This window comes from Argopecten irradians, chromosome 9 (assembly GCF_041381155.1).
Source record: "Argopecten irradians isolate NY chromosome 9, Ai_NY, whole genome shotgun sequence".
NCBI classification, from domain to species: domain Eukaryota; kingdom Metazoa; phylum Mollusca; class Bivalvia; order Pectinida; family Pectinidae; genus Argopecten; species Argopecten irradians.
In genome coordinates, this window is record NC_091142.1 from 23,534,501 (window position 1) to 23,606,589 (window position 72,089).

Below are 72,089 nucleotides of genomic sequence, written 5' to 3' on the forward strand. Positions count from 1 at the left end.
AACGTGAATAAACACCGTAGTGATAAAGACCTTCCAAGTGAAAATTTGCATCAGGGAAATTGGGACACAAAAAGACGATTTTATCCAAAAGTAAGTAAGTTACACTTACTTTAATTTTGCTGGAACACTTAAAAAATCGTTCTGATTTCAGAACAATTGGAATTATGAAGATATCTCTTACAGTATTTTTATTTATTATTATTATTATTATTATTAATATATAATGTAATTAACAAGCTAACCGATACTTACATTATATATGTGATCGGCTTCTTAGGTAAAATATGTGTTTTCGTTTAAATATCATATACAGTGTATATAACAATAATGACAATAAAAAAGCTAACCGAATTTTATAACATGTATATAATATATATAATTAATTTTTCATACGGTCATCCAATTGAAACATCATGATATACACGTGCATATCAAAAGGTCTCCAATACTTTCAAATGACATAGGTATCAAATTACTAGTAAACGTTTCTGTCATAATTTGCGTGCCCCTGTGTTTTGGCTGAGGTGATCAAGATTGCATTTTACGGCCTCGGAATAGCAGTTGAGACTGCTTGTTTTACACATGTTCAAAGAAATTTAACTGTCGAAAACAGATATATCTAGAATTAATATCCCAGGAAAAGTTACATAATATAAGACCACGATCGAGAGCATCGTGGGTAGCGATATGCCAAGGTCGTCTCCTTGCAGGCGGTGTACGGGACTCGCAAATTATTTAGTCTAGATGAAATAAATGATTATTCTAATTATTGGTTTATGTAAATAATGAATGTACTTGCAATATTTCCAACGTTGGACATTTTTATTTTGCTATAATTAATATCGCTGCTGCTATCGTTTGTGCGATGAGATGAGATGAGATGAGGAGGTTTTGCAGAGTCATCTCTGTTTTCCCTGTCGACACCAAAATAAAACTTGTATTGTAAGATAGCGACCGGGTATTCTGTTTATCCTGCAACTTTTTCATTATACATACAGAAGATGGTAATCAAAACGAAAGCAAATTGCCTGTTATTTACACAGAATGTTCATTCCGGTGATTGTGACGTCACTGTTTGGCGGGATTGACTGCCGTTTCATTCATTCCTACTAAAAGTGACGTCACTGGAATGTTCGGGATCAAGTCAACAACTTTAGAAATTGAATCAAACGAAAGAAATTAAACATCTATTTACTGACATCGTAATATTTTCCTATTGCTACTATTACAGGAAATTCTTATTATCCGATATTGGGTTTTGTGCCCGACTAATGTCGATATCAGAGCTGAAAATGCATTGTTTCTTGATATTATTCCGCTTCTTCTGTTGACTTTTAATTCGTAAAATGAACTTAACCCGCGAAGGGCGTCAGAACGCTTGTTTTCAACGTGAATAAACACCGTAGTGATAAAGACCTTCCAAGTGAAAATTTGCATCAGGGAAATAGGGACACAAAAAGACGATTTTCAATTGGAATTATGAAGATACCTCTTACAGTATTTTTATTATTATTATTATATATAATGTAAGTTAATTATTCTTATTATTTCCACGAAACCATCTTAACACTTTTTCTCACGAACGGAACAAGGTACGGCGCTCAAATTTGGACACGTTATGTACGTTAATGAGTGCTTGAAACGTACGTTCGATGTTAAATATTTACACATGTAACGCTGAGAAATAGCACAAAAATGTATAGCTTAATTAATACTATGACAATAAAGTCTACAAATACACAAGTCAAGTTCATAATTTAACGAACAACTCAAATATCATGGCAAGTATGATTTATTACTGTATTATGCACCATTCTGCAGCGGCATGACTATAATTAACAGTTACTGATTTGCTGATCACCAATTAGGTGAGTTGATTTACCTGAGATTTACCTGTAATCTTGCACTGAGACAGACAGGACATATACTGCATATGAAATGAAAAGACTTTCAGCTATGAATTTCATTACGTTAGACAGAAAAACACACGAACAGATTAAAAAAACTTATTTGACTCATGTGACCTAAAATAAAGGTCAATATGTCATTCATGTGAACAAACTAGGTAACCCTTCATACCAGGGTGTCACAGGCCAAATATCAGGTCTCTATGCCTCTTGGTTATTAAGAATAATTCGTTCAAAGATTTCAGCCTGTTTGACCTCTGTGACCTAGAATGAAGATCAAGGTCATCCATTGAAGAACTTGGTATATATCACGATCTACCTTAATTTGTTCGAAACAAAGTAGTTTTTTACGTCTGTGACCTTGACCTTCAACAATTTTGTTAAAAATCGAACGTACATTTCAAGATCTCGTATACGTACATAACATGTCCAAAGTTGAGCGTAGTAACGTGTTCCGTTCGTGAGATATCCTGCTATCAAGATTTGTGGAAATAAGAAAAAAAAATTATAAAAAGAAGAAAAAACAGAACAATAACAATAGGGATTTGTACGGAGGCTGGGAGCGGACATGAAATAAATAAAATTATTGCGTGGGAACGAAATAATATTGCGTGCGAACGAAATATTATTGTGTTCCCACGCAATAATATTTCGTTCCCACGCAATAATTCGTTCGAACGCAATATTATTGCGTGGGAACGAAGTATTATTGCGTGGGAACGAAATATTTTTGCGTTCGAACGAATTATTATTGCGTGGGAACCAAATATTATTGCATGGGAACGCAATAATATTTCGTTCGTTCCCAAACAATATTATTTCGTTCCCACGCAACAGTTTTATTTATTTCATGTCCGCTCCCAGCCACCGGAGATTTTGCAGTAGGGGGAATATGTCTATTTCATCAAATTTTATTGCAAATAAGATGCAACTGATATTCATACAAGAAAAAAACAATTATGACAGTTCCTGCAAATTGATTCGTGGAGTTTAAGGAAGAATGAATTCAGTAAGGAAGAAGATAACAGATAGGTTCCTACATTTTGTCGCATTTTACGATCAATGCAGGGCTTTGGAGACCCGAGCTTTTCACAAAACCATATAGGGATTGGATTTCGTTTTAATGTTAACCATGCTTGTATGGAGCAATTCCTCTAAGAATATATTATATGGGGCGCTAACGCGCGCCCCATATTGAATATATTCTTAGAGGAATTGCTTCATACAAGCATGGTTAACATAAAAACGAAATCCAATCCATATATTTACACTCACACGACTTTTTATTTATATTTTATGCAATAAAATCGTCATTTGAAAGTGAAGTAATTATTCAATAAAAGCCGGTCAAAAGTGGGAGGAGCTTACTCAATTGAACAGCAAATGATCACTCTTCACGTAAGGTAGAATTATTCATCCGCGACGACAAAAAAGTTCAATATTTTAGTGTAAAATAGACATGCCAAACAAAGTAAATTTCAAAGATAATTAAATTTAATAAGATCAAAACTTTAAATAGGAATTCTTTTTTGCTGAAAGTTAATATATAGCGTAAATAACATAAAGTATTTGTACTCGGCCACATGTGTGAACTCGCGATCGGTGACCGTTATTGTGCAGCGAGGCGAAGCTGACCCTCGCTTACACAATGGAGTTTGCGGAAGTTCTTAAAACACCATTGTTCAAGTAGCTCAATGTGTTTGCGATTGTCGTCTGACTTGACGATATTACATCCTTAGGAGCCGTGTGATTATATAATCTACGCTTAGATCCATCGCCACCGATAGATGGAACAACTTCACTTGTGTTCGATGGATAACGTACAATGTATTTGTGGTGACGCGTAACTGTCAACACGTGGATTACTAGCGGTGCATGTTTTATAATACACATGATTAAATTCTCAAAGAACAAAGACAAGAGAATATGATTATATATGACCTAGCTCTGTCAGAGGGTCTCACGGCCGTCAACCCCAAAGAGGTATATTTACATTTGACATGCATCATTTAATGAAAGCACTGCACGTCGCCCCGGTCGGGATATTGTTTCCCGTTTATTTATACAATTGTTAATTCAAAAAATGTTTGTATCATATATAAATATAAAACATATATGTATTGTTTACTTTTTTCCAAAATTCTATGAAAAACAACAATATACACGTAAATTTTGCGTCAAAATGTAAACAAAGCCATGTGTTTCTTTAAAAAAAAAAGTAGCCCTATTGTGTTGCATTGAACATTTTCATACGCAAGTTCAAAGTTCAATGTTACCATGCAGTTATGGTAAACAGAATGCCTTTTGTGTTAATTAGACACATATATTCACAATTATACATCCGTTATTGTTCAAATGATGGGTATCGTGTATGCTATGACGGCGGCGGAGCAATGTGTCGGGTTATATTATTGGTAATTCCAGAAATATTATTTTGAAGGAATTGAGGATATAGGAGATTTCAGAAAAGATGGCGATGACGTCTCACAAAGGTACATCCGGGCGCTCAAAGGTACTACTCCGTATATCTGTACTGGTGGGAACACAGCCGCTTCGATGTTTGTTTACATTTTATTGTAATAAATACTATGGCAATCCGAGAATTGTTGCTTTATCTTAATTTCAAAAGGTGTAAATAAAAATAAGTAACAATAATATATAGATATAAACATATGGTATTCATATATTTTACGATGTTTATACTAGCTAGGTACTCTATTTTCGACCTACACGAGAAAAAACACGGCGGCCATTGACAGAATATTGCAAATATCAGCTTGAAATTACAAATTAAATTCCAAGTTCCGCAAATATCGTACTGAAATTTTAATAAGCGATTACTTTTTTCTTAGTCTTCCTTGGTAAAACACCTTACGATGTGTGATTATGACCAACGTCCAAGTTTGCTTTCGTAGATTACACCAAGCGCACGGCAGCCATTACGTACAGTACTGCCGAGATCTCGAATTTCGTCCTTTTTCAGAGTCACAAAATTACGTATTCTGGATAACGTTTTCTTCAGAAATTTTTGAATTTAGTTTATGACATACAAGTGAGTCAGTCTATAGTTACTTTTTATCATATTTTTAAACAAAACTTTTAGTATTTTAGGATTTTCGAAGCCGTGCGCAATGTGTCGTGGTCGGCATTTACATTATTACGATCTGTATTCATCAATCAAAATGTCTATCTAACATGTATTCGAATTATTTAAAAGTAATATTACTTCAATTTGAGACTTCACTTAACAGCCCATGGAATAAAAGCGACTGAATTTAAAAAATAAACTCTACAGCATTAAAACTGAACGATTTCACCATTTTATTTTTCGAGATATCGCGACGGCAGTCATACTTTACGTAAAAAAGTACATTGCGTAGATCTGCATATAAGTGTAACACAGTGGTTTATAGCATTCCTTTAACGGGTAAAGACGAAACATATATCTTTTACAAGTATTTATTGAGATATGTGTTGGTAATTACGTATAAATTTATATTATTATATTCCTAACCATGAGCTGTGGCCTGAGGTGATCTGCCAGCGAAGCCATGTACGAGCGTCAGTGGTCTGGCAAGGTGGTTCACATTTCGTTATATTTAATAGTGTTGTGAACAGCTTTTTCATGTATAACAGAAACATTACACAATAAAATCAATTATCTATTCATAACTTTTTCACAACATGGATTTCTACATAGTTATGTACCTGTGAAGAAAAACGGGTACTGTGATGGCCCGACACCGCTCGCAAGCTGGCTTCAACACTACATCTACAGTTGGTAGTAGACTAAAGGTTTAATCCAATAATATTAGATCTCGATATTGAGAAAATTCTGATGTGCAAATTATCGAGATCTAATGCCCGAACCCTATACGAGTCTTCGCAAGTTCCGCCCTCGAATTAGAGCGGATCTTTGACGCTTAATTACCAAGTGAAAAACTCACCAGAATGTCAAAAACATGTATAGCGTGAATCAGTAGTTATCCATGAACACATCCTGGTATAAGAATAGGTATGACATAACATTAATCCAAGGAGTAATCACACATTTAAGAGCTGACCCATAGCATCGCTGTATAATCTAGGTCACTTCCGGTTTATCAAATTATAGTACGGTGTATCAAATGGAAAGATAATATTAACAGTGGTAACCAAGGTTGTTTATATGCACGGAAACAAATATTTTTTTATTAGTTCTGATTGATTCTGGAAATATTTAAATAAATAAATGCATTTTAGTCGAAATACTACAAAATATTTCATAGATGATGATACTTTTGCTTTCCGTCACCATTCCGTAATTTGTAACAACCGAGTAAAAATGGCGACCAGATAGACTTACAAATAGTGGTGGGGGTATAGAAATGTCTAAATTCGGTATAACAGTGCAATAGTGACGTTTTGAATTTTGGATTTAACATGATTTGGGATAATTCTTTCAGGATATAAAAGGTTAGTGTTAACACAACTTGAAATTTAGAATTTATATCGAGCCCATTTCTACAGATCGGTCCATTAAAATCATTGATTATCCTCCCATCACGGTGATCTGGCGCGACGCGTCGTCACCATCAAAGGGTTGCGATGATTCCCCGCGATGGGCCGATGTATCACCGAGGTTCCGTCACCGAGTATCCTCGTGATCATCGCGTGTTGCGATGACCTCCGCGATCCCCCGCGATCGTAGCACGATCGGTCACCGAGTGTCAGCAGGGATCATGGCGAATGGCTAAAATTTACCTGTAATGTTGGTTGTCGGCAGCGGTCGTATGTTCGCTGATTTGTAACTGCTTTTTTTGTTTTGGCAAGGTATTGATTAAAGTTCTTTTGAGATACTGTTTGTTATAATTTCGTTATATATGTTCGTTGACTGACCTAAATAAATTATTAATGTATACGTTCGTTTTTGTTCATTTACAAGGAACCAGATAATACAGAAATACGGTATATTGTTTTTAAATCTATTATTTGATTCTCGATTTTCAGTTAGACACTGCCGTAAATTCGGCATCCTATACAGTAGCGGGCAACAAAATGATACTTTATTTTAAGAAACTGAAAGATGAATACATTTGTAATTATTTGTGAATTTCGCTCAGGTGTACAGAGGAATAACATATTTTGTATTACCTTGATAAATACAAAGGGATTAGGCACAGTGTATTACAACTTATGACGCCTTATCCTATCATCGTAAAATATTTACAGGTGATGACAGAGAAACGTGCTGTGAACAAATGAATATACCGAGTTAAATCCACAAAATGTATAGTAGATTCAAGGACGTATATGAGAAGGATAAGTCACACTGGGTTTTGGGGAAGTCCAAGGCAGGCGCTTTTGTGTTTGTGCACTGACCGTGACGTTGGGCGACGACTGATTTTCCTTTGATATCCGCCGGCGCAGCCTTTGATGTAGCTTGCGGGTGCGAGGGTTACCGTCTTACTTTCTGAAGCGGTGCTGTCATTTCATGAGCTGTCGATTTTTTTTAACGAAAATTTAAGACATATCCCCTAAACATTTCGTCTTTATAGCAAGTTATAAACGTCGTGAAATTTAATAAACTTTACAATGGTGTTTCGTTTGACTCGATAAGACAAGTATTTGTTGAGAAAAACGGTTTTTATTCCCGGTTCATAGGCGTCTCGCGTGGTGTTTAGTAATGTAAAGAGACAGACACGAATCCTTCTCACTTATAAATCCTTGGTAGATTGAACAAAATATTTACCGGTATGCATGGTTCTAAATACATGTACTGAATATGCATATATTATAACTATAAGTGAATTGTATTTCTTAATTTCAAATATTAACTGTACATTTATAAGCGATGTTGACAAAATGTATTCCATCGTAATACAAGCACACTTGGGTCTTGTTTCTGTATTAATATGTATGTCATAAAAATTGTGCACATTACAGAGAATTTCAAAAGATTATAAGTTATTCATCTTGCTTAACGATTGTTTACGATCGACATGGGTTTCCCCGCTTTGTCACTGCATTGAGTGCACTAAATATTGCTATCGTAATGTCTGGGAGTAAAATAAAATCTGAAAATATTTTGCATTGTATCTTATCTTATATTGGCGTACTGTTACCGAAAATATCGAACATCGTCCCAACGACCACTAATAAGCACTAAATTCACCCTTTTCAATTCTCCTATTTAATTCAATTTATTCCGTGGACTGTTACGGTTCATAAGTGCAAATTACAACATTTCAAATATACTTTATATTACAAAAGAGATGATTTCACACCCACATTCGCCGACCCTTGCGCGTAATGATTTATAATTTGCCTGCGGGTCTAAACCAGGCGATCTTTTGTTTTATCTGGACTTCGGAAGGACTAGAACCATAATGTGTATAATGGCCTGTGTATATGTCATAAACATGTCAACCAAAATCACAACGTATCCCTGCCATAATTTGAATCCCACGCACACCTGCAAAGATTCATGTGTTCGCTGATTGGACAGCCAATCAGTGAACACCTGACACTTTGCATGTGGGCGGGGCAATATTTCCAGCTGGATCGATTTACCTAAATATCAAATAATTGCATGTAAAAGTATAAAAAAAACATTATTATTTTATCAATACGAACCTAGAATTGGAGGAATGTTCAGATCATTTTATCACAGGCTTTTCCTATTTACATTTTCTGTTTCTAGTACTTTCTATGTATTGATTATTTATATGAGAAAAACATTCCTTTTGTTCTATATGTGTATTTTCATAAATAGAGGTTTTAACTCACTGTTTCATTTTCAAGGAACAAATACGAGTGATACGGGAGTGAGTCTTGAGTAAATGTAGGAAATTCGTCGTTTATTCTTTATATATAGGAAATACATATTATACTTCATATAAAGAGAATGGTTTTAATTGATTATCATACCAGTTTAGTACACTATCTTAATTTATAAATGGCTATCACCCACATTACGTTTGTGAAATCATTTGTGTGATTTTGAGAAGACATAAAATAGCAATTATCTATACAAATATAACCTGCACATACATGGATGTATATGTATAAAACGATCCGGCCTTCGGCTTCCACTTGCCGAAGGGTACATATTGCGCTCCATTGTGCTATATAGTTAAATATTTGTCTACTTTGTCCCGCATTACTGTTCGTATCCTATTATGTAATCGTGTTCGTTTTGTATGTCTTGATAAAGGGGCAGATCGCCTCGAAAATTTGACAATTTTGTTTTGTCCACACGGTTGGAATTACTTCCTTGTCCCATATAAAACATACAGAGATACACTATGAATGGATAATTATATCCCGTAAACAGATATATGTTTTCTTCTCGTGTAGTGTATATAGTAGGAAATTTATATTTGGTTATGGTTTTCAATCATAAATGTTTTATATTGTAATTATTAACACCTTATTTTACAAAGGAAATTACCCTGTCAAATTAAAATTGTTGATTGGATTTTCGAGACGAGTTTTGGTCCTATTCTTTTTACGAATTTAGAATATATTTTCATTATTTGTTCATTATGCATAATGAGAAGATATTCTTTGGCTATTACAAACTCGATTGAAACACAGTATCTACTAAGTTAAAGTACATGTATTTGTACTAGTGTACAGAATCTAAGGGTAGAATGCTTTACAATTCTATGTAACTATTGAAAATCTTTTAGATTAAAGGATTTGTGCAGTCAAAAATGATAATTTCAGTTTATGCTGGAAATGGCTTTATTAGCACGTGTAGAAACCTCTCCGTTCCGCGCGCGACCGGAATAACCTGTAAACCGTCGATATCGAGGTCCAAACTTCTGACCGCCCGATTATAATAGTCCGTGGCTTATAGCTGTACTATAACCGATGTGTAGAGGTTAGACACGACGTAATGATCAAAAGTGTCTCGTCGTGCTATACCTCTAACATTGTTGGAGTAACTAAAGGTTACACCCTTGTGCACACGGAGTTTAGACTACAGGAGGACGCGGAGTGCACGAGGCTTAGACTACAGGTAGACACGGAGTGCACAAGATTTAGACTACAGGTAGACACGGAGTGCACTACGTGTGAACACGGTGTCCACTACAGGTGGACATCGTGTCCAGGTACATTGAGACCTAGACAGACAAGGTGATGCGTTACAGTTAGGGATCGGGGAAGAATAATTTCTTCAATTTGAAATAATACATAATCATAATTTTTAAGTGTTTATTTTTTTTTTAATTACAACATGTACAATTTAATGTACAGTATACATAACTATATAATACGATATTTTTTTAGTATACATGGATAAAACCTTATTAAAAAAGTAATAAAGATTAATTTATATTCATTCAGTATATGTCTATTTTATTTTATATCAGTAGTTTCCATTTCATATCTTAAATTGTCTATATTACGTTTTCAAAAGTAAATGTTTCATGGGTAAATTGCATTAAATATATATATATCATTTACATGAAATAGTAAATACAAGCATTTTCACAAGTCAAAAACAACTTTAAATTGCAGCAAAAATCAGTCCTAATGTGCTTTTGAGACACTTTTTCTTTTTTGATAAACTATCAGTAATACAATCATATACCGGGTACATGTAATACATAGCTTTTAAATAAAAAGATTTGGTGCCTATCAATCAGTTGTCTAGCGATACCCTTGTAGATCGTCTTTCATTAAAATATATACACTTTTATAATATTTTTCTTGCTATTTTAAGTTCTAAAAGTATTGTACGTAAAAATAGCTTAATTACATATTCTTTATTAAAAATTGAACGTCTTTAAAAGATCATGCAGAATTAAATCCACTTCAAACTATATGACGTCCTCCACTAATTGGTGGCTAGTCTACCTACAAGGACCCAATTCAGCTTGTTTTGATTCTTAATTACCGGTACACCCAATATGTTTATGATCCCAACCCCGCAAGTTATCTTGACCGTAAATTGCGTCATGGTCCAATAATTATAACTTGTCAAGCATACAGGTAAGCCACAGTATCCAGCTATACAGGTGCCTCAAGGTGACCATCGATAGATGGGCAGAAGCGTTGCCTTCTGTGTTTGCACGGCTTTATGAGAATAGGGGCAGTATCTTTATATAATATGTGATTTTAGAATTGTTTCTATTGAAGTTTGTTAAGACAAACAAATATACTTTACCGTTTAAAAATCATTATTCATATAGGTTCATGAGTTTGAAACACATAAGTACCATTCTTATTAGATACATGTACATGCTTGTTGTAGAGCCTCGGTAAACATGTACACCGTTTCCCCGAGTGGGGAGGTGGGGGGTTGATTGGGATGAGGTAAAAACTAGCTGCCCAAACATACAGTAAGTGATGCCGAATACACCTCAATTATTGTCACAATTATTGATATGACAGGCAGCCATGAAGTGGAGCTGACGGGAGCTGTACAATGCGTAAATCAAGCATGTCTGTCACAACCTTGAATTTACCAATAATACATGTATATATTATAATCAATTAGGGATTTGGGATGAGGTAAAAACTAGCTGCCAAAACATATAGTTAGTGATTCTTGAATTCACCTCAATTATTGTCATGACAGGCGGCCGTGAAGTGGAGCGACGGGAGCTGTATAATGCGTAAATCAAGCATGCCTGTCACAACCTTGAATTTACCAATAATACATGTATATACTATAATCAAAATTAATTTAGATAAGGTACTTATTCAACATTGTAATATGGTATTTTATATACATAGTCATGATAATCAGGTTTCTGATATATGTAAAAAGCCAGTGTAAAAAAATTAAATTAATGAAAAGATATCGGATGAAATATGATATTCCAATAATCTTGAAATACATGTTTTAGTTAATTATACACTTGGTATTTAGATTATTTTTAATTTTGATATATAAAGCTTCATTATCAAATAAATTAAAATGCACTACCAGTTAAAACACATATCCCTATTGACTAGCATTGTTGTATAACTGTACGTATTTGTGTGATGAGTTCAATGTATGTATGTAAAGAGACTGCCACCTAGGTTCAGCATGCTATAAATGGACCCCCTGGGGTTGGGATAAGGTACTACATATATACAGGTGTTGTTAGTCTGTGATACACTTGACTGAACATATTGAAGGGTGCCCAAAGAAGGCCCCAGGCCCCTGGCCCCACTCTGACCAATGTTAGGTAATTTAGATTATCATACCTGTGTGGTTGATGGAACAGTATGAAGTCCAAGTGCAATGGCAACTGCAGTCCTAGCCTAGGGGTCTACCTTTCGAGCAGGCAAATTTTAAGTGTATAATATACTACATGTGTGGATCATACATTGTTATCACGTAACTCACGCGGTTTGTAAAAGAATGTCAGAATAGGATATTGTCAAATTATCAAGGTTTCAAGAATTCAAGAATTCAGAATTTAATCAACAACTATGAATCTACAGTTTAAATGGATAGAAGTTGATTTATTTTTATTCTATCTGTTTGATTTGTTAACAGGCATGTGACCTACATTTTAGCGATCGGTCCTTTGAACAGTTAGTGTTGATGCTCACGAGCAGCCACATGCCCGATACTAAATTTTTGCTTTCTTAAGCCAGTGCTTACAGGTTCCTCAATCGGTTGACACAATAAAATGTAATTTCTAATGCCAATTTTTAACGTCTATGGACGATTTTTCATTTTTCCAATGCTTTGCAACGAACCAGGTTCCATGTAGCAAATGTATACGTATTATACATTTGACAGGATCAGAGATTTAAATAGTACATTTAAATCTCTGACAGGATTAAAACTATTTCGCGCACCTTGCCGTTTAGAAAACTATATTCCATACATACATAGTTAAACATTTTATGAAGAATTTAATTACAAAAGAACCTTTGTCAGACATTTTCCACTTCATTAAGTAAATCATTTGTAAAAACCAAGTACATTTGGGCAGATAAAGACCCGCCTTGTAAGATACCTCTCTTCATAAAGAACAGGTTCAGATTGATGGCCTTTAAAGATTAAATTACTTACAAAACCGATAAACCTTTGTTTTATTAATAAAATCCAAATCTAACCCTTAAACCCCACATGTACACTGTACAGTTTGAGAAGCAGGCCTTCGTGCAACACAGTATCGAAGGCTTTCTTGCTATCTAGAAATGCAGCAAAAACATCTGAATCATTTTCGATATAAAAATAACACTATTAATTTGGAATTTTCCGTTGATTGCATGATATCATAGAGATTAAATTGTTAATTTGAAATAACTGATTCGATTTTGTACATCACTAAAATATATGCATCTAGGTTTTATACCAAAATCTAATAAATGTGGAATGTTTTGGACACTGTCACACGTTATAAGAATATGATTGGGTTTTCTCAAACGAAATAATACTTGAAATGTTTTATTTGTTTATTTATATATTTGCTCAAAAATATCACAATATGTTGCCGTAATGTAATAACTGACTCATGACACAACTTGCAAACTTACTTGTACTAATTAAAGACTACTAATATAATTTTATAGCGATTGACCTAAGGAATAATTTAGCAGAAAATGTGTTAAGCTATTGTCCCTATAGTTTATCTGCATGTGTGAACATTCGTGACGGTCCTAAATATATAATTTTATATGTACCTCTTTGTCTTGACAAGGGGGCAGATCGCCTTGAAAATTGGACAATATTCTGTCCACACTATTAGAATTACTTCTTTGACCCATACTTACTATTTCAAGTAATCTGTATCCTACAAACATATAAATCTAGCGTTATCTGATATTACTTCCTTGACCATAAAGTTTTATAGTATAATACAAAATTCTCTTGCTTACGTGTACAATGTATACTAGAAACATATAATAATATATATGTATCTCACAATATATATAAAAAAATCCTGTAATTACAATCACAGCCGCATTAGGTTAATATATCTTCTCGGCCGTAGTATGTTTTTCAACTTCAACTGTAACGTATAATATCGGGTTGTGTTCTGCTTTTACGAAACTCTTAGTTCAGCTAGCATGGTTATAAAATAGGGTAGATACAGGTAAATAACGACCTAGATACTGTAACACATCGATGTATCGATATGTCATTAAAACATTTGATATTTGAACATTGACATGTAACTTGATGATTCAGCTCCCCAAAAGCATATATCAAAGAGCCGAAATCAAGGGATCATATATTCCTGGTTTAGAATAGAGCACCTTCAATCACCGCCATGTTCATTGACCTCGGGTTTTGTCGGGCTAATCGTATCACGTGACTGACGTTCGACACGACCTGCACGTGGTGAGCCAGGTAAATGTGTTTGTTTACGTTTTCCTTCTGGCTAATATGAGCAAATCATGCTGGTATATGTCCATAGAACGAGTAAAAATAATGTATGTATCAATTATTGTAATGTGCGAGTATTATTTTCTTTGTAGATCCAGTCTGCTGAGGTCGCCCACATGTGTTATTTATAAAAGTTGTTGACATTTTCTCATGGTTTCACAACTCCAGTGTAACTTCGAGATTTTCGCGACGATGTTCGGAAGAGCTCGGAATGGTTCGGCATCTTTCGAGCCTATTTTTCATGTGAATACTTTAAAAAGTTGTTTTCTTACTTTATAATTAAAAACTCTTCCAGTGCTGTAACTTTATAAAAAAGGATAAAATTAGAAAGTTTAAAACTCAGACAGACGAAGAAAGTCATATATAACATTTAAACAGTTTTAACTATGAAAAAAGCGAAAGTTATAGGCCATACAACTTTAAGTCTAAGACAGTTACATTGATCCTGGAACCTGATATTAAAAATGCTATTGAGATGGCGGATTGATATCATAACCAAACGTTAAAAAATCCATTTTGTACATAGCTTGGATGTTAGCTACAATCCGTTTCGGCATGTCCTTGTACGCACTGAGTAATGATTGTCGCCTTTGGGCGGACCGTTCTGTCGGGGACAAAGGGTTTGTTGTAATCTCTTCCAGAAAAATGTTAACAATGGATTGTGTATCATAATTTTTAAGTTTTTCAAACTTCGAATACGGAAATTTTCTGTATGGTCTAATATAACCTTGCAATTTGAAGGCTCCCCATATCCGAACTGCAAATGCAACTGAACTTTTACAGTGTTTTTTCATCCAATTCATTTTGCCATTATCGAACATTAATTCATCAATAAGCCCCTCAATCATCTTTTCTGTACTAGAACCGCGTATTGTATCCAATAATGTAGTTCTCATTTCATTACTAATGTTGAACTGGTGTAAGATATGTTTCGTATCCCTGTTTAAGGTTTCTTGCTTCATGACGACATCATAGTTTACATCACAGACCCGACACATCTTGTAAACGGGGCAATAGTGCGGGTCGATATGACCACCCTTTAATCCATCTGTTGTAACCTTATCCACAAAATCATGAAAATGAATAATATAACCACATTTTCCAACTTTCGTCATATAATCCCCCCTACGAACTGCCTCTACGAATCCAGGGACGTCATTTGGTGTCCGTAGAAGGAAACATCTGTCTACAAAGGCAGAATACAGCCGAGTGTATGGATCACGTGAAACAAGAATATTTCGTGTACTAAATGGTGTATCGGGATGACTATCAAGTATAATTAATTTCTTATGAATTTCACCGTGTATCAAAGACCTTCTTCGATTAAAACCTCCATCCATCTCTTGTCCATTCTCAAGTGCTAGTACTAAAATCGACCACAAAGTACTGCCTGACTTTGCCACTTTACACAACGTGAAATTATGTTTTGGTACATGGATGAAATAAGATTTTGTTTGGTAGTCCTTAATGCCATAGGTCCGGTTCGGTAAAGCACATTCCTGTCTAAGATTTTGGACCCGATCGTTCCAGATGTCATTAATACTCCTCTGAAAATCATTAGAAAACAGTCTTAGTGTCGTCCTGGCTGAAAACAAAGAGAAACGAAATTAATTAGATATGAATAAATAGCAGCTAAATCAAGCTTTGTTGAATATTCGTACATATGTGTACATTGTACATTGAAACAAATGCAGACATCAGAATGTCGCACCATGTTGGTTGAGTGATCAAGATGTCCCAAACAAGCCCTCCATATATTACAACTCATGTGGGCAATCGCCAGGTACTGACCACAAGGCGGTGTTTTTACTCCGAATTTCTGCACTTCCTTAAATGACAATGTTTGTTAACTGGACATTAAACGAAACGACTGTCACTGACCTTATTTACACGTATGTCTCATTGCAAATATATATATATATAACATTTTCTTTGTCAAAATTTGAAGACATTATCGATTTGGACAAATTAGGGAAAAGTCAATTGTACAAAGTAGTGAAAAACTATTTTTCAAAATAAATTTCAATAAACCTTGTCCAGGTCTCAAAACTGCATACTCTGAATGTCTCGCTACGAAGACACACTAATTAACTAATTAACACAAAGCAGAATGAAAACTCGATTGGTGGATCATTTATTTGATTTGATTGTTTAACTTCCTATTTGACAGGGTCATTTAAGGACTTGCCAGGTCGATGTGATAGAGGAATGCATGAGTATCCGGAGAAAAAAAAACTATCGACATAAGACCTACGGTCAGAGCCTCGTAACTGCCCCATAGTGGATTTAAACTTTCCCAATACAGGTCGAGAGACATCGGAACATCTTCTTCCCCTCCAAAATATTCAACAGGAGTCAATTCATACAAACTTATATGTAATAATTTTTTCAAAGTTAGTATCACGAAATACACACATATTACGTTTTACTATGTTAAGGATATTAAAGATGCCCAACCATTGACAAATGGTATTTTATCACTATCAAAAACAGGAGCAGACGATTTAGTATTTTTCTTCAGTTACAAAAGTTACTTTCTTTACACCATTGCCACCATTGAAAAGTTTGAGCTTCTTATTTTATTTCAAGTTAAAAATATGAAAAATAATTAATTGCATTCCGTAAGAAATACGTGTTAGTATATCCTATATGGAATAAATTACTGATTGCGCATGCACCAAAGGCAAAATATATTATTTCATTATTATTTTTTGTGTGTAAATTAAACATACATGTACACGATTAAACACACCAATTATTGTTCAAATGCTGAATATCAGTTATGCTCTGTCGGCGGTGGAGCATTTTAACTTTATACTCTATCACACATAATCATTAACTCTAATAGAGTGTATAGTAAACAAGAAAACTAAATAGAAGCATAAAGTAGAAATAACTTACTTAAAACGAAGCTTTGAATCCAAACACATGACGTCGCAATCAATGCATATCCGCAAAGATTGATAACTCTACACTATGCAAATACAGAATTATCTGGAATAGATATAGGCCGGGATCTAGGGGGGTCCACGTGCACCCCCCCCCCCCCACTCCCACAACTTAACGAACCAATGTTTTTCTGAAGCCTTATGACCCACTGATAACGAAATCGAGAGTTAATATTGTATAAACTGGGATGAACTTCCGGTTATGATGTCATCAAGATGGCCGCCATCTCGAATTTCACTAAAGATTGAAAAATAGTCATAACATTGACATTTTTCAACCGAAGAAGACAAATGAGGCATCAAAATGACCACAATAGAACAACAAATACATATCAGGACCATATTATCCAATATATGTAGTTATTTCTACGCAGGAAATGAAAAAATAGGATTTTAAGCTCAAAAATGGTAATTTTTTAGCAATTTTTTCATATTTGGCTTGACACAGCAAAAATGTTTGCCAACAGCTAACTATTATTTCTAATCAATTATTTGACCCCTTATCAATCAGTAAAAACAACACCAACAAAAAGACAATGTTAACATTGTATAAGCTCCGGTTATGACGTCATCAAGATGGCCGCCATCTCGAATTTCACTAACAGATGAAAAATAGTCATAACATTAACATTTTTCAACCGAAGTAGACAAATAAGGTATCAAAATGATCATAATAGAACAACAAATTCATATCGGGACCACATAATTCGATATATGTATTGATTTCTAGGTAGGAAATGAAAAAAATAAGATTTTAAGCTCAAAAATGATAATTTTTTTTATTCGTAAACAGTCATTTGACCCCTAATCACTCAGTAAAACAATAAAAATGTATAGAGATACAAAAAAGAATTGTTGTTACACCATCATTAAGTTTACAAAACATCACCGGGTGCGTATACTGGGTATATGCTATTTTCTAACTCAAAACCGCTGACACTAGAGTTTCCTCAAATAAGTTTGAGTATTTGCGATTTATAAGTAGGAAACATGAATATAAAGTTGACAGAATATCTAGGTAGGACAAGTCACTGTTTCATTTATTTCCTATGCATAGTATAAGCAAAATGTCAGATGGTTACAACAATGTCACAATTTCTTTCACTGGTTCTCAATTATAACCATTATCATTGTGCGTGCTTTCCCGCCTCACTGCACTATCCTCTGACGTGACTCGGCATGTCTGGTAGCTGGTACATGCAGTCCGAATCAGAGTAATCGAGATATCGGTATCCAATTCATCGAAAACCAGAGCGTCGTCTTCGATGTCGATGAGCTGAAGTGACACTACATTACCAGTGGTGTTCTAGCCTGTCATCTTTCATGACCCATCCATGGCCAGAGTTCCTTCAGATTCTAACATATCGTATATGCTGTTTCAGACCTCTCAGGACATTACACCAGATCCAGATTCTTCGAATGGTGGAATGATTCAAGCACCATGCATTCATCAACCTTGTGGACACTCGTGCGACTATAGATGGCACAGGTGATATCCTCGAGGTCTTTAATGAGGTCATAAATGTTAAATTTCATTGGTCAGACTTTCGCCAGTCCCTTGATGGTACTGGTTGTGTCGAACCTGGTGTATGCGTGGATACACCATTGAAGACTCTCCAGAAATTTTTTTTTTCTACGGTGCTGTCCAGACTTGGCAAAGAGAGGAACTTCACTGCAGACCTTATTTATGACCTCAAAGAATCCACCTGTGCCATCTATGGTCACTGAGGATTCACAAGAATGAGGAATTGTGCTTCATTCGAATTAAGGAAATGCAACTCAACCCTTCGCAGAATGTGGCCCTGGTGTCTTTTCCATCCTACCGGAGAGGTCTGGAACATCATATACAATATTTGAATCACAAGGTTGAAAACAGGATGAGCTCCCACACCCGCGCACCCGATGTTATTGATGTTACCTCTGGCCATGGACGGTTGACAAGTTAGAACTACGATGGTAAACCGGTAATGTAATGTCATCAGCTCATCAGCTCATCGACACTCTGGCGAGAAAGCACGCACAACGATAATGCTTATCATTAAGAACTATTGAAAGAAATATGTGATACTGCAGTAACCATCTGACATTTCCTTACGTTATACACAGAAAAATAAAGTTAACAGTGGATGCGCTATTTCTAAAAGAAACAAATTTCGGAAAGTGTCGTAGTATTAACGGAAACAAATGCTTCCTTCAGTTTTAATTTGATACCCTATTAGTTGGCGTTGTGCTGTAAAAAATCATTTTGAGACGCTACTAGTCTACAAACTTTCGAACATGAAAATGGATTATGTTAGGAAATTGTCAAGTCCCACTTAGATATTAAGCCAACTTAAAATTCAAATGTGTTAAGATATAAATCGTCAATTGCCAATGTTATCTTCAGGAAATTCTAAGACATCCGGAAACTGTAGTGTCAGCGTTTTGGAAAAAAACAGCAATCATATACCCTGTATACGCACCCGGTGATGTTTTGTAAACCAAATGATGGTATAACAATAATTCTCTTTTGCATTTCTGTATATTTTTGTTGTTGTTTATTTTTACTAATTGATAAGAAGTCAAATAACTGATTACGAATAATAGTTTCTTGTTGGGAAACAATTATAGCTGCGACAAGCCAAATATGAAAATTTTGCTAAAATATTACCATTTTTGAGCTTAAAATCTTATCTTTTCATTTCCTGCGTACATATCACTATTTATATAGGATTATTTGGGCCTTATATGTTGTTCGATTGTGGTAATTTTGATACCTCATTTGTCTACTTCGGTTGAAAAATGTCTATGACTATTTTTAACTTTTCCGTGAAATTCGAGATAGCGGCCATCTTGATGACGTCATAACCGGAGCTTAAACAATGTTAACATTGTTGTTTTTACTGATTGATAAAAGGTCAAATAACTGATTAGAAATAATAGTTGGCTGTTGGCAAACATTTTTGCTGCTTCAAACCAAATATGAAAAATTTGCTTAAAATTTCGTTATCAGTGGGTTATAAGGCTTCATAAAAACATTGGTACGTTAAGTTGTTGGGGTTGCACGTAGACTCCCCCTAGATCCCGGCCTAATACAACTATTTTTTATCTTTTTATCGGAGGCCTCTGTATGGTATGTACAGTACTTAATGCGTCTAACATTCCCTCAAACGCGTTTTAGATTCGTTTGCGTTTCTTTCGTTTAGTTTCGTTTGCGTTTTGTTTCGTCGGGCGTTTTTCGTTTGCGTTTCGCGTTTTCGTTCGTTTGCGTTTTGATTCGATTTCGTTTGCGTTCGTTTGCGTTTTGATTCGTTTGGGCTTTCGTTCGTTTGCGTTTGCGTGCGTTTGCGTTCCAATCCGTTTACCGGATGTTATTCATTGATATTTGATTAGGAATGGTTTACTGCGCATGTGTTGGCTAAACTAAAAGTGGAGTCAAATGACGGTGTAGGCCGATAAATTTACGTGTTCTGGACAATGTAGTAAATATACACAAATAAATTTAAAAAAAAATTCTTTTGTATCTAGACATTAATTACATTTGATACATGTAACCTACACACATTGTTTGATAGTAAGGATCATTTGTATACCTTTCTGCAAGGTCTTATATAGTACTAGCTATATATGTGTACATGTATGTGCTACAGGGGGACGGGTACAATATACACTTGTAACACCCTCGGGGGTCGATAAAGTGGACTGAAGGATTACAGACAGGTGTGAACTCACGCCACGGGACGTCGTACTGCTGGTCATAATATATATATATAACTCACTGGTGCATACATTATAAAAATTATATCCGACTCATCACTGTTAGCATTTGATCACATTATTTTCTAGTGATACACACTATTCTTATAATAAAATAACACAAATAATAATATCTCAACCATCGCTTAATACAGTATTTAAAACGAATACTTTTTTTTACATATTTTATGTAAAATTAAGAACGTACCGAAGTCAATAGATATCAAATCATAATTGGCTTATATATACCACTGTATATACATAATCAGAGATTTAAATATCATTGGGATAAGTAACTAGGGCTGTTCTCGCGATATCACGTACCCACCTATTGTTATCGTAAACGGATGAACGGTTACCGCGAGACCAAGCCGTGCGTCTGCGCACTAATAGCTAGAGGCGAGTTATCATAGTGTTAGCCCATGAAGCTGTGTACGGCATTTTACTACTATATATGACTATAAACCACTAAACATCGAAAAGTATCTCATAGTTTTTTTTTTACTGTTGCATTAGAGACGCTAATCTCATGCATGTATATTTAACCATTTATGTAAATATTACCATATATCTATATAAGCCAAAAATGGCTTTCCAATGATGTTGGACTGATGAGATACTGATGAGATATTTCTGTGTTGTTTTTTATGAAAAATTGTAAAATTAAAACCTATGCATTGAAAATTCTGTAAGCAATGATCAAAATGTTGGTAAATTTTGGTGATTAATGACATATTATAAAAGCTTTCCTTGATTCGTTAGAATGAAAAGTACGACACATATAAATTTAATGAGTTTAACCCTGGAAATTCAATTTTGCTTTAGTAAAAAAATAAATGCTTGGTAAAGCAAGACATTTAAATGAATTATATTCAAATTTCTGGTAAAGCGGAATATTTACATTTCACTTAGATTTCATTTTTATTTCAACATGGTTCTATGCATTATAAATAAAACTGTTTGGGAAAATTAAGTTTAGAAAAATATTATCTAATTTACAAACTTACTGCATAGCCTTCGAGACTCAAACACAGGTAATTATATAAATAGACCCCCGTTGAGTTAAGTGAGGCGATGACCTGGGGCGGTGGCCAGGTGTTCTGGCCGACGGTTCAACTGATGACAGTAAGACACCTGTGATTATAGCAGTTGGAAATCACTTTCCGTTAATTAGATATCAAATTATGCTATCTATCACAGCTCGATCGGCACTGTATCTCTTCGCCATGATATATTGGGTACCTTCGATAATTTGTTAACACTTGTACTTGAGCTTTAAAAGTTTCCATATGTACAAACTCAATCAATAGAAAATTAATATTTGAAAACTAAATAAATGGAAATCAGTTAATTATTGAAATCAGAGTACGTGGTTTATACTGTGCTATCTTTCACGACCCTATCTGGACAGTATCATCGCCATTATAAATTTAGGGTAACTTCGATGATTTGTGTACATATTTACCACCAAAAATTCAAAAGGTTCAATATGTTCAAATTCAATCAATTTAATATTTTATCATGTAAAATTTACCAAGCAACAAATATTTGAAATTTTAATGGAAATCAGTCAATTATTGAATTCAGAGTATGTGGGTTTAATTGTGCTATCTTTCACGACCCTATCGGAACGGTATCGTCGCCATTATAAATTTAGGGTAGCTTCGATGATTTGTGTACAGTTTTACCTCCGAAAATTCAAAAGGTTCAATATGTTCAAATTATATCAATTTAATATATTAACATTTAAAATTTACCAAGCAACAAATATTTGAAAACTAAATGGAAATCGGTCAATTATTGAAATCAGAGTATGTGGGTTTTATTATATTAATATTTCACGGGGCGACCCATTGTATCGATCGAGGAAGTAATCATGCCGGGATGAGGACATTCACAGTTAGCATTACGTTTATTTAGTGTAACACCTCTACAATTATGAAAAATGTGATGGATTATTCAAATAAATTACATTTTCAATAAAGAGCAAACTTTATGCTATTTGGTTTATTTTCTGTTCATCACCTGAATTATAGCCTAGATCGCTTCATCGGACGAAGCGTAGTTTCAATATGGCGTCGTTAGACTGTACTCTACTGTAGACACGCGATGCACTCTGGGATAGCTTCCGCTGCGGGCGCCGTTAAGTAATGCTATGAGGTACCTTCTTATCCCTACTATTTAAATCTCTGACATAATCGTCCAACACGAACTGACAGTTGATACATTCATGCTTTGTCCATTCTCCACTTATCCTGTATGTATGCAAATTGTATTTTGATAGTATTCTTTGTAAAAAGCAAATAAGTTGAAAAACTTAATGCAAATAAAGAATTTGAATTTGAACTGTATCTCTGTATTTACACCAAGGACGTATATGATTTACACGTATTCGCCATTGATATGATTGATCATGTATTTTATTGGTATGTTGATGTAACTAAACACACGAGGAATAAAATCACCATAGAGCTGGTTTTCTGTAATGACAAGAATAACACAACATTGTTGTTTTTGTGGTATGCTTTGGTACATGTACATGCACGGGGTCACGTATGCGTATTATACATCTCGTAGCCTAAACAAACATGTGAGGGGCCGCTATCAGTGAGCCATTGTTCATGGGTGACTGCACTTGACCAGGTGTGATACAAGTTGACTCAAAATCAAAATATGCCGCTGTCAAATAACAAATGGTATAAATGAAAGCAGGTAAATCGAGAGGGGGAGTGGGGATGGAGAGGGGTAGAGTGTTGTACATGCGTTGTCCGTGAATTATAAAGCAAATTTATATAAGACCTCCAAATGGGTCGGGTAAATGCTACAGGTGAGTGTCCACATTGATATCTATATAACGGGTACGGGGACCTCCTCTGGAGTCATATATATTTATGTATTTAAATATATGACTACCTAACCGCTAGACCTAGGGTTTATACTTGCAGTAGTCAAATGTACATGTTCACAATACCTACACTAAAATAAGAAATTCTTCTGAAGTGTTGTCTTTTCTGAAACTGATAATTTCTATAAAACAGTAATAGTATATGTGACAAATTCAGAGCAGACTTATATATCCTAGCATTGAATGAAGACTATTTGTACACATGTATGTTTTATAATTATTTTTAAAATCTCTCTTTAAGTTAAAAAAATGTATTAATGCTTGGATATATATACGTAATCACATACTTATTGGTAATATATTTATAACAATAGCATATTTTCTAAGACAAGATATATTTTTCATAATGATAAATAGTGCTAAATCAAAATTGCGAACGAAAAATATGCATCGCTTTCAGAATCCGTATAGAACGTAAAATAGACATCGCTTTCAGAATCCGGATCACTAAGCTACCGGAGTCCCGATCGACATTTATGATTGCATTCTAGTCTTCCGGTCACGCTTTCACTTCGTTTACGTTTTTCGTTTTTCGTTTGCGTTTTTCGTTTTGCGTTTAGCGCTTGACGAAACGCGTTTTTCGTTTTACGCTATTCGTTTTTCGTTTGCGTTTTTCGTTTGCGTTTTCGTTCGTTTTCGTTTAACATTTCGTTTGCGTTTTGCGTTTCGCGCTCGTTTCGAGGGAATGTTAGACGCATTAAGTACTGTAGCTGGTCATGACAGACTTGAATGTACGAATACCAGTGATTATACTGTCGATTACGAGCGAATTACTGTATAGGATTCTTCGAATTTTGTCATCATATTAGATGGATATACCGGTGTTCAGATTGATATATTATGACAAAAAAAATCCTCATGTAATTTTCAATGTTTTGTGATAATTATATCAATAGAATATTTCCATGTAGATGTAATATACGTTTAGGATTAGAGGCATAAGCATGTTGTCAAGGTAAAGATGGATATCGACAAAAGGGTCGTAAGAGGCACCTACATTTATATGTATAATAGCATGTTAAATGAACATACAATAAAAGTATACACGGAAACACATCCAGAGCCTATACAACGATATCGAAACCTACTGATCGATATAAGAAACGTTTCAAGATATCACAGAATGTATATTTAGCGGTATGAAATCATTTCTAGCCCAGTTTGTGTATAATTCGAAGTGAAATAGCACTATTAAAAGGGAAGTTGTTCCACTATACAAGAAGACACAAGCCGAATCGAAGTGAAATAGCACTATTAAAAGGGAAGTTGTTCCACTATACAAGAAGACACAAGCCGAATATACAGCAGTCTCCAAAAAATACGCACGGCACACTTCATAAACACGCAACACAACATACATGGGAGTCCGTCCATACATGACCCTGGCTTTTAATAGGACGTAAAGTTAATGAAAAAAACCCAATCAGATCAACATGTAGTAATTCAGTACTTTGATTATGTTTCTTACAAAGCAAGAAGAAACATAATCAAAGTACTATATTACTAGGAAAACAATTTAGTTACAATGACATACCGTATTTATGTAAAAGGTACATACAATATATAATGTTAGGTTCTTTGACTAAACATTGGTTAAAAATGACAAAATATATACCCTCGATCAAGAACATACATGTATCATTGGAGATAATCCTGCCGGGGATTCCTTCTCTACTTACCAAAACGGGACCTTTGTGAAGTATTATTATTGGTTGATATATTTAGACATAAAACACCGATTCCAATGTAACTCAGGTTAAACAGATCACAGTGGAGTTTAAACACTGTTCTACCTGAAGATATTTGTACAAATCTAATTTTCAGTCCTCTTTTATGCAATGGTTACTGATGTCATCTAATCTTCGGCATTCCAAGGTCAGTAACTGGCGTCAAAGTTATCCATTTCTGTTAAAAAGGGGTTGTATTTATAAACCATACAGACACATAAAACCAAAATTGCTATTAAAGGCCCATAACCTTTCCGGAGCAAAATATAAAGGTTTCTTAAAGAACATTAATAACATCAGAAAATGCATACCGATGACCTAAAATAAGGTAACGACACCAAACATATGCAAGTTTTCCTGCGTAATATATGAAAACAATGGGGAGTCCATTCGCTGTTTTGCCGTCTGGCGCAGTGATAGTCAACTACTGCGCGGTATTTAGGACGACGGTGGGAAACATAATACGACCCACGTTATGAAAAAAAACCCATTTTATTTATTTTGATCAAATCGTTCAGAAGGTGATGATAAATGTAGTATTAACGGTAAGTTACTAATTTTTAAGACTCTACAAAATTATCGATCTTGTTTTACATTCCCATTTTAAAAATTAAAAGCCGTTTCGGAAAGGTAGTGGGCCTTTAACATTCAGTCTAGTCGTTATAAATCATACAGTAGCCAGCCCAAGGGTACTGTTTATAATGTGGGTTAATCTGTTTTCTAAAATTAGAACGCTTTAGAGCAGGAAAATGAGAGAAAGAGTTAACTATTGAAAAGAATTGAGAGACGATCGGCCACATGGCGTGTTACCGGTACTAATTCAATTTATTTTAGGTAGTTATAAGTGTCATTTCTGAAGAATTATAAGGTAGTATATAATGTTAGTGTATCGACAACATGTATATTTTGCATCAGCCTTCGTAATCGTGAGACAGTATTGAAACCCCGTCCTTAATAACGTATTTTTCAAACATTCTGGAACTATTACAGTTGTGCTATATCCCTGTGCCCTTTGGTGGTTTAAAGTCCAGATACAATGGTAGCTGAGATATAGCATTACTGGCGATGGAATGTGGTCAATTATGTTTATATAGGGATTGAATGTATTTTTTTCTAATTTTCACAGCGACTATGAATAGCAGACGTTATCTACAGATCCCGTGGAGCGCTAACGCTCTCGTCGGAAGATATGTAGATAGATTCTGCTATTCATGGGCGCTATGGAAATTAAGGTAGCTCCATACTTCTAACAGGTCTTATTTTCCTGCATTTTTCATGTAGATTTCAAATCTGTAAAGATAAATGGGTGTTCTCGAACTACTTTTTGAGATATTTGAGCTTGAAATATACCATCCATGCAAATTTGCTGACTGAAAATAGAAAAATTCATAAAATTATGTTTTCTGTAATATTAGGGTGAATGTAGTCTCGATACTGTTGACTTTTTGTCCTAAATTTCTTACGATAGAACAAAATGCTAACTAATTTTTGTTATTTCCCAGGACCGTTTCTATACGTAATTATCATGTTTTGCTATATTTTCGCCCGTAAAAAATCACTGAATAGGCCAAAAAGGAAATGAAAACCCATGTCAATTTCACAATATTTGTATATGATATGCCCAAGGTAATATGTTTTTCAAATATCATATAAAAACACGGGGTCCTCGATCAAAATTTCACAATTTTGTAAGCTTGAAGTTTGTAACTCTCAACCCTACCCCCATTTCATCCAGTGCTAAGATGGGTTATATTTGACTATTTTTTGAAAATCATGCCGCAAAAAAACATTCCACATCAGTTCATACGCTTTTGTGATATTATATCTGGTTTATGTCTGTTTGTTTTTATGATTTTCTCCAAATTGTGTGTTTAAAGGAAATCCGTATGCGATTTTTTTAGAATTCCGGAATTTGGGTCCGGCCGGGTCCCCTCTTATAATTTATAGCGACGAACGGCACTTCCGGTGTTTAAAAATCCATTCCCATTTACGACAGGGACCGCAAAAACCTCAGAGATAGCATATAATTTTCACTTCACTGATTTTATTTGATTTATTTAATGATTTTAAACATTCAATATTATATGTAGACAATTTTCACCTATTGAAAAAATATCCAAGTGTGATGTCGTGGCGTATCGGAAACCATTCTGGAATTCAAATAGACTGGTTCCCTTCCCTTAGTTCTCTACTCTCCGCCAGGCTGCGCTCCGCTCACTAGGGACCGGTAGCGGGTAACCATGATGATTTTTTTGATTGGTCAATCTACATATCCGGTTCGCTGGCATTACTTTTTTTAGGCGTGGGAAACCCCTTTACCCACGAAGCGACGGATCTTAACGTAAAGAATAAATAATTTATTTGAACGATATATCAACAAAATTAAATAAGATCTTAAGTTTTGAAATCATTTCGTGCTAACAGAGTTTAGAGTGTTCATAAGAACGACGTTAATAGCCGTCTCCATGATGACATAGCATGCGCAGAAATGATGCGCACTACTCTGGAGTTGGAATTCCCACTCAAGATGGCTACTCGCTACCGGTCCTCAGTGAAGCGTACGCAAGGGAGGTAACTGAGGCGGGAACCAGTCTAGAATTCAAAACAACCTCCGCAACTTCCGGTATAGCGTCATATGAATTGGCGCGATTTTCAAAAGTATGGACCTACCTTAATTAGCTTAAAATTTCAAATTTGTTCAGTAGTCTTTGTGTGATTCTTGGATAAGGAATTATACCGAAATTATTCAATTTGGGAAACGTGGATTTATGTGTTACGTGTATGTATTCAAGAAATGAAGCAATTAACAGTGAAATTATTGGGAAATATACCGAAAGCATTCATTCAATTTGCAAAGAAAGAAAGTACACATATCTATCTAAAATTAAAACATCATTGTAGGAATGCCCTGTGCTGTCGAAATACCTAAAGATTCTTGATTTTCAACACAAGGAGTAATTTTATGCGTTGTGGTTGATGTGATTGGATTTATGCTGATGTCCACAAATCAATATATAAAACAGAAAATATATAATAATATGTATTGAAGTTTTCTATTATATTTATGTTGAATTTGATTACATTTATTTGTTATTTATCTGTCCAATTTTACAATGCTGCATGTAGTGTCACTCTCTATCTTTCATTGTACATTAGTTTACCTGGAACTGTAGATTAGGCCTACTTGAAACTAATCTACAGCAACAGGTAAACTAATGTACAGTGAAAGGTGTACTAATCTACAGACAGAACAAGTACTTGAACAACAGTCTAAATAAAGTACTGGGGACAACAAAAGATAACATCATAGCCATGTTTTTACATTACATATAGGCCTAAGATGTTCAGGCACCACATACCATTACACAACAACGAGAAACTTATACCTATAACCCAGACTATTATGTACAGACCTGGCCAGCTGACACTGACAGTATATATACGTTTAGACTTGGGACACACACGAATAGCTGTAAGTCTATATCAGTATCTAATGAAATAAAACTTATTATATTATAAGCTGATCGATGCACGATAATAGTTTTTATTCAAAGTGTATTCATAGCATTTTCATAGGCAAACGTTTGTTTTTGTCAGTTGGTTGATTTATATAGTGACTAAACAATCAGCATGTAAATAGATGGAAATATTTACATTTTCAATTCGTTTCGCCTCAATGAAACAACTATACTCCGTTTACTTCATTTCCAAATGAAGATACTTGGTCACGCATGAATGTATTTTTGCGACGAGGCCTGCTAGTAATATTATTGTACATCAAAAAACACAGATAGAAACACTTTATAAATTGATATTAGAAATTGTCATTAATATAAAAAGTACACGCCTATTTCGATGAAATGCTGACTTAGGTTGAAGCCCCCGGAAAGATGCTGAACATAGGCTTATCCTACAGTAGGCTACTCTCCCTACCGAACGTATGGTAACTTCCGCAACTTCCGGTCCAATGGAAGCTGGACAGGGCGGAATATTTGTAACCTCTCGTCAAAATTGCTTTAAAATGCGGTTAAGACCTTAGAACGAACACGAAACTACTGTGGATACAAAAACTAGAACATATAATGAAACAGTAGCAACAGTTTCGACGAAGAAATATCAAAAGTAAGTGTTGTTAATATTCGTTTGAAATTGGCGCCCCTAGCCAGTCCAATGGCGGAGCTTCTTCCCTTGTGTAATGTATGTAAATAGACGTGACCTATCTTATATATATCATCAATAGTAACGAGGCCCTGTGGCACAACTGAAGAAGAACTCTCTAACAGAGAAAATACACGACGCTTGGGTAGACATTAAAGGAACAATTTATGTTTTATTTTTCATAAGGAATGTTGAAAATATATTTAGAAGAAATCATTTAACTGAAATGTCTCCATACCGATACAAAACTAGGCTAACATTTCGCGACATTTGAAGCTTTTCCCATGTCTAATGTTTCAACAGTAGATACTGCATTTATCCAACATGCTTTTGTTTATATGTGTGTCTGTTTGTAGCTTGTAGCTATATTTTAATGGTGTAAGCGTTTACTGAACTAAGCAATGCCATCTATTTTCATACTATGAAAGATTCAGGATCCACCAATCAATCTATTGGTATTTAAATGCATGCCTTTACATTATATCTATGATACAGTTTATCAGAATTACATTGATCGAACATCTGTATGCATCATGGGTATATATTTACACTTGCTAGGCTTGGTCACTATACGTAAGTACTAGCCGATTTTGTTTACCATAACTGCATGGTAACATTGAACTTTGAACTTGCGTATGAAAATGTTCTGTGCAACGTAAAAGGACTACTTTTTTTAAAAAGAAACACATGGCTTTGTTTACATTTTGACGCAACATTACGTATATATTGTTGTTTTTTCATAGGATTTTGGAAGAATGTAAACAAAATAATACATGTTTTATATTTATATATGATTCAAACAATTTTTAAATTAACAATTTTATAAAGAAACGGAAAAATATCCCGACCGGGGCGACGTGCTTTCATTTTTGTTAAAAATGATGAGTGTCAAATGAAAACATTACCTCTGTGCCTATGTTCGTCCTACGATCGAGTCTTTGAGGTGGACGGGCGTGAGATCCTCTGATAGAGGTCAGTTATAAACATATCCTCTTGTCTTTGTTCTTTGAGAATTTAATCATGTGTATTATAAAACATGCACCGCTAATAATCCACGTGTTGACAGTTACGCGTCACCACAAATACATTGTATCCATCGAATACAAGTGAATTTGTTTCATCTATCGATGGCGATATGAGCGTAGATTATATAATCACATGGCTCCCAAGGATGTAATATCGTCAAGTCAGACGACATCTCAAACACATTGAGCTACTTGAAAATCGGTGTTTTGACAACTCCAGTGTGTAAGCGTGCGTCAGCTTCGCCTCGCTGCACAATAACGATCACCGAGTACACACATGTGACCGTGTACAAATTCTTTATGTTATTACGCTATATATTAACTTTTAGCAAAATTGAATATATATTTAAAGTTCTGATCTGATTAAATCAAATTATCTCTGAAATTGACTTTGTTTGTCATGTTTATTTTACAATAAAATATTGAACTTTTTGTCGTCGCGGATGAATAATTCTACCTTATGTGAAGAGTCATCATTCGCTGTTCAATTGAGTAAGCTCCTCCCACTTTTGACCGACTTTTATTGAATAATTACGTCACATTCAAATGACGATTTTATTGCATAAAATATAAATGAAAAAAGTCATGTGAGTGTAAATATAGGGATTGGATTGCGCTTTTATGTTAACCATGCTTGTATGGAGCAATTCCTCTAAGAATATATTCAATATGGGGCGCTAACGCGCCCCATAGAATATATTCTTAGAGGAATTGCTCCATACAAGCATGGTTAACATAAAAGCGCAATCCAATCCCTATATAGATATGTAATCATATGGTTCACTGTTGAATGATTCACTGTAGAATCCGCAGCAACTCGGAAAGTTAGTGACAACCATTTATAACCACCATTTACATACCACAGATAAAATATATCAAACATGTATATAAATGTGAAGTCCGGCCAAATATATGTATATAGTACTCACTATAAACATGGTAAGTGATACGAATAATTGCATGGTGATTTGGTGAAAGAAATATGATCCTACCCCCTCCCCGTTTATCGTGACTAGCACAAAGAGTTCCAAACACCATTAAAACCTATGGTTAGGTGTGATACACAGACACCATTAAAACCTATGGTTAGCTGTGATACACAGACACTTTTGTAAATCTTATTATGGGAACCAAATCAGAAGTTATGGAAAACTGCAATAGAATGAAAATATTTAATAGTTACGCTGGATAATTATCATGCATAAATTTTGTTTGTTTGATTAAGTAACGTCCTATTAGCAGCCAGGGCCATGTAAGGGCGACTGCCCATGTATTAACTGTTTAGCGTGTGAAAATTCTGGGGATGTATTTTGTGAGACTGCAGAATATTTGTTTAGTGTCCTCTTGTAAAGTGGAACTATTGTCCTTTTTATAGTGCTACATATGTATATCACTGAGGCATGCTGCGAAAATTATACAGTAAAACATATTCTATTTTTTTTTTTTTTTTTTAAATATGAATATGATTCTATATTTCTTTAACAAATCTGGATTCCCAGACTCTGGAGAGAAAGTTTTGATATTGATCACTGTTTTAATCTTACATGGACAGACAGCGAAGACACGTGCGTGTTATTCAATATGGCTGATTTTATTCACTGACTAGATATTACTATACACACATACAGAATTACTGCATACGAGTATAGGTGGTGCGTCAAATAATTAAATCTAACAATGGCTACCGTGTTCTCAACACTCAAGGTTACCGGCCCTCCAGAGCGACAGGACAGCTTATACTACGAGCATTTAGCATTCGTTCGGTATATGTATAAATTCTACAAAGTGTATCTCTGTCTTCTAACTTAAAGGGAATGACATATTACAATGTATGACTATTAAAATTACGGCATATACAACTTTACGTGTAAGCAAAAAAGATTGAACACAAAGTAAACTTGACATTGCTGACAGAAATAAGATTATATGGTACAATACTTACTGTATCGGGAAGCGAAGAATAGCACTTGAACGCTTAAAAACAAAACACATATAAAGGGCGTGAGCTTCAGATAGAATCTCATGGCGCTTCACGTTTGTATGTCACTCTGCGCACAGATCGGATTCACTCCTAATGAAATATTTAACAGACAGTTTTGGAAATATTCATTGATGCATAACAATTGTGATGAGGTTCATATGGGGTATATTTTATATTTTACACCTCGGTACGTTTTGCTTCTCTTCAGTTACATAAAAAATACACGAAAATTTTGTTATATATCACGAATATATGGATTTACAATTTGTAAGAAACAAAAGATTTTTGAACAAAGAAAACTCAATCATCCCATTAAAACATCTGCTGTATATATTCCCATTGCTTGTAAAAATACACACAATATAAAAATAGATTTTGTGCATCCGTACAGTTTTGTGTAGTTTTATTTGCAGGCCTTGGGCGTTAACAAGTTTACTCGCTGTCAAATAGCTAGTGTGCTCACTAAACATTGTAGACATATCCAGTTCTGATCATAGACGTACTCGTACACGTCGACGTACATGTATCACCGTCTATCATCGGAACACCGGAAAGAGCTACACTCGGAGCGACAGCACAAAACACCGATTATTAAATCAATGCTTTTAGCTATATAAAATTAAAATATAACATATATAAACTAGATTTGATCGCGATCAAAACACGGGATTTCCACCTATGTAATGATATAAGTAATGTTAGCGAAAAGACGATCGCTATAATATTTTTCTCTTCGTATAAAATCTAACTATCTGTACTATCTGTGAACGAACAAACGGTCGAAAGAACGAACAAACGCAAGCCCGAAAGAAGGAAGAAAACAATAACTATCGAACGAAAAGAGCAAACAAACAAAAAGGGAAAGAAAGAACGAATATAATGATTATATACACAATGTATCTGGTTGAACACGGGTATCAACGTGTCCTTCCTTCCAACCGTCTTTTCGTCGGCCTGTGCACACGTCCGGTCATAGACAGGACACACTTCATCATGTTCATATACCATGAACATACTTCCAGATATGATTTTATTAAGTCAGACAAACAAACAAACAAACACGCGAAAACATGAATTAATGGATAGACTGACGAACAGATGGAAGGACAGACACGCATGATATGATGTTCACAATTAACACACATGAACTAACAAACAGCGCTGAAAAAGTTGAAAGTAAGAACGCATTACGATGAAATTAATATACACATAAATAACACATAAATAAAATGGCATATTTTTTGCGTACTGTAAAGATACAGTAAAATCTCAAGTAGTCGTTTAGTTGATGTTATCACTTACAAGGTTTTTAAGTTTTGAATTTTCTTTTTCAAATTACATTTTAATGGAACCGATGCAATAAAATCAACTGAATGGATCGCTGCCTGTCGTGTGAAACATACATGTGTATTGAAAGAATCACTGCCTGTGATGAGATATTAGAGTATAATATATCTATAAATGAAATCTCAACTTTTTGTGTGATTTATGTGAAATGAAGCCGCCACTTAAAACAAATTTTGTTTTTATGTGGTTATTAACAAGCAACACTGCGCGTCTTAGTACGCTTTTAGAATGTTTTTTGCCTAATATATAGTCAGCTCGCGATACCTCTTAAAAACGTGAAATCGTAGGAAAGATTTGGCCTACGCTACGTCAGCGGCAAATTTCTAATACATCGTCCATACAATGCCAGGAAAACGTACAGATACCTATTCATCAGGATCATATGTACCCCATTGTCCCCATATTATATTTCATTTGTGAAATTAAACAACTCTGCACAATGAAATACTTCTGGACCCTTCTATTTCACACATTTGCAATGGCCGCCGACTACATATTTAGTTGAGTAAATTTGAAGCCACGTGTAGTTGAGAGGTAAAGAAAATGGTAGCCACGTGTATGCTACCAGCGATGTTCGTGTTCAATTTGAACATATTTGACAAAATGTCGTGTATGTTGACAATGATTCCACTATAACAACTTCAGGTGGCTGGCATTTTGTTTACCTCTCAATAGACAGTCTATTCATCTGTCTGCCGGCACGAAATGACAGGACACACACTGCGTACAGCACGCGTATACTTTGAGATACATTTCATTAAGTCATACAGACAAACAAACAAACACACGATTCACGAACAAACGAATGATGGATGGAGGGATGGACAGGCAGACACGCACGATCAACTTCGCTAGCCAAGTGTATTACCCTTGGCTAGCGAAGTTGACGCACGATAACGATCACAATTTGCACACAAGGACGTACGAACAGTGCTGACAAGTAAATGCTGAGCCAATCAGCGGGAGTCTGGTGAGAAAAACAAGTTCCCTATTTTAGTGGAATTTGAGTTGAAAAGTTTTGGAAATGTGTATTGATATTTTCATATTGTCATATCCTATATTTCAAACATACAGAAACTACTGATTTTTTTATACTGGGATTTTTATAATGTTTCAGTAAATGTATATAGGTTTCTGGCTCTATCTGGATCTTCAGAAGATTTTTTGAATCTGAATTTTAATTTGACTCTTTGGCTCCGCCTTTTATGTACCTTTTGAACTTCTAAATGTATTCCGAATCTTTTACCAAATTACAGCTGTGTCATGGACGTGAGGTTGGGTTGGAGAACTCAGTCTACATTTCTTTAATCTTCACAACAGAAAAAAAACCAACAACAAAAAACACATCTATTTGGTTCCAAGTCTACTTTCATTCTCTTTTTTATATGAAGACCAAGGGGAATAACTGGTACAATTAGAGTTAAAATTATCTCCCTTTGACCACATTATGTAATCTTATCACATTCATACATACAAAACATGCCCTCACATAAAATAAAATTGGGCTTACAACAATTTTATCCATGCGTGATTAAGATTAGAAAGAGCTTTGATGCAGAATAAACAAGAAAGAAAACAGGTAGAGAAAAGTGTCTTGTTTTAAATAGAACTTTAAGATTTTGCTGCCTTCTCACAGCAATACATGTTTCAGTATCCGTACACGGCGTGTCACGGTGATGTGTGAGTGACAAAAACTCTAACTTTTGATAAATAACGTTGATAACGGTATTATTATGACCATTGAAGTGTTATATCTCCGCCATTTTGAATCATATGACCTTGAAATTAATCATTATATATGTCTAAGAACATTCTCTTTCATATACATATGTACAATCTTCAGAACATTTTTATCGTAAATCTCATAAAATGGGAAAATTTACGTTAAAAATTGAACGAAATGACATATTCGGATGGCTATATTTCCTTCATTTTCTAATGCATGACTTTGAAATTAAAACCCTGTACAGACAATATGCCAATATCTCCATTTACAAAAAATCAGAAAATGGAACAAATTGCCATATTTGGAGAGCTATATTTCCGCCATTTTTCTATATGACCCCTTTAAAATCCATAAATTTTGCAGACAAAAGTTCATAAAACATAGATATGAAAAATCAACACTGTACATACAGGTTTAAAGGCGCTGAAACGTCTGCCGCAAGGACAAATAGATATTAAAATTTCGATTTTTGATGTCCTATATATCCGCCATTTTGAATAATATGGCTTTGAAATTAGTCATTTTATGTGCTTTAGAGCATGTTCTTTCATATGCGCTCTTCAAAACATTTCTATGGTAAAGTTTATTTTTGACCTTTGTTTGACCTCATTGAACCCTCTAGCGAATTCTTGACCCAGACATAATCTCTGATAACATGTAGTAAGAAAAAAACGTTCAACATCGCATTCAACCTAAATAATTTTTGAATCACATGACCTTGAAATTAGTCATTTTCTGTGTCTCAGATAATGCTCTTTAACATTCAATTCAAAACACTTCTCTTTGAAATTCATAAATTACGGTAAAATTTACGTTAAAAAGTTAACGAAATGCCATATTCAGAGGGCTATATTTCCGCCATTTTCAAATTCATTACTTTGAAATTAAAACTCTGTACAGAGAATATGCTAATGTCTACATTTACAAAAAAATCAACACCTTACAATAAATGATAAAGCCGCTAAGAGCTCAGAAATTACGTAAAAAAAAACAGGAAATGAAACAAATTGCCATATTTGGAGAGCTATATTTCCGCCATTTTTCTATATCACCCCTTGAAATTCAAAAGATTTCAAAACCAAAGTCCATACAACGTAGGTATGAAAAATCAACACTGTACATACAGGTTTAAAGGCGCTGAAATGCCTGTCGCAAGGACAAAAATAAACTAAAATTTCAGTTTTTGATGTCCTATATCTCCGCCATTTTGAATCATATGACCTTGAAATTGGTCATTTTATGTATCTGGGAGAATGCTCTTCCACATCCAATTCAAAACATTTTTCTTTAAATTTTCATGAATTACGGTAAAATTTACGTTAAAAAATGAACGAAACGCCATATTCGGAGGGCTATATTTCCGCCATTTTCAGTGTTTTGTCTTTGATATTGAAACTCGTTACAAATAATATGGTAAAGTCTACATCTACAAAAAATCAACACCCTACATTAAATGATAAAGGCGCTACGAGCACACAAATTACGGTGAAAAATAAGGAAATGGAACAAATTGCCATATTTGGAGAGCTATATTTCCGCCATTTTTCCATATAACCCCTTTAAAATCCATAACTTTTGAAGACAATAGTTCATACAACAGAGGTATGAAAAATCCACACTGTACATACAGGTATTAAGGAGCTGAAACGTCTCGCGCAGGGACAAATATAAACTTAAATTTCGATTTTTGATGTCCTATATCTCCGCCATTTTGAATCATATGACCTTGATATTGGTCATTTTATGTGTCTTAGAGCATGCTCTTTCACATCCAATTCAAAACAATTTTCTTTGAAATTTCATAAATAACGGTAAGATTTACGTTAAAAATGAACGAAACGCCATATTCGGAGGGCTATATTTCCGCCATTGTCAGTGTTTTGTATTTGAAATTTAAACCCGATACAAATAATATGTTAAAGTCTACATATACAAAACATCAACACTCTACATTAAATGATAAAGTCGCTACGAGCTCACAAATTACGGAAAAAAATAAGGAAATGGAACAAATTGCCATATTTGGAGAGCTATATTTCCGCCATTTTTCTATATAACCCCTTTGAAATTCATAACTTTTGAAGGCAAAAGTTCATACAACAGAGGTATGAAAAATCAACACTGTACATACAGGTTTAAAGGCGCTGAAACGTCTCGTGCAGGGAAAAATAAAAATTCAAATTTCGATTTTTGATGTCCAATATCTCCGCCATTTTGAATCATATGACCTTGAAATTAGTCATTTTATGTGTCTGAGAGCATGCTCTTTCACATCCAATTCAAAACATTTCTCTTGGAAATTTCTTAAATTACGGTAAAATTTACGTTAAAAAGTGAACGAAATGCCATATTCGGAGGGCTATATTTCCGCCATTTTCAAATTCATGACTTTGAAATTAAAAGTCTGTACAGAGAATGTGCCAATGTCTATATTTACAAACAATCAACACCTTACAATAAATGATAAAGGTGCTACGAGCTCAGAAATTACGGGACAAAAATAAGGAAATGACACAAATTGCCATATTTGGAGAGCTATATTTCCGCCATTTTTCTATATAACCCCTTGCAACTCATTTGTTTTCAAAACAAAAGTTCATACAATAGCGGTATGAAAAATCAACACCGTACATACAGGTATTAAGGCGCTGAAACGTCTCGGGCAGGGGCAAATATAAACTAAAATTTCGATTTTTGATGTCCTATATCTCCGCCATTTTGGATCATATGACCTTGAATTTGGTCATTTTATGTGCCTGAGAACATGCTCTTTCATATGCGCCCTTCGAAACATTTCTATGGTAAAGTTCATTTTTGACCTTTGTTTGACCTCTTTTAATCCCCTAGTGAACTCGTGACCTTGACATAATTTCTGATAACATGTAATGAAAAAAAAACGTGAATTATCGTGATCTACATGGAGAATGAAACGTACATGTTGTGTAGCGTACGGTTATGAGATTATGAGCGTTTAAAGTTCGTTCGAAAAAAGCAGTGTTTTACGTCTGTGACCTTGACCTTGAACGTTATCCTCCAAAATCGAGAGTACATTTTAAGAACTCATGTACGTACATAACGTCTCCAAATTTCAGCGCTCTACACCTCTTATTTATTACGAAGATGTCGTTTAAAGATTTAAAGCTTTTTGAACCCTGTGACCTTGAATGAATGTCAAGGTCAATAAAACAGCATAAGTTCTGTAGACATTCGTCCATGCTCTGTCTATACAAAAAATCAAGCATGTGTGTTAAGTATTAAAGGCGCTGAAACCTTTTTTTGGCGGGAAAACGCCAAAATAGCCTTTTTTCAAAGGCCTATATCTCCGCCATTTTTGGATTTCATGACCTTAAAACTTGTCATTATATATTTCTGAGGGCATGCCCTTTCATATCCAACTTTCAAAACTTTTCTGTGTTGAATTTCGTTTTTGACCTTTGATTGACCCCGTAGCGAACTCTTGACCTTGACATAATCTCTGATAACATGGCATGGGAAAAGCACGCGCAATGTCAAGATCTATCTGAATAACAAAACGTGAACGATGTACACCGTACGGTAATGAAGTTATGAGCGCTTAAACTTCGTTCCAAAAAATTGTTTTTTACGTCTGTGACCTTGACCTTGAACATAATTGTAAAAAATCGACCGTACGTTTCAAGATCTTATGTACGTTCATAACGTGTCCAAAGTTGAGCGTCGTACATTAGTCCGTTCCTGAGATATCCTGCTAACAAGATTTGTGGAAATAAGAATAAAAAAGAAAAATAAAGAATAATAATAATAAGAAGAAAAAACAGAACAATAACAATAGGGATTTCCATCCTCAATGGAAATCCCTAATAAAAAAGAATAATAATAACTAGATTTGATCGCGATCAAAACACGGGATTTCCACCTATGTAATGATATAAGTAATGTTAGCGAACAGACGATTGCTTGAACGAACGGACGATCTCACTCAATATTAATCAGAAAGCGTTTCTTACGAAAGTAGTCTGGTTCAACCGAAAAACAGATTTAGGGGAATCCCCCTTTGGGCACAAGATTTCATAGAGAGGTGAATATATAGGAGCCTGCTGATTGGATATATTCAGGGTACACCAGTTAATGGTTTATGTGTGGGTCGGACAATACATGTAGATGTAAAATTTGTAAAGAATTTTGATAACTTCATTTAACCTGAATAGTAGCAAACGTTAACACGGTCCTCTATGGGAATTTATTTGGTTCTGTGATCTCAAAACGGCCGGGTAGTTTCTCAAAATAGCACCGGTTGTGTTTGAACATCCGGTGTCACAGGTGACGGCTCTGCCACACACATAAAAGGTTTTTAAACCTGTCAGTTATTATGTTTGTGCATTACTTTTATTGTTTGTTTGTTCAAATGTACGTCCTATTAACAGCTAGGGTCACGTAAGGACGGCCTCCCATGTATGCGGTGTAGTTACACATGTACGTGTATTTAGGCAAACACGTGTACATTGTTCATATATACGTGTATATGTAGTGTGATAGAACGGGTTTCTATCATTGTTGCATTTATTTCTACAGTATGTATATTTGTTATTGCACTCTTCTAAGTCTTCACTTCAGTGATCTGTTTATGTATATTTGACCCAAATTCAGGGGAACACCGTGAGAACAGGTCTTATCTAGGGTGTGTTTGCTGTTTAGCAGTCACATTCATCAACCTAGTTGTCCTCATGATCACCCCGATGATGACCGCTGGCCGGAGTACACGTGTGGTACACTTGGGAGGTGTTTATCAGTCAGTTGAGTCTTGTCTGTTTTAAGCGGAAGTTATATTTAGTGTGTAGGTGGGTTGTTGTAGCAGCGGTTTCACCTAAATATGGTGCTCTGTCCGGACATCCGGACATTGACCAATCAGTGGTCACTTTGGGGTACTGGGTTGATGAGTTGTTATAAAAGGGGCTGCTTCTAAGGAAGCTTTGGTCTTGACTTAGGGAATAGGTAGGGAGCAGAGCTAGTTGGCTCCGTAGGGTGTTAGGCTTTGTTTAGGGAACGTGGTAATCACACAGGACTGAGCTAATTAGGCCTAAAGTTTGGCTATAGTTAATCTTGGATACATTGTAACTGCTTCGGCACTTATATCTCTTATTGTTATCTGTCTTAACGGGCACTATTGTGAATCTTCTATGTAATACTTAATCTACTTGTCTTTTATATAATAAATAGTTATTTGTACCTGTATTTACCTAGTTGAGTTATTGGATTAGTGTCAGTGCTTCCGCTACATCCTAGAGATCGAACCTGTTGAGATACAGGCCTGTAACCTGTGGAGGAAACAGGATCCGTAGAGGATTTGTGACGACTGTGGACTCTGTTGTATACTAAAAATACTATACGATCACGATTTGGGACTTATACATATAACGGGAGATACAGTCGGATCGCCCCTCCTGGTCTCTTGTGGAAAACCCTCCCTATTACAGTAGCACTTAAAACATCCCGAAAAGTATTGAAAACTAGATGTAAAAATACATTCGAAACGGCCCTTGTGTACCGAAGATTGAGCCCAGGACAGAATTTTAACCCAGCCGCTGATTGGCTGGCTAATTATGAATTTCAAAATTAAAAATGTTTTCTGACAGGTAATTATTCCTTGATAACCATGATATGAATTTGGAAATTCAGATTGAGATTTAGGTTCAAAATATCAATTTTGATAATGAATAGGTAAAAACATTAGAATTTCAGGTTTTTTAAAAGTGCAAAAATTCTCCTTATCTTATGAAGATCTTGGACCAATGCGGAATAACACGTACGATTAGAGTTTTAGTATTAGATACCGATTATCTCCCTTTGGCCACATGCCACATCATGTAATCACAACTCAAAATCGCTGAAAGTTCTATACCTCCGCCATTTTGAATCATATGACATTGAAATTGGTCATTTTATGTGTCTGAAAGCATGATCTTTCACATCCAATTGAAAACATTTCACCTTTGAATTTTCATGAATTACGCTAAAATTTACGTTAAAAAAATGAACGAAACGCCATATTCGGAGGTCTATATTTTCGCCATTTTCAAATTCATGTCTTTGAAATTAAAAACCTGTACAGACAATAGGCTAAATCTTACATTTACAAAAATTCAACACTCAACATGAGATGATAAAGGCCCTACGAGCTCACAAATAACGGAAAAAAATAAGAAAATGAAACAAATTGCCATATTTGGAGAGCTATATTTCCGCCATTTTTCTATATAACCCCTTAAAAATAAATAACTTTTGAAGACAAAAGTTCATACAACACAGGTATGAAAAATCAACACTGTACATACAGGTTTAAAGGCGCTGAAACGTCTCGTGCAAGGACAAATATAAACTAAAATTTCGATTTTCGATGTCCTATATCTCCGCCATTTTGAATCTTATGACCTTGAACTTGGTCATTTTATGTGTCTGAAAGCATGATCTTTCACATCCAATTCAAAACATTTCACCTTTGAATTTTCATGAATTACCCTAAAATTTACGTTAAAAAATGAACGAAACGCCATATTCGGAGGTCTATATTTCCGCCATTTTCAAATTCATGTCTTTGAAATTAAAAACCTGTACAGACAATAGGCTAAAGCTTACATTTACAAAAAATCAACACTCTACATGAGATGATAAAGGCCCTACGAGCTCACAAATAACGGACAAAAATAAGAAAATGAAACAAATTGCCATATTTGGAGAGCTATATATTTCCGCCATTTTTCTATATAACCCCTTAAAAATAAATAACTTTTGAAGACAAAAGTTCATACAACACAGGTATGAAAAATCAACACTGTACATACAGGTTTAAAGGCGCTGAAACGTCTCGTGCAAGGACAAATAAAAACTAAAATTTCGATTTTCGATGTCCTATATCTCCGCCATTTTGAATCTTATGACCTTGAACTTGGTCATTTTATGTGTCTGAAAGCATGATCTTTCACATCCAATTCAAAACATTTCACCTTTGAATTTTCATGAATTACCCTAAAATTTACGTTAAAAAATGAACGAAACGCCATATTCGGAGGTCTATATTTCCGCCATTTTCAAATTCATGTCTTTGAAATTAAAAACCTGTACAGACAATAGGCTAAAGCTTACATTTACAAAAAATCAACACTCTAAATGAGATGATAAAGGCCCTACGAGCTCACAAATAACGGACAAAAATAAGAAAAAGAAACAAATTGCCATATTTGGAGAGCTATATTTCCGCCATTTTTCTATATATAACCCCTTAAAAATAAATAACTTGTGAAGACAAAAGTTCATACAACAACATAGGTATGAAAAATCAACACTGTACATACAGGTATTAAGGCGCTGAAACGTCTCGGGCAGGGGCAAATATAAACTAAAATTTCGATTTTTGATGTCCTATATCTCCGCCATTTTGGATCATATGACCTTGAATTTGGTCATTTTATGTGCCTGAGAACATGCTCTTTCATATGCGCCCTTCGAAACATTTCTATGGTAAAGTTCATTTTTGACCTTTGTTTGACCTCATTTGACCCCCTAGTGAACTCGTGACCTTGACATAATTTCTGATAACATGTAATGAGAAAAAAACGTGAATTATCGTGATCTACATGGAGAATGAAACGTACATGTTGTGTAGCGTACGGTTATGAAATTATGAGCGTTTAAAGTTCGTTCGAAAAAAGCATTTTTACGTCTGTGACCTTGACCTTGAACGTTATCCTCCAAAAATCGAGAGTACATTTTAAGAACTCATGTACGTACATAACGTCTCCAAATTTCAGCGCTCTACACCTCTTATTTATTACGAAGAAGTCGTTTAAAGATTTAAAGCTTTTTGAACCCTGTGACCTTGAATGAATGTCAAGGTCAAATAAAAAGGAATAAGTTCTGTAGACATTCGTCCATGCTATATCTATACAAAAATTCAAGCATGTATGTTAAGTATTAAAGGCGCTGAAACCTTTAAAATTTTTGGCGGGAAAACGCCAAAATAGCCTTTTTTCAAAGGCCTATATCTCCGCCATTTTGGATCTCATGACCTTAAAACTTGTCATTATATATTTTCTGAGGGCATGACCTTTCATATTCAACTTTCAAATTTTTTCTGTGGTAAATTTCGTTTTTGACCTTTGTTTGACCCCGTAGCAACTCTTGACCTTGACATAATCTCTGATAACATGGCATGGGAAAAGCACGCGCAATGTCACGATCTGTCTGAATAACAAAACGTGAACGATGTACAGCGTACGGTAATGAAGTTATGAGCGTTTAAACTTCGTTCCAAAAAATTGTTTTTTACGTCTGTGACCTTGACCTTGAACATTTTTGTAAAAAATCGAACGTACATTTCCAGATCTTATGTACATTCATAACATGTCCAAAGTTGAGCGTCGTACCTTATTCCGTTCCTGAGATATCCTGCTAACAAGATTTGTGGAAATAAGAAAAAAAAAGAAAAAAATAAGAAGAAACTAGATTTGATCGCGATCAAAACACGGGATTTCCACCTATGTAATGATATAAGTAATGTTAGCGAACAGACGATTGCTTGAACGAACGAACGAAAGATCTCACTCAATATTAATCAGAAAGCGTTTCTTGTCGAAAGTAGTCTGGTCCAACCGAAAAACAGATTTAGGGGAATCCCCCTTTGGGCAGAAGATTTCATAGAGAGGTGAATATATCGGAGCCTGCTGATTGGATATATTCAGGGTACACCAGTTAATGGTTTATGTGTGGGTCGGGCAATACATGTAGATGTAAAATTTGTAAAGAATTTTGATAACTTCATTTAACCTGAATAGTAGCAAACGTTACGGTCCTCTGGTGGTTCTCAAAACTGCCGGGTATTTTCCCCAACATAGCACCGGTTTGTTTAAACATCCGGTGTCACAGGTGACAGCTCTGCCACACACATAAAAGGTTTTTAAACCTGTCAGTTATTGGGTTTGTGCATTACTTTTATTGTTTGTATGTTCAAATGTACGTCCTATTAACAGCTAGGGTCACGTAAGGACGGCCTCCCATGTATGCGGTGTAGCTACACATGTACGTGTATTTACGCAAACATGTGTACATTGTTCATATATACGTGTACATGTAGAACTTAAAACATCCCGAAAAGTATTCAAAACTAAATGAAAAAAGACCTTCGAAACGGCCCGTGTGTATAGAAGATTGAGCCCAGGACAGAATTTTAACCCGGCCGCTGATTGGCTGGCTAATTATGAATTTCAAAATTAAAAATGTTTTCTGACAGGTAATTATTCCTTGATAACCGTGATATGAATTTGGAAATTCCGATTGAGATTTAGGTTCAAAATATCAATTTTGATAATGAATAGGTAAACACATTAGAATTTCAGGTTTTTTTAAAGTGCAAAAATTCTCCATTTCTTATAAAGATCTTGGACCAATGCGGAATAACTCGTACGAGTTTTAGTATTAGAGGATTATCTCCCTTTGGTGACATCATGTAATCTCAATTACTGTACAAAATCGCTGAAAGGACAATTGATGTTCTATACCTCCGCCATTTTGAATCATATGACATTGAAATTGGTCAATTTATGTGTCTGAGAGCGTGCCCTTTCACATTCGATTCAAAGCCTTTCTCTTGAAATTTCTTAAATTACGGTAAAATTTACGTTAAAAAAGTGAACGAAACGCTATATTCGGAGGGCTGTATTTCCGCCATTTTCTAATTCGTGATTTTGAAATTATAACCCTGTACAGGCAATATGCCAATGTCTACATTCACATAAAATCAACACCCTAAATTAAATGAAAAAGGCTCTACGAGCTCACAAATTACGTTAACAAAAATAAGGAAATGGAACAAATTGCCATATTTGGAGAGCTATATTTCCGCCATTTTTCTATATAACCCCTTAAAAATAAATAACTTTTCAAGACAAAACTTAATACAACATAGGTATGAAAAATCAACACTGTACATACAGGTTTAAAGGCGCTGAAACGTCTCGCGCAGGGACAAATATAAACTAAAATTTCGATTTTTGATGTCCTATATCTCCGCCATTTTGAATCTTATGACCTTGAAATTGGTCATTTTATGTGTCTTAGAGCATGCTCTTTCACATCCTATTCAAAACATTTCTCTTTGAAATTTCATAAATTACGGTAAAATTTACGTTAAAAAGTGAACGAAATGCCATATTCAGGGGGCTATATTTCCGCCATTTTCAAATTCATGACTTTGAAATTAAAAGTCTGTACAGAGAATGTGCCAATGTCTATATTTACAAACAATCAACACCTTACAATAAATGATAAAGGTGCTACGAGCTCAGAAATTACGGGACAAAAATAAGGAAATGACACAAATTGCCATATTTGGAGAGCTATATTTCCGCCATTTTTCTATATAACCCCTTTAAAAATAAATAACTTTTGAAGACAAAAGTTCATACAACACAGGTACGAAAAATCAAGACTGTACATACAGGTTTAAAGGCGCTGAAACGTCTCGCGCAGGGACAAATATAAACTAAAATTTCGATTTTTGATGTCCTATATCTCCGCCATTTTGAATCATATGACCTTGAAATTGGTCATTTTATGTGTCTTAGAGCATGCTCTTTCACATCTAATTCAAAACAATTTTCTTTGAAAATTCATAAATAACGGTAAAATTTACTTTAAAAAAATGAACGAAACGCCATATTCGGAGGGCTACATTTCCGCCATTTTCAAATTCATGTCTTTGAAATTAAAAACCTGTACAGACAATAGGCTAAAGTCTACATTTACAAAAAATCAACACCCTACATTAAATGATAAAGGTGCTACGAGCTCACAAATTACGGACAAAAATAAGGAAATGGAACAAATTGCCATATTTGGAGAGCTATATTTCCGCCATTTTTCTATATAACCCCTTAAAAATAAATAACTTTTGAAGACAAAAGTTCATACAACACAGGTATGAAAAATCAACACTGTACATACAGGTATAAAGGCGCTGAAACGTCTCGGGCAGGGGCAAATATAAACTAAAATTTCGATTTTTGATGTCCTATATCTCCGCCATTTTGGATCATATGACCTTGAATTTGGTCATTTTATGTGCCTGAGAACATGCCCTTTCATATGCGCCCTTCGAAACATTTCTATGCTAAAGTTCATTTTTGACCTTTGTTTGACCTCATTTGACCCCCTAGTGAACTCGTGACCCTGACATAATTTCTGATAACATGTAATGAGAAAAAAACGTGACTTATCGTGATCTACATGGAGAATGAAACGTACATGTTGTGTAGCGTACGGTTATGAAATTATGAGCGTTTAAAGTTCGTTCGAAAAAAGCAGTTTTTTACGTCTGTGACCTTGACCTTGAACGTTATCCTCCAAAATCGAGAGTACATTTTAAGAACTCATGTACGTACATAACGTCTCCAAATTTCAGCGCTCTACACCTCTTATTTATAAAGAAGAAGTCGTTTAAAGATTTAAAGCTTTTTGAATCCTGTGACCTTGAATGAATGTCAAGGTCAATAAAAAGGAATAAGTTCTGTAGACATTCGTCCATGCTATATCTATACAAAAATTCAAGCATGTATGTTAAGTATTAAAGGCGCTGAAACCTTTAAAATTTTTGGCGGGAAAACGCCAAAATAGCCTTTTTTCAAAGGCCTATATCTCCGCCATTTTGGATCTCATGACCTTAAAACTTGTCATTATATATTTCTGAGGGCATGACCTTTCATATTCAACTTTCAAATTTTTTCTGTGGTAAATTTCGTTTTTGACCTTTGTTTGACCCCGTAGCGAACTCTTGACCTTGACATAATCTCTGATAACATGGCATGGGAAAAGCACGCGCAATGTTACGATCTGTCTGAATAACAAAACGTGAACGATGTACAGCGTACGGTAATGAAGTTATGAGCGTTTAAACTTCGTTCCAAAAAATTGTTTTTTACGTCTGTGACCTTGACCTTGAACATTTTTGTAAAAAATCGAACGTACATTTCCAGATCTTATGTACATTCATAACATGTCCAAAGTTGAGCGTCGTACCTTATTCCGTTCCTGAGATATCCTGCTAACAAGATTTGTGGAAATAAGAAAAAAAAAGAAAAATAAGAATAAGAAGAAAAAACAGAACAATAACAATAGGGATTTCCATCCTCAATGGAAATCCCTAAAAAACAGAACAATAACAATAGGGATTTCCATCCTCAATGGAAATCCCTAATAAGAAGAAAAAACAGAACAATAACAATAGGGATTTCCATCCTCAATGGAAATCCCTAATAATGATAACAAAATTGCAGCACATGCCCTAGCCCACCGTTTAAAACAAGTTATGCCGGACGTTATGCATACAGACCAAAATGGTAATATAAAAATAGGTTTATAGGATTCAGCATAAGACAAAAAGAGGACATTATTAATTACTCTGAAAATTTTCAAATTGATAGCGCTATTTTATTTTTGGACTTCAAAAAAGCGTTTGATACGATAGAATTACCATTCATGATAGAGAGTTTAGGAAAATTCGGTTTTGGGGAATCTTTCATTTCATAAACACTTTATAAAAATATTTATGGCTGTGTATCAAATAATAATTGGATTTCTAGTCCGTATGAGGTAACGAGAGGAATACGCCAGGGCTGTCCATTGAGTTGTTTGATCTTTGTTATCTCAGTTGAAATTCTGGCGATAAAAATAAGGGAAAATAATGATATCAGTGGTGTGAAGATCAGAGGTAAAACTATGAAGATTACACAACTAGCAGATGACGCAACTTTATTTATGAAATATAATGAGATTAAAAAAGCAATAAAAGAGATTGAGCTTTTTGGTAAATTTTCTGGCTTACAATTAAATAAAGAAAAATCGGAAGGAATATGGCTTGGTAGGAACAAAAACAGAAAAGATAATGTAGGAATAAAAATGTCAAGAAATACGGTCAAATCCTTGGGGGTTATTTTTGGGGTAAATAAAACAATTGCAAATCAAGAAAATTGGGATCAATCGATCAATGCGATAGATTATCTGATAAAAAAATTGAAAAAAAACGTAAACTGTCTATTTTAGGAAAGATTATAATTGTCAATTCGCTCGTCATTCCTAAAATAACATTTTATGCGTCAGTGCAATATGTTAGTACGGAAAGAATAAAACAATTAGAACAACTAATTTTCAAATTTATTTGGGATGATAAAAATAACAGAGTAAAACGTGCGGTAATGATTAGAGATTACTCTGAGGGAGGGTTGAAAATAAGATGTAGAATCTCATATAGATATGTTGAGAATTTCATGGGTTTATAGATTATTAAATGAAAACATTCAAGTTCAAACTGGAGTGTAGTACCTAGATTTTATTACAAAATTTTCGGGAAAGACGCTTTAATATTCAAAATGAGGGTAAAGAATATTAAACATCTTAATGATTCTGACAAATTACCTGTTTTCTATAAGTGTATTTTAGAATCATGGATAAAATTACAGGCAAAAGAAAATGGTAACGAAGTATCTGATGGGGATGTACATAAAGAAATTCTATGGGGGAAATTGTAACATAAAAATGGGAGGTAAATCTTTAATCTATCATCATTGGATAGACAGTGGGATTATAACAATGACAGACCTGTGTGATGATACGGGTAACATAAACAACATGCACATTTTAACAAAACTTCAAAACAGGCAAAATTGGATTGCTGAAATGTCAAATTTAATGTCATCTATACCAAGAAAATGGAAAGATAAGATGAACAACTTAGTTTACAGGAATAAAGAAGCGACCATTAGTATTATCATTCAAACCAATAAATCAATTTACAACGAATTCATAGAATATAAAGGAGTAGAACCTCTGATCCGTAATATTTGGGAACCTGAATTCCAATTTGAACAAACAGAATTAGAAGACACCTTTGCATTTATTTTTAAAGGTTTGAAAGATAATAAATTAAAAATATTCAAATGGAAATTAATACATAATTTAATTCCCAACAGTCAAAATCTAAAGCGATGGCGTATAGAGGAATCAGATATATGTAATCATTGTAATAAAGTTGATGATAATTTACATTTTTTTATAGAATGCAAGTGCCTAGATAACTTTTGGGCACAATTGAACTCAAATTTTCATGAAATTGGTTTGGAAGATAATTTCAGATCACTAAAGGCCATTGTTTTGGGTATAAATAACAGGGACCACCATTTGAAGGAATTCAACTTAATTTTGGTTCTGATAGGTTTTGTAATTTATAAATCATTTTTGGTCAGTGAAAAACGGCAGAAAAACGTCAATATTTATAACACGTTCCAAAATGAATTGCAATTTTATGTTAAGTATCTAAGAGGCAACATTTGTAAATGTTGCAATTGTGCTGTTATGTCTTATGTGACTCACTGATTTTCAAGCTATCAATGCTTTGTACTCTAATGTGTATTTCAATTTTCAAGCTATCAATGCTTTGTTTAAATTGTAATCTTATGTGTTACAAGTGTTACAAAGAGACATGGAAGTCTGTTGCATCCATTATATGTTATGATCCTATTATAGTGTCGGTAAAGGATATTTTAGGCCGATTTTTGTTAGTCTTGAGACCGACACTGGGACTGAAATGAGTCGTTGTTTACATATTACATTGTAAAGTTTACACGGCAATGCAAACGTACTTTACAGGTCCCTGTGATAGTATGGATTCAGCAACAGCAATTAAAAATGTAAAAAAATGTGTACTTACCCAAAATAGCTGTATTGTAAAGAGACTAAGCACGTGTGACCATCCAAACACTGATAATATTTCCACGTGTATAATCGGCCACGTGTAGGAAATGTACGCCCACGTGAAACTATAAACGTCCGGTTAGTCTATTATCTCCTTTACATTTAAGGTAACATAATACCATTTATGAACGTAAGGTATGTGCGTGATTGAAAGTGCGAACGACGAATAAGTCTCCTCCTGTGAGAGGACAGATGTGTATTTTGTTGTTATGCTTATTATAATTAAACATTTATTTTGAAAAAAAAAGAATAATTAGGTTACTTGCGCAAATTATCATTCGATTTTGTGTATTTTATACGAAATTGTTTCTAATTAAATGGTTAAGAAAAAAAAAAACATAATGTTGTGTCCAAAGTAACCTGTTTTCAAATTCGCATAGCAATGGAATCCTAATTAGAAAATATAGAAATAAAAACAAATTGCTTGCTGGAAATTCTCCTTTTACTCAAGAAACTTATTTGGATGTGAATAAAAAATTGTCATTAAAATCATTCAATCTAAAAATAAGAAGTCGGAACGAAAAAAAAAAGTTTAAATTTAAAACAGTTTTGGACTTATGATTGTTTCATGATCCTGGGGCCAGAAATAGTTTATACAGAATCCGTAAAATGCTTTTTAAAATGGATTATGGGTTATACATGTGGATTTTAAATTGGCGAGACTATAGAAACGTTTCCCATAACACTTGTTGGGGACGTGTTAGGATCATGAAAACGTTTGTAGGCGCTATGTCCACATTTTGGTTTGAATTTGTTACCACAAAGGGAACAGGGGTACACATGGCCATCGTTTATTCCCTTCATTTGACATAAATAAATACAGATACGAAATTTGCATTTTCAAGTTAAATGACAGACCCAATGTTATGATATATAATAAAGAAACTGTTCAGAATGACAGAATCCTTCATGAATAAGACTAAAACACAGTTAAGCTGACCCGTAACTAAGAAATCTCTGATTAATTAAAAAATCCGAATTGCAAACCAAAGGTATACAGCCAAAAAAATTACGTGGAATAACACTGGGGATCTGTTGTATTTTGATGACTTTCAATGGTGACAGAATAGAGAAAATAACTCTTTCCGGGGAGACAATTCTAGATGTTTTCATTGTACAAAACACTGTTAAAATACATAAATTTGTCAAACATAAGCCATAATTTCTGTTGTCAACTTATATGGCATATTTGTTGTAAAAAATAAAGCAGCATCATTGCCATTATGACTGAAGTTGCAAACAACGTCGACTTCCGGTCATGTGCAGAACTTATAAGGGATTATTTCCCTCAGCTTCAAATGTCGTGTGATCAGTTTAATCCAATCAGACCATCTTAAATGGCAGTGGGGTATACTAATGTTTAATTCTAACTGATATAAGTACATGAAAATAATATCAATGTAGCAGTTCAACTCAACCAATCCAAAACGATGCGTGTTTACTCATCCTTTTACAAAACCAAAGAATTAAGGTTCCGGTGAAGTCCATTTTGGAACATATATTTTACACAGAAGTCCGTGGAATTTTAAAAACATATTTGATGAATCTGACACATATTGGTCAAAGCAAACAAATCTGTGTGCATGTCAACTTATGATTGTCTTGCGTACTAGGTGTATATTGAATTTTATGTCTAAATTTAAACACATAAATCGAAAATTCTAACTTTTTAATAAAAACTTATTTCTAGAACTGAAACGCGCAGATAGATATATACAAATATAAGCTAGGTAATACGGGCTTTAATTTTTAAAAATACAGTCTGCATGAGGAAATATCTTGGTTTGTATATCACCTTGTCCCCTCAATAGGCACCGTCATATTGTATAGTCAAGCAGCTATAGTTAGGTGGATTTAACTGGAAACTACGACAGATCGGTGCAATGTCACGTGAAAAGTTTCATGCGTTTTCAAAATAAATGTTCTTACACATAAACTGTGACGTTTTTTTCGGAAAAAAAGTTTGCATTCCTCCTTTTCTTTATATCAATGTGTGAGTGCTCCATATTCTTCCAGGCTACTTTCGATTTTTAATCACAGGAAATTACTCCGTAAAAATAGTCCCGCTATATTAAATGAAGCAGAGTAAATTACATTACAGTAATAGTTTTAAATGATATTTTTAATATGAAACATATATATCAATTGTTGGTATGGGCTATACTATTATATCTATTATTTATGTCCGATATTATCACAGGGATCTTATAATTAGTTACAGATTATATAATTATGGACCCACCAGAGTGCTCTAAGACTATTTTAGACGTTTTAGAGGTCTAGATTAATAAATGATAAAAATCATACTCTACATAGTATTATATACGAGAAGGGTGGCAAGCTCACAGACTCAAAATTTCAAACCCGCCTATCTTAAGCGGTTATATATTATAAGACAGGTATAACTGTATATGGTATATTGTGTTGAAATTCCTTTATCTTTATATTGACTCTATCGTGAGAAAAAAAATAGTTTGATTAGTCCCATACTGTACATGTAATGCAAACATTATCTAGAGTACTGGGTACTTTTTTAAAGAATTTATTGTGTTTAAGTCAATTGTGTACTGTAATCCTATATTTCAGATGTTTGTATTGTATCCCCCCCGGAAAAAAAAAACAATAATCATGCATTGTTTATAGAAAACCCGTTATTTGTTTGTTTTGATGCAATTCTAACACACCGTTAAATGTTTGTACAAGGACATAAACTAGCATGCATTTATTTTAATAACAGATGGCTGATCTTCATAGTCCCCTATCGTGCAGGAAATTAGTTCTAAGATTGCTTCTTCCTTCCACTAATTTCTTCATTTTAGAAGACTTTTTTGAAGACAAGAATGCATAGTAATACACATTTTAAAGCCTTAAAAGAAATCCCTTGTACATTTATTGACTTTTGAAATTGTCATTTGTTAAAACAATTGGTTAAAGTTATTCAGCAAAATCATTTTCATATGTCGTGGGAAAAACAGTGTTAAAAAAGTTGATGTTGTTTTACTTTTGTATAGCAAAGCTACAGCCCATGTATAGTTCTTACTCAACTGAACATTTTGAGCTATAAATCATTACCATTGCATCAGAAATGACAAACTGTGTTTATTATTGGTCCCAAAATGACTTTACCAGAACCTTAACAATGGACATGATGTTTTCTACCAGAAAGCTTAGATGTGCAATTGAATGTAGATTAAAGAATTTCAGACAATACATGTTTATAGCGAACGACGGCAATAAAACCCAGAAAACTTACGAAAGATGTATGTTCGTGTAAATTAGGCCTACCCCTCTATCCTGCTTCGAGCAAAATCGCTCCAATTCAAATCGTTGGTCCGAATGTTACAATAAAGTACAGAGCGTTGCAAAACACATAAATTATCGGTTTGTCAAGAATTATGTATGGCATATATGCTCGTCACTATAAAATGTCGATAAAAAGAGTATTTTCAATGTCTTACCTCCTTTCCTGTCAAAACTGCTGGCGGCCGCCATTTTAATTCGGGTAACGCACCAACTACAAACCACGCGATTCTCCACCGTGAATATACTTTTTCTGTAACCTACTTCCGGAAAAATCGGGCGATATAGTTGTAACCAAGTTTAAGTCCGACCTTGATGCGTTCATTCTACCGAAATCACCCCATCGTCCTCGTACGGCAAGATATATCACTAAACAAAAGATAATTATGATTATTGAGTCGCCGGTTTCAAGAGCGGTTTGTTCTGCAAGCAGCGCACGGAGCGACATGACGTCATTCGACAATTAATGACGTTTAAAATTTGTGACGTGACAATGAACAAAAATAGTTCAAAGGAGATTACTTGTTTGTTATGTAAATCACTTAAATTTACATTTATAATGCAAGGGAGATAACTACATTTAACCTGCATATATGTCAACAGAAATTATTGTTCAGGAGAGATTATAGATATCACAACATTTTTTTCTGGCATATATATTAGCTATTACACTTACCACAAAGGTAGGGAAAGGCCGATAACTCGATATTACCGGAAGTTGTGATATAAGCATGATTTGCTTATTGCATGGTGCGCTAGCAGACGGTAAGTTAGTATTTATGCTGCTCTCTCTTTCTCAAAAAAGAATATACAGGAAAAATTGACACTAACTAATGTTCTTTATGTGGTGGATTATTTAAGAGATATCAGGCTCCGATTTTTTAAGAAAGTTAGGTAAAAAACGAACTTGAGTCACCTTTAACATATGTTACATAGGAAGGAAAACTTCAAACTAAACTTTTATTTCAAGAAATCGGAGCTAGAACACTTTTTGTTTCCATGAAAGACAAATGCCATTTGGTCAGCAGGATTATTTTGCTTCAGTGTTTAATTTCGAAAACTTCAAAGCACATATTAAAACCTTTAATTATAGCTAAGAAATATAAGATGGTTGTTGTGCATATTGAATTTATGAATTGAATTTAAGTTATTTAAGTTCATTTTTTAAAGTATATTGAAACCATTTAAATGTATGGATGCTGTGTTTGATCTGACTTTCAAAGAAACATTGGCAGACTTCAGTGATGCCACACTGTTCTGCAAGGGTAAGCATGTATCTTATGAAAAAAACAACTGTGTGTACATTGCAAAAAAATATTTTTCTTGTTTTCCAAATTACTCGTAATTTATACATGTACATGTAAGATTTCCATTTCACTTTTATATAGACAAAAGATTAATTGAATTTGCAATTTATTTCTGTTTTTATAATTTCATTTTACCACTCTATCACTCTTATGCAATTTTAATATTGTTCTTCATCACAATTACAAATACCAAGTAACAGACGTGACTGTCATCTTTGAATACAACAAGAATTAAGAAACGGAGTTATATAAAAGTTGTCTTTCTTTGAATACAACATGTGTTAAGTGGATTTTGGTTGTCTCCCTTCTATCACACGTTTACTCATTGTGGAGGATTAAGCAACCCTCATTTACATACAAAAGCAAGTAAACCAATCAAATTGGTTTTTTATATTCCTCTTTTGGATGGACTTACAGATTCTTTACACTGGTTTTATTGGTCTGAGTACATTGCTAGTTTTAGATGTAGTAGCTACATATATACCATATAAGTATGAGTGTTGAATGCCATCTAGAGGGGAACTAACATGGCATACATATCGTATAAATAAATATATATAAAGTACATGAATGACAAAATAGGCCTAGCAGTAAAACATAAACACATCTTAGGATATAATTAGATCGATTTAAATAACGTAGAAATTAACATACGTACGAACCACTTATATTCTGACGGGATACACAGGTTTAAAGGACATTTAAAGATCGTATCATTAGATGTGTGTATTGTTCTATTGTTCGAATGTAATGGCAATCATAGACATTTAAATACGACCCCCTCTGAGTATCATCTGTATATTCTGGTCAAGTATAAAGGGCATTTAAAATCGCCTCATTAGATGTGTGTATATACAGAAGTTGCGAATGTGCATACATAACACTCAGTCTGCAAGTTAAAATTGTAGGCGATAGTCACCCCTACTCTCGAATATAACATCGGGGTACCAGAGATATATGGGGGATAGTTCTGAATTTGAGTAGTCATTTAAGTCAAATCTCCATAGACTACAATGAGCTTATAATTTTACTATTAAAATATTAAAAATGCATATAATTAATTACATCAACACTCTTATGTGTTAATTAGACATATATGTACACTGAATTTTGTTCAAATTATGAGTATCGTTTATGCTCTGTTCGCAGTGGAGCATCTATAAGGAAATGTACCAGGTATTAAAGTATTGAATATTTTTTGAGAATGCAAGTTACCATATCTTTGATATACAGTATTAGATATGGCTTTTTGCTACTGCCACATCTTCCAGTTACATTTTCAATCCATTTTAATAATTTGCAGTATTTAAAAAAACCATCTTAATACTTCCAATTACATTTTCAATCCATTTTGAAAATTTGCATTTACAAAAAACATCTTAATATGCAGTTGTTTATAAATTATTCTCTGTTTTTCTTTACAGGCTAGACTGCAATTGGTATTCTGTTACCTACCACAAAAGAGTTACCAGATGTAGAAGTTACTTACTTCAAAGATTTTTATTAAGTATCTGATAACTTTGAAGTTTGATATGATGTGTGTATGGTAAATTTAAAGAGTTACATTATGTATATGATAAATTAAAATAGTTACAAGATGTGTGTACATATGGTAAATCAAAAGAGTTACAAGATATAGAAGTCTAAGCAACTCAAACATTCACATAGAGTATATGACAAATTAAAAAAAAATTACTATGATGAACCATAAAATTCATATAATAATTTGCAACATCACTAAATGATACGATAAATGTGGTTTTGAAAATAATAAAATGACAATTAGCTAAATGCTGGTGTTTTATCACCTTTTTACAAGTCAAAATGTATGAACTTCGTATTTGCTTATTACAGTAATCTGCCCTAAAAGTTAGGTATTGATTGTAACGACATATTTTAAAGAGAAAAACATTGTGCACTTGACAAGCAGAATAACGAAGTCACAATGGATACAAACCATTGAGGGAGGTAACTCTGTAACATGTAAAGCCGTCATTTATTTCCCTTATAGACCTACACATGCGCATTGATATCTTGAACAATACGAAGAGACTTAAATGTGTAACACTGCAAGTTAATGATTTTTTTATCTTAAATCAGGAGCAGTAGTATTATTATTTTCCTTTAGTTAGAAAACGTTCTTAATTTACACTATTACCATTATTGCAAAGTTGGAGGTTTGTATTTTACTATGAAGCTCAAACTTTGCAATAATGGTAATATTGGGGATGAGTGGTTAAGATGTACCCCAAAGCCCTCCGACTTCAGGTTGTGTGTTCAAATTCAATCCAATGTGGAGCAGTTGCCAGGTACTGGCCGCTGGTCGGTGATTTTTTCTGGGTACTCCAGTTTAACTTGACCATCAAATCTGGCACGTCCTTATGTAAAAAATCCATGGCAACAACTACTGTACCAAAGTTATTTAGAAAACATTATAAATGGTCTTTGATATCACTTAACTTCCGCTATATCTTCAAATACAAACAATATTTGGTTAGAATCTAACTTGACTTTTTGTTGATAGTTATGTATAGCGTGGCTTTAATCTGTCGAGGGTGAAGCATCTCAAAGAATCTTTCCTTTGAATGACAATAAACTCCAATTCTTTCAACAAACTGGTTGCTCCCTGCTTTCTATACTAGCTTTATCCATTCATATAGCGTCAGCATAGTTTTTATTTCAATTTAATAGACTTAATAGTGATTGGAACTACTAGGCTAATATCATCTTATTCATTTACGATGGCAAGTCAGGGTATTCTGGATGCATTATGTTGTAAAGCTTTTGATATAAACAAGAAAGAAAAGGGTGCTGATTTTAAATACTATACACTTATAAATAACCTTGCAATTGCAAAGATCACATACTCATCATTCAATCACATTTGCAGTGGGTAATCTTCATAAAAATTATCTTTGCATGGTCTTCGCCTCTCAGTACTTTGATTACTCACATTGATACTTCTTAAGAAGATACATACAACAATACTGAAGATTGTAAAAACAAGTTTAAAGCTTGCATATCTATTCCTTACTGCGATGTGAAAAACTACAGCTGACTGGGTTTATATTATGCCCTTTGCTCTTCAGTTTGTTACACATTTTCAGCTTTTAACTCCTGTATTGAATCCGACTATCAATGCACTTGAAATGTGTGCGTACTTTCAAGACACCAGCTACAAGTGACAGTAATTTAGGTATTCAGCATCACTACTGACATCGAATGCTTATTTGTCCCAAGAAAATATGTGTAAAGAAAATAAATGGAAAATCAAACCAAAGGGAGAACCAATTATGTGACAGAAACTGTTTTTTTACTGAAATTGGTCTTATTTAAATCATCAATGCGCCAGCATTTTTAGCTGTATCAAGCTAATTTTTGCTGTAAATCTTTACTAGGTTCGTGGTAATTAAATTATTGAGCATTAATGTGTGAAACGATACACTTTTCTTACTTTATTTTTAGGTCATCTGACTTTTTCTCAAGTTCTACTGGTACGATTTAGCTGAGACTTGCATAAAATGATCCTGACATAGTCCCGACCAAGTGTTGTGTTTGTTCGTGTCGATCCGAAATCCAAGATGGCCGCCACAGCCGCCAACTTGAAAACACATTTTGAACTTCTTCTCAAGTTCTACTGGTGTGATTTAGCTGAAACTTGCATAAAATGATCCTGACATGGTCCCGACAAAGTGTTGTTATTTTCCGGGTCGATCCGAAATCCAAGATGGTCGCCACAGCCGCCATCTTTAAAACACATTTTGAACTTCTTCTCAATTTCTATTAGTACAATTAAGCTGAAACTTGCATAAAATGATCCTGACCTTGTCCCGACCAAGTGTTGTTATTCTTCGGGCCGATCCGAAATCCAAGATGGTCACCACGACCGCCATCTTGAAAACACATTTTGAACTTCTTCTCAAGTTCTACCAGTGCGAATTAGCTGATACTTGCATGAAATAATCCTGATATGATCTCTGGTTGATTCCAAATCAAAGTTGGCTACCATTACCCCATATATGATTTATTTTAGTATTGCCCAGGTAGTCAGATGACCGTTAAGGCCCTTGGGCCACTTGTTACGTTTTATGGTAATTTGAGCACTGTTATTTTCTTCTCTAAAATACTGAACAATAATAAATATTCAAGTGGGGCAAAAGTTAGCACACGGACCCCCCATTTTTCTGCCTGATTTAGAAAGAACAACCCTTTCCGTACTAATATGCAAAATTTAAACAAAGGTTTAATACCAGAACTTTTTCTAAAAAGGGTTAAATTTGGCAAAAATGACTGAAAATGGTGCATTTTGTAGCTCAAAGTTAAGGGGTAGGGGTAGCATATGTTGTTATTATGAGAAAAAAATATCAGTCTTATAAATCAAAACTGGTATATTTTTAAAGAAGACTACTGGAAAATAAATTTTACAAACATCCATATATATCAAACACCTTATTAGGAAATGATGACTTTAATCTCTTGTGTATATGGTCAAAAGGGCAAAATTCCCCTTAAATCAAATATTTTGTCAACTAGATATATTTGAGTGACAATAGCTCAAAAACGAGCACACGGACATGTGTTTTCTTCCATTGTCTTTTATGGTATGAACTCCTATTTCTAAAAATCTATGTGAGAAAAAAGTTTAATACAAGAAACATTTGACTCCTCAGAGGACTACATCCTTACCAGTAACGTTTTAAAATAGGACAGACGATGTTAAAAAGTTTTAAAAATGAAATTGCACAACGGTCATGATTGTTTTCTGATTTGTTGAAAGAGTTCCTAGACTTTTTGATAACAGGATGATAGTAATGATGGCAGTGTCTGGCCATCCACAGACCACTCTCCTTCTTTTCTTTCTTTGTCCAATACACGAATTATGAAGATTATGTAAGGGAAATTAAATTATCTAATATGACAATTAATTCATAAAAATCAAAACTTGTATCTTAAAAAATTCATAAACATTTTATTTGTCCTATATATATATTATTTATTTTACATCGATTGCAAAACAAGTTATACAATTTATGCATGCAAATCACTCTCGATGTCCCGGATGTAAGCATGGGAGGGGTCTTAGTGTGGGAGTAAACCCACGTGATCGGGAAGGTGACCCCTAACCTTTTCACGTCCGGGTGAAAGGCGTGCGGCTTATATAATTAACCAGTTGATCACCCAATCCTATAAAAACCTAAAATAGGCAGCACCCAGACCTCCAACCTTCATGCCTTTATATATATTAAAGATTTCAGGCATTGCGATTCTGTAACTTTAATTCAAAATATGACGTTTTTACAAAATGTTAATGAAATTTTCAGCTTCTGGGGGCCTACTAGGCGGCCCCTAGACCCCCACCTTTTCTTCACTTTATGCCCATGTACATATTAAGATTTTTGGTATTGTAATTTTGTAAGTAAAAAAAATGAAGAAATCGCGTGATTTGTTTGCCTCTCACGCCCCCTCTAACTTGAAATTATGAATCTGCCCCTGTCAATCGCATCAGGTCGTCCTTAATGTGAAAGTAAGAAAATAATATCCATTCAGAGAAATTCAAAGTGAGGCTCGTCTGTGATCGTCACTTCCGGTACATAGGCCTAAGACTTGCCAGTGCCCAACATCCACAAAACAGTCCGCTCTTGTTTCTCGCTGTTATTGTCACTATCTAGGCTTCTACATCGACGTTCAGTATGTATATACAACGAAATAGTGATATGAAATTTGAGAAAATAGTGACGTCAAACTAAAATTGTCAGAATCAAAGAAAGCTTTCTTTATTGTGTGTAATTTGACATTCCTAAGGTTATATTCTTGATTATATTTACTCTACATATATCGTTTGTGACATTTGACATAACAACCCGTATGTGTGATAACTGTGTATATCCTCTGGCAATTTACTTCGATACCTTTTCTGAAAGATTTTATGTTCCATTCTATTACGTAACCGGATTAATGTCACGGCCATCCTAAAGGACACTGAACACGGCTGATTAATTTGCCGATGAGCGATATTTGTCAATCATAATTCTGTAATTTATTGTATGTACATTATTTAAGCATGAAATATTTTATTTGTAAGTCAGTTAGGTCCAAGACTTTGTACGGAACACATCGGGTACATTCTGGACACTCCAGAATAGCCATCCGTCAAGTCAAAGTTATCATCATTAAATTCCAAAGTTCAACTTTAACGTTTTCTTACGTCATCTTTACATCGTGACAAAACGTACGGAAGTTTCCGTATGTTATAACCCTGCGCCCTCGATCTATAAGGTAACATTGAGTAGGGACTATAACTGATGATACTTACATTGTATCATAGAAAATTGTAATGAGAAATCCTCAGCAGGTATGGTCTTAAAATTACATTTTATTGCTTTGATTCTGTCTCCCATAATAAACAGTAATGATCGACCATGTTCAAGCAATGGCTATAAATTACACAGAAGCGCAAAATATACCAGATAATTTATCCGCTACATGAAAGCGGTTACCTCCTTTATGTTTCTGAATACGCATGATTGTTCTCGGTACGATTGATACAACAAAAAGGGTATTTAAGTAATTTTTAATGACCTACAATATACCGATTACACTACACACATATTTGTATAATAACTGACAGTGCTATAGAAACGTGTACGGTTTTTAGTCACAAAATTATTGTTCATGTTCTAAAGAGGAAATTTGGAATTCCATAAAAAAAATTAAAAAACAAATCTTGGTGATTTAAATGCTATATTTTGAACACCCAAGGCTGTTCACAAGATTACATATATATAAACATGATCTACTTTCATTACGTCTATTCCTGACTTATTGGAAATATTTGTCACGTAATGGTTGACTGGTTGTTCCTATTTTAATGCAGTACGTCACTGGAAATTCCTAATGTCTCTATAGCTCCAATGTTTACGCATTAACACAGCCAAGTTTGAAGTACGTTACCTGTGTAATAATTGAACTGATGATATTTTACATATTTTATTATGCATAATGTCAGTAAGTTTTCTCTGTGTATACATCAAAACTAACAACAATCTTGTTAAATTGTACTACGGCATTGTTCGTTTAAATATCTGCTTTTTAGTCGTACGTGGCAAGAAATATTTCGTATGAATGATGAAAAGAACCGGCACTGCTCTAGATCTAAATACCGAGGTCCCGTGTGTAGTAACCTATAATTATCACAGCTGTACTGTGTATTTGTAAGGAGCCTTTAGTGTCTGTTTTCACAATCATTAACTTTTCGTAGTTTGATAGACATTATTATAAAAAAGGCAAAATGAATATATCATACTGCTCAGATAACTGTACAAATATATGGTAGCCTTTTAAACACAGAAGAACCATCAGCACGATCATAAGTTTTAGGTGGAAATTTTGATTAATACCGTATACCGGTCGTAATATTTGCCCATGGAAATTGAACATTCATATTTGGCGAATTAAAATTGGGTGATTTGACATAATTCTGATATTTTAATTTGGCGTTTTGAGATTCGGTGTGAGTTTTCGTTAATTAATTCAATTCTTTCAATGTTTTCCTTTCTTATAAATTACGTAAATATGTGTCCGACGGAACCGGGTCCTTTTTTGTTTGGTCAAACAACTTAAAATACTCATCTCTACCGTGTTTAATATAGGTACACTGACATGACCAGTTTCAAACAAAAATCACAATTACTTAAGCGTATATCTAAAGGTAAAGGTACTGAATTATATACGCATGACGGACTGCTTGATTGAAACACCTGAAATAAATAAAATCGTTCGAGAGTACTTACAGTTGTGTGACCGCACAACGTACCAAAAACAGCGTGTGCACACCGCACTGACATCGTCCGCACATCGTGCGCCAAACTTTGCGGTGTGCGGTACAGACCCGCGCATTTACGCTATTCGTATTGCACACCGCATATTGGGTTTATTAATCTTACGAAACCATTAGCTGATAGAATTAACTTACGTCAATAGAGAATCCGGTAAACTGTCGGTTTTAAATTATCCTTTTTTCACATAATAAATTGCTTGCAGTGTATTTAGTAATTCTTGTTTAACTACATACATGTACGATGATAAGTGTTTAGAAGTACATTGTATATATTGGACAAAGAAATAATTCCAACCGTGTTGACAAAAAAAGGCAAATTTTTGAGGCGATCTGCCCCTTTATCATAACACACAAAACGAACACGGTTACATAATATGATACGAACAGTAATACGGGACAATGATAGTAGACAAATATTAAACAGCACAATGGAGCATTAGTACATATATATCAGTACATTGTATATAAATACATGTATGTACATGTATACATAGGCTACTGTACAGACAACAGTTTGTCTACACGATAATTTTGTACACTTTGAATAAAACTCACCTAATATCTACGTGTACACATTTTCAATAGTTTAAGAGATGTTTAAAGTTCTATATGTACACATATATATACACACAATGTACACACGTTTACGTTAATGTAATTATGTACGTGTGTAGTATACGTAATATACATACATGCATACGTACATTGTACATGTAATATCATAAAAACGTTAATGTACGTATAAATGCGCTCACAAAAAAAGTCTAGAAACTAAATACAAACTCAATTTATTTACCATCAGGATGACAAACAGGCAAATATAAAACCAAATCATTGCGTCCCTTGTACTTAGGTATCTTTAATGAATCGAGATCGACAACAGAAATCTATATTTTGTTGTCTTCTACGACGTCCGAGCTAACCAAAAAAAAAGATACTTAGGTATCTTTAATGAATCGAGATCGACAACAGAAATATACATTTTGTTGTCTTCTACTACGTCCGAAAATCAGTTTAAATGTCTGTTTTTAATGTATTTAAGTATTACTTTCCATTCCCAGAGATTAATGCATTTATTCTTAGAAAAAGTCTGTAATAACCGTATAGACATTGTGAAAAACATTAAAATCGCTCTGTACGTTTTATATTTATAGATGATACATTGATTTCTTTTTATACTCTAACAACGATCACTATCGCACAGAAACCGTTTGTATCGCACGTCCTGTGCAACATTTAAGAATATGTACTTTGTGTAATTTAAATGATGTTGAAAATGAATTTCATTTTGTTTTAAAATGTCCATGTTACTCTGCTCTCCGTAATAAATCATGAAAAAATATTATTTCAAATTTCAGAAACCTTTTAATGTAACAAATGTAAAGAATTAAAGAACTAATGTAACCCTATAGAGGTAGGCAGGCTGGTAGCCTTGCTTAAGCCCAAATGATATTATTGGTGATAGACGATTGTAAACCTATAGAGATAGACAGGCTAGTAGCCCTGCTTAAGTCCCCATGAATATCATTAATAGATATGATATTTGAATATTCCCGCTAGGTAAACAGGAAGTGGGGTACCTGTTGAACCTTGACAGAAGTTGTTATGTTAGCCGTGTATAATCGTGGATCGCGGGGCTGAGTTAAATTATAGTGTATTTTATAAGAGTACAAGTATTAGTTATTTAATAACAACCATGTATATATTTTATTAGGCTGTGTTTAATTTCATAGTGCATTATTGTGGTGTATATAATGTTGCTTATACCTAGTACTGATGTGTAGTATATTTTAAGGTCAGTAACGCGGGATTGTTTACTCATGTTTGCAGCCAGAGTTAGGTTGTTGTTTTAAGGCATGGCCAAACTAGGTGACCGAAATATCAGTAAATTGTTACGGTACCTACTTAGTAGCGACTACGTGGGATGTTCTGGAAAGCATGGCAGGACATCGCACGGTCTATGCACGTGTTAAACTAGGTGACCAACTTATTAGTTAATTGTTACCGAATAGGTATGGGTATGGTAGGGACTACGTGGAATGTTCTGGAAGGAATGACAGGACATCGCGTAGTCCACACACCTGTTTAACTGCGCAGTATAGTTTGTGCAAAATGTGCATATTACAGGCGGTTCTGTCCAGCCTCAACCAAGTCCAGTCAGAAAATCAAAACATTGCTATTTTGTTAAGCCTGCATCAGGCGCCGGTAAGGCTGTATTCTGAATTAAAATTAGTAAATTTTGACAGTTTATGATGAGCTGGGTAACCTTTGGGGCAAGCATTGTCCCAACGGCACGTGTACCAGTCACGTACCCAATCATTATAAATAGAGGGCCGCAATAGGCCCCAGTCAGACTGAAACCAGACGGAAACTAGACGGAAACTAGACTGAAATTAGACGGACATTAGACGGGAATAAGACTGAGACTGGGTACTTCCGCCTCACATACACCTACGTCACCGCCTCCTCTAGGGCCACCTTTGAGAGAGAGAGAAAGTGAGAACTCTTGTCTACACTTTGAATAAAAGCCGTCAACAAGCTTCTACCCTACTCCTTGTCGTCATTTCGACCAACACAGCCAGCCATAGGACGACAAGGTGGGGTAAGAGGTTATGTTATTTGGTGCTGCATGACCAGGCTCTTCAATATAAAGAAGAAAAGAAAGAACCTGAAGACGAAGAAACAGACGGCTAAAGGTAAGCGAAATTTCTCTACTTTGATTAGTACCTCTAGTAGCTGACCATTTTTAATGTTGTTTAGGTATTTAGTGGTATATATTTGGTTAGTTAGAAACCAGGTACTGTCAGTATACATATTTTTGGCAATATTAAAAAAAAAAAAAAAAAAAAAATATGTCTCCCAATTTAGATGTAGACATGGCCCAATTAACTGAGCGTATGGCAGGTCTAACACAGACAGAACAAAATAAAAATATGCCCACAGATCAGAATATTGCTCAGGACGATAGTGAGGTAGTGTTCAGAAACATGGCACAACATTTTAAGAACTTCTCTGCAGCTATGACAGCACAGGGAGTTTTCCAGGTCGTTAGGTCATTTGAGGGTGACCCCACTAAATTCAAGACCTGGATAAAAGAAATAGAAAAATACGCGAAATTAGTAGGGCTAGATGACAAGGAAATCCCTAAAATAGCGTATCAAACAAGTGTAGGTTCAGTAGGGGATTTTATCAAACGATATTTAGACGATTTAGAGGGAGATCTGTCTTGGGAGGACCTTAAGAAACTCCTCAAACAAAGATTCGCTGACATAACAGATTCGCATCAAGCTATGGCCTTATTACGTAAAACGATACAGAAACATGACGAAAGCGTCCAGATATACGCTGAACGACTCCTGCAAGTAGCAGAAGACGCGTATCCTGATGCCCAGGAATGTGAAAAGGGCATTGTTCAAAGACAATTAGTTAACGCCTTTTGTGATGGGTTGCATTTCGACTATGTTAAGATGAAGGTTATGCGCGAGGACCCAGACACATTAGAGAGGGCGGTACATATAGCTATGCGCGAACAGAACCTTAGGAAAAGGTTCAATCTAAGACAAGACATGAATGATGACAATGACATAGTCTTAAGGCCAAGACAGGAACATGTATATGACCCTCAGGTAGCCCCTACGCAAGACACCTACTTTAACCTTAGACATAACGAAACTAACACGAGGCGAGAAGTACCAATGGACATTGACCACACCAGACAGAGACAGTGTTATAAATGTAAACAAAACAATATCATAAGACATAGACCACGCCCAGTACAAGACAGAAATAGTTTTAGGGAAACACAGAGACAGACACCCCTTAATAGAGCCCCTAGAAATAGGTATTCAGACAATAGCAGATATCAGAACCAAACCCAAAATAGGTCGTATAGTACAGGTAACAGAGTGCAAACTCAGAACCCCCCACAAATGCAGTCATTAGGTCGAAATAAACAAAGATCACAATTCAGATGTTTTCAATGTAATGAGAAGGTCACATAAGAAAGAACTGTCCCCATATTAAATAGAAAAGGTAGGCCGTTAAACTAAAGACCTCGCTTCATAAGGAAACCGATGGGGCGAGGTTGAAAAGAAATAAGAAGCATGTGTCTAAGAAAATAGAAATATCAGGTAACCCAAGTACAACTGTGATAAAAATAGGTAAACAAAAAATAAGAGCTCTCTTAGACACAGGTGCTGAGGTTTCCATAATCAGCAATAGGATTTTTAAGATGTTACCGAATAAACCACGACTAAGAAAAGAAAGCATGACTCTCCAATCCGTCAGCAGTACACCGCTCAAGGTAATAGGTTCAGCAGACATTTCATTTCAAATAAGACATTTGACCTTAAGACATAAATTTTATGTTGTTGATGGCATGAACAGAAACTGCATCCTTGGTTTAGATTTTCTTAAACAAAATGGCGTTAGAATGTATTTTGACCTTGCATGTATGCGTATAGGTAAGACCTATGTTCAATTAGAGGAAGACATACATATTGCCTCAATAATAAGAACCACCCACAAGACATTGTTAAGACCGCAAACAGCAACGGTATGTCAGGTAAGACTCCCAAGAACTTTTAAGATACCAGGATCAAAGCTCTTAGAGATATCAGCAAATGACACTTGTATATATGATGAACCTGGTTTGACCTTACAAAACGGTGTAACAAAGGTCACGAACCCTCGCAAGATACCTATCTTGATACTTAACCAAACAAACAGGACGATTAACCTAAAACGAGGAAGTGTAGTAGGCAAAGCACAGGCCTTAGAAGACAAAGACATTTCAAGTATAACTGCGACAAAAGACGAGACAAAGACGAAGAAAACTTTAAGGAGGTAGATGTACCAGACGAGTACAGTGCTGAGACACTAAAGATATTAAAAAGAAACAAGGATCTATTCGCCAAAAAGGATTCTCAGCTTGGACATACAAAGACAGTTAAGATGCATATAGAAACAGGAGATCACAAACCAATTAAGAACCGACCTTACAGGACACCCCTGAAGAAACGTCAAGTAGTGGACGAAGCCATTGACGAGATGTTAAAGGCAAAGGTCATAGATAGGTCTAGAAGTCCCTGGAGTTTTGGCTTAGTGGTAGTTGATAAGAAAGATGGAAGTAAGAGAATGTGTGTAGATTTTAGGAGTTTAAATAAGATCGTTACCCCGATGTCAGTACCTCTTCCTTTGATAGATGACATTTTGACCCTCCTAGGACACTCAAAACATTTCACTACATTAGATTTGAAAAGTGGATATTGGCAAGTAGAACTCGACGAGGAAAGTAAACAAAAGACAGCTTTTGCCTGTCACAAAGGACTATTCCAGTTCAACAGAATGCCTTTCGGACTAAGTAACGCCCCTGCTGTCTTCCAAGAATTGATGAATATTGTCTTACAAGGATGTGAACAATTTCGCCACAGCGTACCTTGATGATGTCATAATTTACAGTAGGACAGCCGAAGAACACCTGAAACACTTACAGATAGTCTTCAACAAATTAAGACAACATGGACTCAAACTAAAGCTTAAGAAATGCACTTTCTTCAAGAAAGAGACGGAATATCTTGGCTTTATGATTACGGACAAAGGTGTAAAGCCGGACCAAAAGAAAGTTGAAGCTATTAGGGCCTTACCAACCCCTACTTGCGTAAGAGATGTAAGAGCATTCATTGGAATGTGCGGTTACTACAGGAAGCACATCCCCAACTTCTCAAAAATAGCGGAATGTCTTACAGAACTAACCAAGAAGTATGCTAGGTTTAAATGGACTGAAGAATGTCAGAAGTCATTTGACTATCTTAAAGAAAGTCTTACAGTAGTACCTCTACTAGCATACCCAGACCCAAACCAACCATATGTGCTTTATACAGATGCATCAGACACATGCATAGGAGCTTGTCTTACACAGAAGACAAAGGAAGGTGAAGAAATGCCACTTTATTACTTGTCACATAAGCTTAGCCCAACACAGCGTAGGTGGTCTATGATAGAGAAGGAAGCTTTTGCTGTGGTATATGCTCTTCAGAAGCTTGATAACTACTTACACAACAGTTCCTTTGTAATAAGAACGGACCATCGCCCACTTTCTTACATATTCTCAGACAAGAAGACATTGAATAAGAAACTCTCCTTATGGTCCCTTACTGTAGCGTCCTATAATTGTAAGGTAGAATATATTGAAGGTAGATTTAATTGTTGCGCGGACTTACTATCGCGACTACCAACAGATACAGCGGAAGAAGCTGAGGATAAGCAAGGAGAAACCCAGGAAACTAAAGACATTCATGATGTCTTGGACGTAGATGACAGAGCCTTAGAGATTGGAGCTCTCAACTCTAGCAAATTTAAGCCAAGAGACTTTGTCAGTAGTACAGTTGATACTCCAGACGATATTGTTAAACCTCATATGGATCTCCCTAAAGACATAGACATAAGAAAAACTCAAGACAATGACGAAGACATATCAAAGCTGAGACTTAGACTTTGTAATGGACAAGCAACCAAGAGTGAGGAGGAGCGCTTCTTGGTTGTAGATAACTTAGTGTATTATTTGTCAAACGCGGAATCAGATGACCCGGTCTTGAGACTTTACATTCCGAAGGAACTTGAAGGAATGGTGATAAGACAGTATCATGATTTCCTAGGTCATATGGCAGTTGACAAAACATATGACGTAATAAGAAAGAAGTATTATTTTCCTTTGTTATACAAGAAGGTTCACCAACACATTGAAAAGTGTGTGACTTGTCAGACAAGAAGTCACAGTAACCCTCATCCTCCTCTTCAAGACAGCCAGATACCCCCATACCCTTTTGCTAAGGTAGCAATGGATTTGTCAGGCCCTTACCCCCAGACATTATCAGGAAACAAATACATCGTGTCGTTCATAGATGTTTACTCTGGCTTTCCGGAAGCATTTCCAGTCCCTGACAAATCAGCAGCAAACATTGTACATCTTATCTTGGAAGAACTATTCCCAAGATATGGTAGCGTATTAGAACTGGTTACAGATAACGGTTCAGAGAATATCGCTAGATCAGTAAAGGAGACACTAGAAGCATTGAATATCCACCATGTTACCACTTCTTATTATTGCCCTCAGTCAAATGGAAAGGTGGAGAGATTTCATAGAACGATGGTAGACATTTTGGCCAAGAAGATCAAAGAAAACGTTAACACGTGGGATCTTTTCTTGAACCAAGTATTGGCCGCAGTAAGATTTCATACCAGTGAGGTAACAAAGGCTTCGCCTTTCTTCCTGCTTTATAACCGCGATGTAGAACTCCCCTTGGACACAATCTTAAAGCCAAGACGGCGGTATGCCGGTGAAGAGTTACACAAGATCGCCTTAGAGCAGCAACATAAGTCCTTTGTTCTAGTGCATAGACACATGAAGCAAGCGAAGAAGAAACAGAAGAAACTCGCTGATAGGAACTGTAAAGACGAGGATCTTAAGACAGGAGATCCGGTTTACATAAGAAACCATAAGCGTACCTCAAAACTGGACAATAAATGGACACCTTACTATAGGATTATAGAGCAAACTGGACCAGTAAGTTTTAAGGTAAGAAACCAGCTTACAGGTGAAGTCACGAAGACACACGCGAGGCATTTACGATTAGCAAATGTTGATGAATGGGAGTTGCCCAAAGATAATATAGGTCGACCTTTAAGGAAATCGACATATGTAGTTCCCCCTGAGAGCAGTTCAGAGGAGTCTGAGGAGGAAACATCCTTAAAAAGAGTCATAAGATATAGAAGACAAGAAAGGTCAGATTCGGACTCTGAGGATGATATTCCGTTAATGGAGCTAAGACAAAGGCTCCGGACTCGAGAATTGGACAAAGCTAGTCCTATTGATTCAGATGATGAACTTATACCCTTATCACAATTGAAAGGTAAGTTAAAAGAAAACAATAACGCTGACACTCAGACAGATGACGACGATGATGATGATTTTGTAGATGCGTCTGAGACTGGTGGTACTGCTGATGACATGGAGATTGATGCGATAAATAAATTAGCAAATGAAGTTACGCCCCAAATCTCCACCGCAGTAGATAAAACATGTCAAGATGATAGGCTCCACAATAGAAAAGATGTAGATTCTAAGAAAGTTAAGAGAGATATATCAAGAGACTCTGAGGACAATTCAGAGCTATTTAAAAAATGTCTGAAATATTTTCTTCGTGATCAATAACGAGATTCATTAGTGAATCGTTTCTTATCGTTTCAGAAAACGAAATATAAGCTTTTTGTTCTTAATCTAAATCCTTACGAGAAAGTTCTTAGAACGTTAAATAATAGTCTGTCAGAAATAACCATATAACCAAATAAATAGGACGAGAATACATCTAATAACAACCTTATAAGACTGAACCATGAAGTTGAAAATGTAAGAAATACACAAGACTTTCTTCAGTCAGAACTTACCGATATTAAGACACTACATCAAGCGAGAACTAAAAGAGCTTTAATTCCTATAATAGGTAAAGCATTGAACTTTCTGTTTAGTACTTTAGATGAAGGTGATATTAATACAATCAAAACTAACGTAAACCTCTTAAGACCTAATCAAGTCAATCTTCAGCATGCAGTAAAGGAAAGCTTAACAATAATTCATGCTGCACAAGGTCAAATCACTGATAATAGAAGGAATATAAATGACGTGATTGATACCTTAGAGAATCTAAGAAGCATAGCTCTAAATTTAACAGAAGCAATACAAGATATTGATGAATATTTAAGTACATACACTAAGATCGACAGGGCCCTTATATTAGTGAAGCAAAGGAATTAGTTGGATTAGCTAGAGATTATCTTAATCATTTGAAACTTCAGATCAATATGCTATCTCTAGGACATTTAAGCCCTTCAGTCATTTCACCCCCAGACTTGTACGAACTCCTTATAGAAGTAGAAAGCAAACTTGACCCAGGTGTAAGAGTACCTTTTGACCCGGAAACTGACCTTTGGGAATTTTATAAGACAGTGACCTGTACGACACTTATTAGTACTGATAGCCTTATTGTAGTTATTTCCATTCCATTAATAGACATGATTGGCAAGTT

At 34.8% G+C, this 72,089-nt stretch overlaps 1 protein-coding gene across 1 annotated transcript; it reads right to left on the reverse strand.

The window, feature by feature from the left end:
- Positions 1 to 13,287: 13,287 nt before the first annotated feature.
- Positions 13,288 to 32,848, reverse strand: LOC138331824 (carbohydrate sulfotransferase 10-like). The gene is made up of 2 exons (XM_069279636.1): positions 32,676 to 32,848; positions 13,288 to 15,820 (listed from the first exon to the last, which is right to left on the reverse strand). Exons 1-2 carry the CDS (start codon positions 32,755 to 32,757, stop codon positions 14,703 to 14,705), a joined length of 1,200 nt encoding a protein of 399 aa, XP_069135737.1. The 5' UTR covers positions 32,758 to 32,848; the 3' UTR covers positions 13,288 to 14,702.
- Between the last annotated feature and the right edge of the window lie 39,241 nt (positions 32,849 to 72,089).

Bases quoted from the DNA above. Each gene is read 5' to 3' on its own strand.
- LOC138331824 (XM_069279636.1), bottom strand. From the start codon at position 32,757: ATGAGATTCTATCTGAAGCTCACGCCCTTTATATGTGTTTTGTTTTTA. The intron at 15,821-32,675 runs GTAAGTATTGTA...CTTTGTTTTCAG, and splicing joins ATTCTTCGCTTCCCGATACA to CCAGGACGACACTAAGACTG.